General features: G+C 46.4%; 1 protein-coding gene and 1 long non-coding RNA gene across 3 annotated transcripts; both read right to left on the minus strand.

Annotated features, from left to right (window-relative positions):
• Positions 1–3,743: 3,743 nt before the first annotated feature.
• On the minus strand, positions 3,744–6,350 carry KCNA5 (potassium voltage-gated channel subfamily A member 5). Its single transcript, XM_012455916.2, has one exon. The coding sequence runs from the start codon at positions 6,348–6,350 to the stop codon at positions 4,542–4,544; it is 1,809 nt and encodes a 602-aa protein (XP_012311339.2). The 3' UTR covers positions 3,744–4,541.
• A 17,158-nt stretch (positions 6,351–23,508) lies between these two features.
• Positions 23,509–43,994, minus strand: LOC105719731 (uncharacterized). 2 transcript variants are annotated; one of them, XR_001108034.3, is made up of 5 exons: positions 30,202–43,994; positions 27,470–27,569; positions 26,526–26,580; positions 25,313–25,552; positions 23,509–24,014 (listed from the first exon to the last, which is right to left on the minus strand). It is a non-coding gene; the product is annotated as an uncharacterized LOC105719731 (long non-coding RNA). The 2 variants fall into 2 exon arrangements; XR_010343037.1 differs by having other exon boundaries at positions 26,526–27,569.
• Positions 43,995–72,089: the final 28,095 nt, after the last annotated feature.

Below are 72,089 nucleotides of genomic sequence, written 5' to 3' on the forward strand. Positions count from 1 at the left end.
GCAGAATTTCCATTTTGGCATCTTCTTCCACTTTCCTGAAAATAGAGCAGCGTATCCCACAGACACATAGAAAAAAAATCTAATTTTTATAAGGCAGTAGAAGCAAGACAAATCTTTTTTCCGAGGTCTTCCATGGGATAGGAAATGCCAGCATGTGATCCCGTCCCCAAACCAAAGATTGGCATTTGCAATAAATGCAAGTTGAACTGAGCAAAGTCAAATCAGGGCAGACAGATCAGGGCTTCACAGGCATGACTGGATACCCAGGAGGCAGCCTCTGCGTGACTCATAAACTGATGAACTGATGTGACAGGGATGTACAGCTCTGGAGTTGAGGCCAGTGTTCACATTTTTAAAAGATTACATTGTATATGGTTATATAAGTACCTACACAATAGCCTCAATTTTGCCTCTTGGCCTACAAAGCCTAGAATATTTACTTTCTGGCTCTTTCAGAAATTTTGACAACCCCTCCCCTTAAAAATTGCTGCATCCTCCAGCTACTGGTAAAATTGGAGCTCTCACCACAGTCACCAGCCTTGAACTCTGGACTCCATTGCAGAAGACAGCGATGGGGACAAGGTAGAGATTCTCCGCTGGGCCACTGCTCTCACTGCCCTCATCCAGCATGCCCTTCCTTCTTCCCAGCTTCACTGAAAGACCTAAAGCAGATTTTCTCCTCTACCCTCATCCTCACTCACCCTCTCACTCCCACTTCTGTCCTGTATTGCTCCATTTTGGAACCCCCTACAAGGTACTTTGACACACATCATCTTGCATGACTTGCTTTTGCTTTATACTGACTGCTTCCCCTATGAGACTTCAGCTATATGAAGGCAGGAACCACATCCTAATATTTTCCCCAGTATGCCCCTCCACACGTAGGAGAGTGCTGGGCTCAGAGTAGCCATCGAGTGGATCTGTGCCACTGAGGTCAAACGAGAGAAGAGCACTTGTTCTTCATCCAGGATCAATCTCCACTGTGCACAGATCTGCCATTTCTGGAGGGCACTTGGAGAAAGGTGTTCCTGCACCAAGAGAAACACTCTATGCCATCCACCCAAGCCTGGGAGTGCTTTCATCATTCACAAGAAAATAACACAAATTCGAACTCTATGGAAAAACTCCTCCAGGACTCCTTGTCTGTTTCATTCTCTTATCTAGAGGATGTCCCCAGCAGGGCGAGACAAGGAACTGAGACTTTTTTTTTTTTTTTTTTTTTTTTTTTTTTTTTTTTTTGAGACGGAGTTTCGCTCTTGTTACCCAGGCTGGAGTGCAATGGCGCGATCTCGGCTCACTGCAACCTCCGCCTCCTGGGTTCAGGAATTCTCCTGCCTCAGCCTCCCGAGTAGCTGGGATTACAGGCACGCGCCACCATGCCCAGCTAATTTTTTGTATTTTAGTAGAGACGGGGTTTCACCATGTTGACCAGGATGGTCTCGATCTCTTGACCTCGTGATCCACCCGCCTCGGCCTCCCAAAGTGCTGGGATTACAGGCTTGAGCCACCGTGCCCGGCAGAACTGAGACTTTTAAAGCGTGTGAATTTTTTTTTCCTGAACCAGTAATTACCTAAGGTTCAGCCAGCATTTAGGCAGGAGAAGAAAAAAAGTAGGCAGTAAAAAAGAGGGAGTCAGATGTTTTGCTGTCCTTATACCCAACTACAACCTGCTTTCTGGGCCTCGGTTGCCGAAGCTGGTAGATTATAAACTCAGGGATGGTTTCCTCCCATGAGAACCAAGAAGCAACATCTGGATAAAAGGCTTGGGAGAGGCTCCTTGATTTAATCTCCTCAGGAAGGTAAAGGCTATGGAAATAAATAACAGCAGAGAAGCAGGGAGGGGTGGGAGGGGACAGGAAAGGGCTCCTTACCTCAGGTAGCCTGGGGAAGAGTCCTGACTCTCAGAGCCCTTCCCTGCTAATCATGTCAAAAGGCAAAGCAGGATGGCTGGAGTGCAATAGTGGAGCCTGCTTCCAGAAGCATAGCAACAGGTGTACTGAGAATATGGAGAGATGGAAATACTCTCAACTGCCTAGTGGGAGCCCCCGACAAGGCTCCAGGGAAGATTCCATACCATCTCACCGGCCCCCAGGATCAAAGGCTACAACAGGGGACTGGGGTGCCCGACTCCAGGGTTCCATTTTGGACCACTCGAGTCCCTTTTGTAAACCTGCTCCGCAATATCCCCTCTTCCTGGAAAAAAAAAAAAAAAAAAAAAAGGGGAGCCTCACTCTCACTTCCTCCACTCTATCCTTAAGGATTTCTATAAGATTATACCCATTTACGGGACATTTTAAAGATGCAGTCCATTCTAATTGGACCAACATCTTGTCAGGTACCTGGATGCATGAAAGACTTGGGGGGCTGCTCTCTCAGTATTGCTTGAGCCTTAAGTAATAAACCTGCAGGTCAAAGGTGGTGACATCTCTTGTTTTTAAGGGAAGCTGGAGCCCTAGGGGTGATTTCCCTGTCCCAATCACTAGGTGTGTGCTAAACTACAAACATTAGCTTTAAAGGCAGAGAGGGCTTGGAGGTGAGACTGTGTACAGTTGAGCTCTGGCAAGATGCCCTGCTTTTAGGCAGATTGTAAATTATAAATAAATAAAGTGTCTCTGTTCTTCTTCCTTTGCCTTAGCATGTGATGAAAATCAACAGAGCCCTGACTGCACAATCCTTCTGTTTCCTCCTCAGATTTGGTGTTAAAAGTTCCTGGATAGAAATGACTCTGGGCACTCACAGACCCTGGCTTTCCTTACTGTGCTGACTTTTTAACTTAAACCCACAGTTCCCAGGCACTGATTTAGTAGATCGCCCCTAACCCACAGGGAGACCTGGACACACCCTGAGAGCTAGCCATGAAGCCCACTGTTGTTCTGGGGAAGGTGTGATTCCAAGCCAACAGCTCACCCTAGTAAGGATGTAAAACAGCCCTAGCTTTGGATTATTCGGCAGAAAAAAACAACAGCAGGAATCCAGAACCCCAGGGATTCCTATCAGCAGATAGCTAATCCCAGAGAGAAATGCTAGCTAGCATTATGCCAACTGCAGTGTTGTGCCACAGCCTTCCAGTGACAAGGGAACAAGGGGATTTGTTCTGAGTTTAGGGATTACTTGGGGTAAGGCCACGATCTGTAGAAAACAGCTCTTAATGTGAACAAGCAAATCCTTCCATTTGGCCTCTCACTGTTGCTGTTGCCATAAAGACATTGTATGCTCCTCTGCCATGCCAGGAGGGCAGTGAACAACCGGCACAGGTCCCTCTGTGACTTGCACACTGGGGCTGCCAGGACTGCTTCTGTGAATGTGCTTCATGTCTGTGAGAATCAGGCTTGTTTCTCAGAGCTGCTGAGAGCCATCCTGCAGAGGGCTTAAAACCTGCAAACAAAGGAGAGAAAGCCATTGCCGGGAGATCCAGCAAGACTGTGAGGATTCTGATCCCCCTTTTCCTTTTAGTGCCCTCCACACTCCAGGCCAACCATAAGGGCTAATACTACTGTTTCAGAGAGCATGCCACAGGGGCATCCGTGCTATAAACAGCCTGGAAAGCAGAGTTCACCCACCACTGTCTATGAGGCACCAAGGTGTGCATTGGAAAGATGTTGCCGAGCGAATCATGAGCTTCCCAAGTTTCCTCTGACCCCAGTCAATGCATTTGCTCTGACTTCAAAACCAGAAACAGCCAGTGACAGACTATTTTTAAAAATTTCAGAAATATATCAGCTGCAGAAAAACTAACACTTGCCTCAACAAAGTAACCTTTTATTTCCTGGGATAAAAATAAAGAGAATAAATTATCAGAAGTATTCCTCCAATATCATTAAAATGCTTTTCGAAGAAAGTTATAAGAATTGTTTAAGGCGCACAGAAAAAGTCAGATTTGCCTTTCTTCCAGAACATTCTCTGCCCTAGACACAAAGCACCAATACCACATCCCAGAAAAATCAGAGGCTTGGAGACACAAGAACCAGAACAGCCCATACCAAGATCTCTGGCTCTAATAAAAGTATCACAGAAAAACATCAGGTCAACTCTCTCTTCCATAAATAAAACATGTATCTTGAAAATACATCCAAAATATCTCTATCTGAACTACAGTACAAAAAGCCACTTACCAGCCATAAAAATAATATTTTCCCCTATACTCAAATATAATCATATGTAGAGCAAACTTGGAACACATGGATGGAGGGGTTACATAATCTCTTGGGATCTGGGCTATTTAGAGTCATTTTTGTTTGGGTTATCCCTCTGCTGGGTATAGGCTACAAATACATCCATCTCACAGCGCTCACCATTTCAACAGCTCCTGCGTCATGGAATGTGGTACTTTTTAAAAATAGGCGACCCTTGGGTGTCATGGAAAGAAGAGGGAAAATGGGGGGATGGAGGAAGGGAGGAAGGGAGGAAGGTGAGAAGTGAAAGGAGAGGGTAGACTGAGGTTACAGTGTGGCTTCCAATACTCTGCGGTATAATGTAGATACCCATGTTCAGCAAGCCTCCCATTCCCTACCCCACTGCCACCGGTCTGCCTGAATCTCTATTTACAAATCTGTTTCCCGGCTGGCGTCCAGGCAGAGGGCATACAGGGACCTCCTCAAGTCCACGTTGCTCTTGGCCTTGACGTTGCACTTCTCCAGGGGACAGCTGCCCCTTCGGGTGCTGTCTGCATTCTCCAGGGTCCCCCCAGCCTTGCAGAAGGATCCCCTGCTCCCGCTGACCTTCGGCTGGACTCCTCTGTCCAGCCCCGGCCCCTGGCTCTGAATGCCCTGCTCTTCCTTAAGGACTGCCGGCTCCTCATGGTCCGTCTCCCGGTGGTAGAAGTAGTTGAAGTTGGAGACGATGACGGGCACAGGTAGGGCGATGGTGAGGACCCCAGCGATGGCACACAGCGAGCCCACGATCTTGCCCCCCACAGTGACGGGCCTCATGTCCCCGTAGCCCACAGTGGTCATGGTGACCACTGCCCACCAGAAGGCATCAGGGATGCTGGAGAAGTGGGTCCCCTGGTTGTCAGCCTCCGCGAAGTAGACGGCACTAGAGAATAGGATGACCCCGATGAAGAGGAAGAAGATGAGCAGCCCCAGCTCCCTCATGGAGGCCTGCAAGGTCTTGCCTAGGATCTGCAGCCCCTTGGAGTGGCGGGAGAGCTTGAAGATGCGGAACACCCGGACCAGGCGGATGACTCTGAGGATGGCCAGGGACATGGCCTGCTGCCCATTCTGGCTGCCTCCTCCACCCCCTGGCTGCTGCTCTGCCAGCTCGGTGCCCAGGGTGATGAAGTAGGGGAAGATGGCCACCACATCGATGATGTTCATGATGTTCCGGGAGAACCCTGCCTTGCTGGGGCAGGCGAAGAAGCGCACGAGCAGCTCGAAGGTGAACCAGATGACGCACGTGGTCTCCACGATGAAGAAGGGGTCGGCCAGGGTCCTGGGCAGGAGCGGTGCCACCGTGGGGCCAGAGGGCGGCCCCACAACCCCACTGCCGTTGGCCCCAGAGAGGGGCGCGGGAGGCTGGTGGGGCGCCGGCGGGTGGCGGAGCAGCTCGCGTTCATCCCTGAACTCGGGCAGGGTCTCCAAGCAGAAGGTGATGATGGAGATGAGGATGACCAAGACAGAGACGATGGCGATGGCCCGCGCGGACCCAGAGCTCTCCGGGTACTCGAAGATAAGCCACACCTGGCGCTGGAACTCGTTGCGGGGCAGGGGCTTCTCCTCTTCTTTAATGAAGCCCTCATCCTCGCGGAAGCGCTCCATGGCCTCGTCCCCCAGCTGGTAGAAGCGGATCTCGTCCGCGAACACGTCCAGGGAAACGTTGACCGGCCTCCGCAGGCGGCCCCCGGACTGGTAGTAGTAGAGGATGCCGTCGAAGCTGGGCCGGTTGCGGTCGAAGAAGTATTCGTTCCTCAGGGGGTCGAAGTAGCGCAGGCGCTTGGCGGGATCTCCGAGGAGGGTGTTGGGGAACTGCGCCAGGGTGCCCAGCTGCGTCTCGAAGCGCAGCCCGGAGATGTTGATGTGGACCCGCTGGTGGTGCAGGGACGCCGCGCCCGGAGCCTGGTCCTCCTCCGCCCCCAGGCCGGGGTCGCCTTCTTCCTCCTCGTCCTCCGGAGGCGGCCGTCGAGGCTGTGGCACCTCCTCGAGCAGCCGAGGCAATGGCCGCGCTCCCGGGTCCGCATCTCTCTGAGCGCCGCGCCCTCTTGGCGCCGGCTCCTTGGGCCCATCGCTGAGCCCAGTCGTCGGGGGACACTGGAACTCTCCCCCTGTGGCCTGGCCGCAGCCTGCCCGGGCCTCATCGCCTCCTCTGACAGTCATGGCCCCGCCGTTCTCCAGGGGCACCAGGGCGATCTCCATGGCGCGGGGGCAGGGGGCATGCTGCGCCCCAGCTGACCCGCTCTCGCGCCCCCTACTCACGCTCCGCTGGCGCCTCGCTTCGGGCTCCGCTCCCGCGGTCGGCCGGCCCCTCGCTGGGGCGAGCTGGGGTTGCTGGCGCGATCCCCTTGCTTGGCCCTGACGTCAAGAAGCCGCTGCCCTGCTCTCTGCCTCTCTCTCTTCTGGCAGCCGGTTACCAAGCAGCCGAAAAGCCTCCTTCCAGCAGATGCAACCTTCAGCCGCCCCTCTTTGGCTGCGCCGCGCTTGGCCTCCACCCTGGGCGCCTCCCCCGCCTCCTCCCGCTCCTCCTGCTTCCCCTCCCCCTCCTCCCGCTTCCCCTGCCGGGTCTCGTGGCACCGAGTGTCTCCCCGGAGGGCGCAGCTGGGGCCCCTAGCAAGGGAAAGGAGGGGCTGAGAATGGTCCAGCCCCGCGAAGGGAGGGAAGGAGTGGGGAGGATGGAGGAACAGGTTGTACCGAGAGCGCCGAAATTCCCAGGGCAACCAGATGAGAATAGCTCTGGATTTCAGTTCCACCTGGAAACCCGCTGGAAGCCGAGTGGACTCCAGGGGGAATGAAGTGCCTTGGGTTAAAGGCACGAGGCTTTGAGCTGAGTCGGAGTATGAGAGACAGAGACGGGAGAAAACAGTCCTTTTTACTTTGGAGAAATAACGGTATTTCTTTGGGAAGAAATGCAGACGGGGGGGGGGGCGTGGAGTAGTTACGGACCTTGAAATACATATTATCAATGGAGAAGCGTCTCTCTTCCCGTCTTCCTACAGATCCACAAAAAGGTATGACGGGGTTGGAACCTTGTAGCATCCCCATACCCTGCCCTGTTTCCAGTACGGACCCAGCGGCAGCCCAGGCAAGCAGCCTAGTCAGGAGATGAGCTGTCTGGTCTCAACCCAGCAGGACCCCTCCCGCCCCCTGCAAAGAATCCCATTTGCAAAAGCCACGACAGGGAAGGGGAGGAGAGATTTTTACAATTCTGGTGAGGGCCGATCCTGTCTGGTGAACCTTGGAGCTAGCAACTGTATCAAGGTCCATGAAGGGGGTTGAGGGTGGAGGTGGTGTATGAGAGGGAGCCAGGGAGATATTGCAATCTCCAAGGCTGGAGAATTCCCAAGAGTGGAATAATAACAACCAATACTTACTTAGCTCTTATTATGCACCAGCCCATTCTCAGCACTTTACAAATAATGTCTCTGTGTATTCCTACAGCAACCTATTTTGTAAATACTATTATCATCACCATTTTGTAAACGAAGAAACTGAGGCACAAAGAAATTGACAGACTCACCCAGGCTCATGCAGGTAGAAAGTGATGATGCTGGAATTCAAATTCAGAGTTTGGCCCTCATCCCCTATACTTCACTCCTCTTCAGAAATGCATAATGCCCTTTCCTAATACAAGCACGCCCTCACTCTGGCATCTGGCCTGAGAACTTTGGTTCCCTGCTGCAGGAAGCGGAGGATGGCTGATATAACATACTCATCTTTCTAGGTTGGGTCACTAAGGAATCTTCCGCTACCCTTGTCTTTACCTCTACAGGGTTTTAGCAGGCATTGGTAACCAAGAGAAATCTGTTTCAAGCTGTGTGTCTGTCAGTTTCTTGGATTTAAATTATCATAAAGTGGCTGTGTTGTTGAATGTCTGTTTGCGTTGTCTATTTTCGTTTCTGTGTATTGTTTCAGATTTGTATGCATGAAGTTAGGACCTCTTGTCAATGAATGTCTCTATCCATGGTGGGGAAACTTGGTCCTGGATGCACAAGTGTGTTTTGTAATAGCAGGGCATAGACATACAAACTTGGGTCAAGGTTTGAGAAGTATGTGCGCTTGTGGCTTTTTAAGAGTGTGTACGTGAAGGTGGTTGTGAATTTGGAATACGTATTTTCATTGTGTGTGACTATGCATGTGTTTGGCTGTCTTTGCAGGTGTGCATGAGTGAGGAAGGGCATGAATATGAAAATCAGTATGTGAAGGCATCACTAGTTAACCACAGAGCTTTGTATTTCCTTTCCCCAGATCTGTGCCATCCCTGCTTCATCTCCAGGGGGCTTTTATTCTTCTCTGGCTCGGAGGTTGCCAGTCAGGATTAGACTTTTTCCTAGGGAGCCTGGGACTTACTGAACTTGCAAAGAATGAAGTCAGAGACCCATGAGCATCTTGTCTACTGATTCATGCATCTTGTAAATATAAGGATGCTATATTGGTTCACATGGGTTCTCCTCGGGCTCCCCAGAGGAAAGAGTTCTCTGGAGCTTGTCTTTCAGGGGCTTTCTGGGAGATTGTTCCCTGAAGAATAACAGTACAACATAAACAGTCCTGGAAAAGCACATAAGCCAGGCCTCCTTTAATGCGGTGTTTCCTTAAATCTGTTTCCCATGCATTTGCCAGTTCTCACAGGTTTCGTGCAAGATTACCTTCAGATGTCACATGTGGTAGCCATGGAGGTATACTGCTCAAATCCTTCTTAAAGAAAGAACTTGCTTTTCGACTGCCAGAGTGCAGTTAGCTGACAGCCTCCAGCTGTTGGCTTTCTTTCTTTCTGGCTCTGCTTCAGCTTTAGTGCAGGGACCACACTCCTTCTGGGCAGCCCTCTGCCAATGACTGAGCACAGCAGGGTCACACAGACCTGGCCACTTCTACCCAGTGCAGATTTCCACTAATGGGCAATCTTTGCTCTGCATTTCCGCAGTAGAGTGGCCAGGACTTTGAAAGATGTACATTGCACTCTGAGACTCTCTGTCCAACTCTGCTGTCCTCTACTCTTTCCTTTCACAAGTGCCAGATCAGTATCATAATCTGAATGCTTTTCCTAATGAATTATTCTTTCCATCACTTTTATCTTTCTTTATTATCTCCCAGTAAACCTCTTACACTCCTAACTCTATCTCTGTGTCCTCTTTCCAGAGCACACATTATATAACTGAAAGCTGCCTCCTTTTCTATCTATCTAATCCCATGAGGTTAACTCTTTCATAGCAGTGCTTAATGTGCACCATTGCCCGAGGATCTTGTTAACATGCAGACTCTGAACCAGAGTGGGGCTTAGAGTGCATTTCACACAGCGCCCAGGTGATACTGATGCACCTGTCTAGAGATCACACTTCAAACAGCAACTTCATCTCAGACAAACCCTAAACAATGGAAGGGACTATTTGCAACCCCTAGATTGCTCCCCCTGAATGAGATATACAGAGGAGAACAAATGGAAGGTTTTTACTCAGTGCATAGGACTGTCCTAGCAGACCACAGGAGGGCTTGTAAAGTATGCAGAAGCAAAGCGAAAATTATAAGAAGTAATTATAAAAAAGTGATTATAAGTAAGGCACTGAAGGGAAGGAAAGCTGGGCCAGAAGAGAAGAGAAAAGGACAACATGAGAAGGAGGAGGAAACAGAATCCTAAATGCCAACTTTATTAATCCATTTCTAAAATATTCATTGAGTGCCCATTATGTGCGAGTCATTGTTCGAGGTACTGGGAATATATTGATGACTGGGACAGACACATTTCCTAACCTCTTGGTGGTGCATCCTGGGGAAGGCAGAGTGCACTGAGCATCTAAATTTGCACTAATTGTTTAATTACATTTTGAAGGGTACCATCTCAAATATTGGGTGCTGTGTGGATAGTGATGAGCCCGACCCCATCTAGGATGCAGGCGATGATGGAGATGACAAACATTTCCAGGTGGAAGGAAGAGTATCTCCTGAAGCCCTAGGAAAGGAAGGGACAGGACTGGTTGGAGGAACTGAAAGAAAGTTAATGCAGTTGACACAGAGGGCTGAGGAAGAGTTCTCCGAGACTACCCAGAGAGGTGGGTGGAAGCCAGATCACGAAGACCTAGCTAGGTCATATTTCATGATGTCCTCAGCAAGATGTGACACTATCTTCTTCTTTCTACTCTGAGATACTTTGCTTGTGTGTTGATTAAAGCAAATATGACAATATGCTTCAAATTTAGCCTCCATTGATTGCTTTAGAACCTTCTCCCCTCCATTTCCCTAAGAAATAGATTGTCCTTATGTATGTATGCATGTATGTATCTAGCTATCTAGCTATCACATCTACAAATGGTATCTACCACACTATATCTGTTTATCTATCTATTTACCTACCTACCTTTCTAGCTAGTTACTCTTTAGTTACCTATTGATCTATTTATTAGTGATAGCTAGGTAGATAAGAGAGAAAGAGAGAGCTAACAGAGATAGAGATATTTTGAAATCAATAACTGTTTTTTATTGATCTTTGATTTTCCTTACAATGCCAAACATGGTGCCATGTCCATTACGCATTTTGATAAATATGTACTGAACGCAATTTAATGAGGGGAAAGAAATTCAGCTGTTAGAACAGGGAGGGAAGTGAATCCTGGGGATAGGAACTGAAAGGTGGTTTCTGAGATTAGCTAAATGTGCAAAGTGGTTGTGGAGATGGGACTTAACCAGAAAAACTGAAGACTTAATTGGATTGACAAATACAGGAAGTGGTTAATTAAATTAGTTTTGACCATTTATTCAGGCTATATGCCACTGCATTATCTATCACTGCACAGACTACTTCAACTTTGTGGGCAAAAGCAACAGTTTCATATTTCAGACTGCGTAGTTTAATTTCTCGTGTTTGAGACCTGAGGTGACTATAGCCCTGTTTATATGAGTAACAGAAAACAAGGAGACCTGCTGGATTTTCATCTAGATCAGGGAAGAACTTTCCCTACTGGACATCATTTAAAGGGACAGAGGGAGGCAAAAACTATGCCACTAGTCTTTCTGTCAGGCGTTGATTTTACTCCTCTGTGGTGCAGGGGGTTCACAGGTGCGGGAAGCCCATCTGAAATATGAGGGGAGGATCCCAGTAGCAGCATGGTCTGACACACCCTGCCAGCCACGTAAAGATACTGGCCAGTCTGTCCAAGTCTTGGGGCTCAGGCTTCCTCTGCTCCCTCCTTTCAAGAGGAAGAGATGTTGCTGCTGAGAGGACCACATCTCTAAAGCCTCCCTAGCCAGCTCTGGCAGGGCTCCACCAGGAAACCCAGGTACAACCCAGAGAGCCTTAGTAAGCAGAAGTGTACTTGGAGCTGCTTTTCCAGCTTCTCTTTTATTCCTCTGGTAAACCAGTTGTTCCAACATACCCCCATTACACCTGACCTCCCTGACTTTTTCTTCCATTAAAAAAGAAAATTGAAGAAAACCAGCATTGTATCTTCACCATGAGAGACATTGTCACCCTCAGATTAGAGAAGACTTGTTTTCTCCAGCCCCTCCACGATTCTTTGGCCAGCATACTCCTAAGGAACATGGAGGCATTGGACATGGGAAACAAGGGATCAGGACTTTTTAGGCTGGACCAGCGAGAGCCAAAGAGAAGGCAGTTTGGTCAAAATAAACCATACTAAGGCATCTTTCTTTATTAAATAAATAAAGAGAACTTGATTAACAGGTCCTTGGTAGGCTGGGTCTGACTGCAGAATATTACAGAGTCTATAATTCCATGGTACATCACTATTGCATGATACATGGCAAAGATGGACTATCAAGCAATAATTGATAATAGGAATTAACCAGCAAAAGAGTGAAGCTGTCTCTCACCTAATTCTCTATCCTGGATACATTTGCCTCATAGATCTGCAGTTTAAAAAAAAAAAAAAAAACACTTTAATGAGGGGGGCAGCTGTTCTTCCCTTCCTTCCCCTTCCCTTCTCACTGGCCCCTTAATCCAACACATTGGGAAGGAAGCCCTGGAAGTGACCTTCCTTTCCTGTTTGATGGAAGCGACAAAGATAGAGTAAAACAAAACACACAAACAAAACACACATGCCTGCGCTGGGGGCAGGTGGTTGGTCACTTGCATGTTAAGAGATAGAAGCAGGAAGGGGAGGAGGGGCAGGAATGAGGCTGAGGGTTGGGGGAGAGCAGGAGATTATGCTTAAACCAACCCAGATCCTGACAGAGACCTCCGAGGGCTACTAGGATTTCCTGTTTAGAAAGATTAATATGAGAGGCCATTCACACAAATCAATCAAGCTCCCATCTGGAGCTTGATTTCTTCTTTTTCTCCCTCCCTCCCTTCCTCCCCAGATGTAATCCAGGAATAAATTCATTAATGGATTCATTAAATCCAGTGCATTTTCAAAGGTCAGACGTAGAAAGCAAAGCATCCTAAACACACAGGGGCTGGGGGTTCAGGGACAGCTTGTCCTGTGACTGCTGCTCTTCTCCCTCTCCTTCCCTTCCCTTCCCTCCCCCATGGGCAGGCTGGTGGGGACAGCTGCATTGTCATCTTGGTCTCTCTTTTCCTCTCGTCCATCTTTTCCTCCCTCAGACATCTCAAAGGTTTCTACTCCTATAACGTGAAAACCTAACTGTGACATCACAAACCAGTGGTTTCATTTGTGGTTTAGGGCTAGAAGAGTTTGAATTGTTTTCTGTGTCCTCAAGAACACCTGCAACTCTTATTTTCTGACTCTCTGCTTAGGTGCCCAGACCAAGGAAGGCATTCACTGAATACTTTATATTCAATGTCTTTTCTAGCTAGAGTATTGTCCACATTGTACGAAGACATATTTATGAATTTAGGTTATGTATCAAACTATAGTTTTTAAATACCTTCATTTTAAAAATGCTAAGCAAACTTAAGACAATTTTATTATGTTAGCAACATCCCTTCTAAGGCTGGAAAAATCACGTGACCACTACACAATTCCTGTAGTCCAGGCAGACAAGAGATTTGAGTAATATTAGACTTTGTACCCATTTTTCTCAATGTCTTATCAAATAAGTTTTAGAGCACTGCTCTACAGGGCTGATTCTTTTACGGGATGCCATAGTGCATAAGGAATTCTGGGGCCAGGAGATAAATTCTCCTAGATAAGAGCTTGGGATCTAGACTAGCATAGACCTAGCCAGAGTTCCAGCAATACATCTTACTCACAGGATACTCAGCCTCTCTAGGACTCAGTTTCTCCATCTGTAAAATAGACACTAGTAGTACCCACCTCCTGTAGTTGCTCTAAGTATTAAAGCTCTGATGGAATAAAAGTATTCAATGATTATACTTGGTATTGTTAATATTAGTTAGCCTGTGCAATTTGACAGCTGATAATTATCTGCATTAATTGTCTATAGTGACCACTGAGGTAATTAGTGGCCTCTATCTTTGTTCACTTGATGATGTGGCCATGATCTTCTAGCTTAGTGGAAGGTGAGGCAAACTGTATCCCTGGGTCTTAGCCTCAGCACGGCAGATGCCCTAAACAGTGGGTGTCAGAGTAAGAGACTCTCATCATCTGCTCCAGGCCTTCCTGATAACATCGGTTTTCTAATTGCTGCTGTTAACAAACTGCCACAAACTTAGTAGCTTAAAACAACACAAAATTTTTATACCCTAAGTGGTGAGTGTCAGAGTAAGAGACCCTCATCACTTGGTCCCGGCCTTCCTGATAATAACAGTTTTCTAATTGCTGTTGTAACAAACTGCCACAAACTTAGTAGCTTAAAATAATACAGCATTTTTATCTTGCAATTCTCAAGGTCATATGTCCAAAATAGGTTTCTCTGGGCTAAAGTTAAGGTATCAGCAGGACTGGTTCCTTTGGGAGGCTTCATGGGAGAATTTATGTCTTTGCCATTTCCAGTTTCTATAGGCCACCCATATTCCTTGGCTCATGGCTCCCTCCTCCATCACCAAGGCCAGTGACTGCATCACTCTGACCTCTGCTTCCTTTGTCACCTCTCCTTCTCTGACTCCCTCTTTTAGCTTTTAAGAACCTTTGTGGTTACATTGGTTCCACCTATAAAATTCAAGATAATTTCCATTTTAAGATCCTTATTTTAATTACATCTGCCAGATACCTTCTGCCATGTAGTAACATGTCCACAAATTCCAGGACCCAGGATGTGGACATCTTTGGAGGACCATTATTCTGCTACCATACTGTTTTTGCCCCTTTTAAGTATGCAGGGAGACTCATAGATGAGACTTCCAGAGATGCAAAAGACCTAAGAGGTCAGCTAGTCAAATCATCACATTTTATGGTCAGCAAACATTTGGAGATTTGCTCTCAAGAAAGAACGGAGGCTAAACAACCTAAGACCCTGGCTTAAAACCCAGATCTTTGGAGTCCAGTGGTCTCACCAGCAGGCAAACTCTCTGATGCAGAGAAAAAGCCCCCAAGCAGCCAGTAGTATCAAGTCATACTAATTTAAACCCGGATTTCCAGGAAGATGAAACATGATACTGAAGACTGAGTTGTGCCACAAGGTGTCTCAGTCTCCCAGTCTGTGGGAGAAGAGTTTATCGTGTTTCCTAATTCCCTGAAAGCTGTCTTTCTACTCCTGAAGTCTGTGTGCATGCATGGAATATTTGCAAATTGGAAGCCTGGTCTCTCATTAATCACTGCCACTTCTCACGGAGCATGAGACAGTGTGATTTCTCACACATAGCAATCATTTCTTTCCCTGATAAAGACAGTAATCTGGGGAAGGGCAATTATCTCAGCAGAATTACCAATCTTGCAACATGTCTGAAAGTACACGGTATTCATTTGCTGCTATTTTAATGTCTGCCATCTTACGAGCCCCTCCCCAGCCCAATGCTGAAATTCCCATCCTCCCACCGTCTTTCTTTCTTTTTACTAACCTTGGGAAATAACTTCCTTATTTGTAGCGGGCTGATGCCAGTCGTGGGAATATGATATTGAGGATCGCAATAAGGACTCTCACACTCTCAGTCGAGGCTCGGCCACCACCCATTGCATTTTTCAACTGAGCTTCAAAGCTTTCATCTTTGCCAACAAAGAAATGACTAGCAAACACCCCCACGACTGACCTTTTGAAGGGCCTGGTGACTCTCAGCTCCCTGGTATTGCTCTACTAGACTGGACAACATTGAAAACCAGTTACCAAGTGGTGAAGACTGCTTTCCTAGAGCCCAGGAATAAGGCAAAATTGCTGTGTGTGTGTGTGTGTGTGTGTGTGTGTGTGTGTGTCTTTGGGCTGAGGTGAGGAGGGGCTGGCTGCTAACATCTTCTCTAGGCAATGTAATGAGCACAACATTGGGAGGCAGAAAACAAGGATTGAGTCCCACTCTACACCTCTGACCACTACCTATGTGGTTTAAGTGAGTAATTTAGGCTGTCTAATGTCTTAACCTGTAAAATGGGAACTACAACACTGAATTCATAGATTATAATAGGGTTTGTGTAAAATAAACTGCATTTAAACTGAGGTCTATTATGTAACCATAATAGTTAACATTTCTTGAGCTCTTGTTATATGCCTAACCGTGAACTATACCTTTTACATACTCCACAATATTTCATCCTCAAAACAGCTGCTGGGAGTAGATGCCATGGTTAATTCCAGTTTATAGATACGGAAACTGACTAACGCAGGTAAGCAAATTGTCAAAGATTCTCTTGAGTAGTAAACAGCAGAGCCTGGTAGCTGCTGGGCACTGCTACGCCATTACTGGGGCATCTTTTCTGAAGAACCGTAAGACAGAGGATTTTTTCACTGGGATTCTCCTGAGAGCTCTCCACACCCTTCTCTCTCCCTGGCCTCACTTACATCAAGTACTATTCAAGGCCATTTGGAGAAAAGCCAATAACAAAGTCTGAATGACTGATCTCCCTGAAGAATGCCCACGACATTGCTTGTTCACACACAAGAATCTCTAAAAGGTAGAATGTCTTACATCTTGTCAAACCCCGGTGACTTCAAGAGGCAGAGGTTTCAGATCTGATGGTCTATGTGACTTTGATGGGGGAGTAGCCTGATGGCTCCTCAGCCAACCAAGGCAGCGCCACCAGGTGCCTCCTGGCTCCTGCCTCAGTCAGATCTGTGCATCCTGGTTAAGGTCAGAAGTGAGGTGAGAAGGAAGATGTTGAGGTGAGAAGTGAACGGTTGAGAGGAAAGTTAAGGCCACCGAGACTCAGGTGTGGAACTTCAGAGGTTCGATTTTCAATCTCAAAGGAAGGAGCCTTTGTGGAGGCCATTAGCACTTCAGTAACACTGGAAATAAAAAAGGGCTTGCTTTTTGAGACAGTACTGATAGTCACTAGGAGCGGCAGCTGGGCCATGCCAGGTTTTGCCTCATCATGGACATTTATAAAGACTCAGGCTGACCCAGGACTTTCCTTTGGGGGAACTCCGAGGTCCTGAGCCCATCATTATCTCAGCATTCACAGGAAAGAGGAGTCAAGCTAGGATGAGAAGTCTGAATCTCTGGAGGAAAGGGCGGCAATACACGGTAATGGGTGTGAAATCTGACTCTGCAAAACTTAATGGCCGTGTGACCTTGGCCAAAACACTTAGCTTCTCTATCCCTTCATTGCCTTCTCTGTAAAATGGCAGTAATCCCACTACTACTATATTAACAGTAGCAATATAACAGAGTTGCTGTAAAGATTAAATTAGTTAATATTTGTAAACTGCTCGACCGGTGTCTGGCACACAACAGGCACTATGTGTTTATTAATAAATGAAATTTTAAAGATAGATTTCATGCCAGGAAGAGGGCCCAACACATTCCTCTTTAGAAAGACTATAAATAGAGCCAACCAAAGGATGCAGGCATTTCCTGTGGGTTAGGGAACTGTAGGGGCTATGCAGCCAGGCAGAGGGAAGGATCACAAGCTTCGGAATAGAAAAATCTGGGTTTGGATCCCATGATACTACTTATGCTCTGTGTAACCTTGAGCAAGTCATGTAACCTCTCTGAGCCTCACATCTCTCATTTGTAAGAGGAGAAGATGGCATCTAGCCCGCAAGTCACCTGGATTGATGATACACGAAAAGTATCTGAGACCCCACAAGCCCCGGTCATGGATGGCTCTGTTGCCATCATTCTTATCAATGTCCATCTGCAGAGAAGGAAAAATCAGGAAGACCATGTAGCCTTTGTCGGCTACTCTTTCCACCCCAGTTTTCATGTGGGTACACATACTGCCTCAGGACAACACCTTTCCATTATATTTTTCTTAAGAGATGAGGTCTCACTATGTTGCCCGGGCTGAACTGCGGTGGCCTTGTCTCCATTTTTTACTCCAGGTTTTCAGTGATTCTGCGAAGCTTATGTACATTGCAAGGAGACTGTGTTGGTCAGGGTGCAAGCAGAAAAGCAGGACCTGGAGGAAGTATGTGTAGTAAACAATCAGTTTCAGGGACTTGACTCTAAGCAATCCTGGGAGCTGGTTAAGAGTCTCTATAAGGCTGCTGTCTTTCTGTGCGATGTTGGACTCCAGGGAAAGCATCGAGAAGCGAAAACGGATGTAAAGTGGGAGGGCAAAGGCAAGCTGGGCCCCTCAGGGCACAGGGGAGTCCTGTCACTGTCCTCACTGCCTCCAATCTCAATGAAGTGCTTGTCCTAAAGGGGAAGGTGGCTCCTTCCGTCACGGAGCAAAAACACATAACCTGGTCCAGGAATCAGAGAAGCTGGTGAAGGAGTCAGAGAAAAGTGGAACACGTGCAGGCTCACCTGCTGCCGCCCCAAGGGCATGAGTCACAGACGAGTGACAATGTGCCTGAGCTGCAGAAACACCTGCCCCACCTTCTGAGAGTGAAAAATAACACGGCTGCCGCTTCACTTTTGTCCTTCAATTTCAATCAAAAATGTTTCTTATTCCGCACTCTAACTGGGAACATACAGGGAAAAGAATTCCGGGAAACGTATTTCAGCCTGGCCCACTTGACACATGACAAAGCCGCCACAGCAATTGTTTAAAAACCTAGATGAACCCCTTACGGTGAGTTCACATATTCACAAGCCACAAACTCTCAACTCTAACATAAAACCGTAACCCTTGTTTCATCTATTTTGTGCCACATTCAATCCCTGCAAAGGCTCTTCAAAGAAAGACGCTGTAGAGTAGATACTGAGGTGCTTGGCACGCACATTTAGGTGTTTGATTGAAGTATAACAGTAATTTTTTTTAGGGAACACGTAGGAGAATGTGTTTTTACCCTAGGCTTAGTATCTTTACTATCTGAAGCAGAGCCTAAAAGGCATCGGAATTCACAATAGAGGGGAGGAGAAAGTCATAAACATCTTCTGCGACCCTGTGGCCAGTTGTAGAAACCAGCTAACGGTGGAGCAGAAGGGCCAGGAGGTACCTGTAATGAGGAATGAGCTACAGAAACGTGACCAGGCAATTGTAGAGACTGCTGGACAGTCTTTAGCAGTCTGCTGTCTTCAGAGGTGATTCTGGAGCTCTGAAAGACGCACCCGTGTTTTTGAGAATCTGAGAATGCATACGTACAATTTTTTCCTCTTCTTTTAAAAGTAGTCTATTTTTACATTTATTTCCTCTGCATCTTCTCCCTTTCCCCCTCTTCTCATCCTGATTCCATCTCCATATTTTGCAACCAGAACCGAATGGTAAGTTTGATCGCCACAGAAGCACTCTATTTGTAAAAGAAGGAGGGAAGGCGAAGACACAGGATGTTGGTAGAGAGCAAAACATAGAAGCCTGACATCAATTTTTTTTTAGTAGGATGAGTTATGTTACAAGCTAGGATTCAGTTCCAGGGTATGTGAACTGCCCTATAAGAAGAAATTCTTTTCATCTTGACCCAGTCTGTCAGGACACAGATCCCCAGATAAGGTGTCAAGAAGATGAGGTAGCCGCCCTCGTTCTGTCACTATACTGATTCTTGGCAAGTCTCTTCATTGATGGAGAGCATTTTCTTCATTTCTCAAATCAGAGTTGTGAGATATTAAGGTCATCTGAAGCTTGACAGAGCTGCAGTTTGAAGATAGCTACCACTCGCTACTATCAATGAACTGTTGATATAGATGTGAAGACTATTACCGGCCTCCCCTGACATTGAGTCTCTGCTTGGCCAAACTTTAGTCAGGCTTCAAACCTTCTCCTAGGTCCATCTGTGTATTCCTAGGTCTAGTTTTAGCAAAGAATCTCCCATTCTTGAGACCTGATCACCCTTCATTTCTGATCAGGTTCCTTGTCCACTACCATGTTGTAACCAAAAAGCAGGTCAGTTGCTCCCTGCATGCAGAATCCAATGAACAAGAGTGAGGCCTGGTACAAAAATAGTGAATTTATTCTGAAGTGAGCTTGGGAAAGGGGCACAAAACTCCTTGCCTTTAAATGTACTGATTCACCTCTGGAGCAGAAAGCAGACACTTTTACAAGGTAAAGGGGGTAGTGAGCAAGGGCAGGGGTTTCTCCTGCAAGCCTGGTGACTTATCTACCAGACAGTAGAGTCAGTACCTTCTTGGGCAGAAATAAGTTGGCAAAGTGGTCAAGCTGGCATGCTTTCAATATGCCCTTAGGTGGATGAAAGTCTTGAGGCAGTTCCTTGAGGGTGGCAGTTCCACCTGCTGGAGGTGACAGCTCCCTGGCTGGTATGCTTTGGCCTGCAAATCCACTGTCAGCTCTGGAGGAGAGATCTATGTTGGAGCACACAGTTGGAAGAACTTGCCCTGCAGGGAATGTCTGGTGAGGGGGAGGTGAAAGGTTATATTTGCATTTCTAAAGGGCTAGGTAGGAAACGGAACTGACAGAAAGGAGAGAGAAGAGAAAATACAAAATAATAGTTAAAAAATGGGGGCACTCGGTTCAAATGTCCCTGGTGATGTCTGTGCACCCTGGCCTGCCTTCAGCAAGAGTCCTATGAGGTCAGTTTAGCCAGAATGCCCCTTACCCCGATGTTCCCCTTAGTAATTTTCCATCCACTGCCCCCCACCGTGTTCCTTGGCTATGTATTTCCACTTGCCTATGCTGTATTCAGAGTTGAGCCCAATCTCTTTCCCCAGCAGCCAGACCCCTTTGCAGCGGTCCCCATACCTTTCACAGTAGTCTTTAATAAAGTCATCCTTAACTTGCTTTAACGCATAGCATTGATTTTTTTTTTCCTTTAACATCCCTTAGATTCCTACTCCAAGAAACCTCCTTATTAAACATGGAATAAATCCATGGTCTGTGCAAAGTCTAGTTCTTAGTTGTGCATAATGTGTAACTGTTCATTGGTTTTTAAGAAGGGGTTTTAGACTTAACTTGGCTGCAATGCTTCTGATGTTCTGGGAGTTCAAGTCAAGCCAAAGAATGAGGTTGCCACAGGAAGACTTGATTCAGGCAGACTGGCAACCAGCCCCCATTTTCACTTTTTTTTTTTTTTTTTTTTTTGCATTTTTGCACAAAATCCCCTTTCACTCCCACCCTCTGAGCAGACTGGCTGTTTTACTTTCCCTAGAGCAGTGGATGTGGTTAAAGGCTTTACTTTGCAGGCATTTACATGATTCTGACAATGAAAATCAAGTCAGATCTTTGTGTCTGGACCCCCAGGACCCAGCTCAGTGCCTAGAAGGCAGCAACCCCCAATATTTCTGTGTTGAATGCATGAGAGGTCAACAGTGAGGTCAAGTATGCATTCATGTCAATAATGAAGACCTGAGTAGCAGATCAAATAAATACTTCAATAATCCTCAGAAAAAAAGAATAACAATCCTGGATTCATCACATTCTATTAAATTTTTATGATTAAAAAAATAGGCATTGTAAAAAAAAGGAAAATACAAAAAAATCCATAATTTCACCATCTAGTAAACATTTCTGTGTTTATATTTTATATATAATTCTTTTCAAAATAAAGATTTTCCTACATTTTTACTTAACATTGCATTGCTAATTCATTAAATATTTTTCAAGAAGGGTTTGTAGTGACTATTATTCTATCAAAGTATATTTATTAGAGGCAAATGCACCTCTATCCTGATTCTATACATGAAAAACACACTAAAAAAATGATGTGAACTGCCCAGCATCCCTTCCCCAGAAGAATTATTGATCCCAGTGGCTTTTATTTGCCAATGTGGCACTTTCAGAGACTTACAGAAGAGACAAGCAAACAACACAAATTATTGGCTACCCCATGAGTGTGTCTCTAACTTAATAATGGCCCTTAAGCATGGCTGGTTTCAGTCACTCTCCCCTAATTTTATTCAGGAGTCTTCGTATGCCCTACCCCCACTAAAATACAAGATTTCTGAAATCAGGGTCTTTTATTTCTCAGTGTTCTATTGCCTCCTCTTCCCACCACACATTCCTGCCCAGCATCTAGCAGACCACCTGAAGCTTTCACACTGGGAGGTCTTAGATCCTGTTTGGGAGGGTTTGAATTTCAAAAGCCCCATTAAAGCTCCCCATTTCCTTTGTAACCAACATTTTGCCTAAAGAGTACTCAGGGACCAATGACAAAAAGCGACAACTTGCTTCTTTAGAAAGACATTCCTCCAAGTGTAAGGAGAATTGCAAGAAAAAGAGAAATAAAGGGTAGGAAAGGAGCAAATGAAATCATCTTTTCTCCTAATTCCTGGCTCCAAGAAGGCTGGTCAGGCTGCAGCAGCTCTTGGGGACATGTGTCAGCTGAGTGGACAACAGAATGTGTGTATGGCGGTGGGTGGTCAGGAACAGTCCCCAAAGAATTTTCAGCTGAAAGAGGACAGTGAAGGCCATTGGGAGCTGGTTTTTATCTCTCAATTAGATTTACTCTGATTTATGAGGTGATAGCCAGGAGCCAAAACCATCAGTTGTTGGACCCTCATGGGAGACAGAGGGTGGGAGGGTTGCCCCTACTTCTGTCTCTGGGACCTTCCCATCCAGTACTCTGGGCCACCCTGTCTGTGGGCAGTAGCCTAGTCCTGCTATGTTATATATTTAAATATCTGCCAGCACCCTTCCTTGTCATTATCTTAAACAGTTTATAGAGATGAATGTCTACAATATTAGTTAGGAATTTTGGTATGTTTGGCGAAATATAAACAACTTTGGTTTATAATATTCATACAATCAACCTACACTGATGAATAACACTTACAAAGCACTCCTATATTGGAGATGGAGCAGTTACATAGTAGTACAGGATAGAGAAATGAAGGGCCTTCAGTCCATTAAGACTTTCCCCCAGACTCCCTCTGGGACACTGCCTAGCACAGGCTCTCCCCAGGCAAAGTCTTATTCCATTCAGACATGACCTGGGACATATCATTTCCCTTTGTGCTGCTTTATCAGACAGAGGCAGCCACAAAGAACTGGGAAAATATTAGTGCTAAACTGTGAAATGACTAATTTTTCTCTTACCCTGGCTGCTGAGCAAATGAACAAACCTTACTCTTATGTGTTTAAAAATATATAAAAGTTTGCCTTAAAATAAGTACCTCCCCACCCCCCACCCAAAGGCACTCAACAGTGCATGGAAAAGTGTGTGGAATGTGCTCACATCCTGAGTAATTTAGGGAGAATTTTCTCTAAGTATTCTGTCCACAGGATGTAGCCTTGCCTGGCCTTGGGTTGATTAACTAAAAGGCCAGATGGAGAAACAGTCCCCAAATAGCACTGCATAACTTTCAACAATTCTTTAATTTTCTTGACTGTTGAGGCATAGCCAAATAAGAACTTACCTAGGGATCAGAAACAGCTGCAGAGCAATTGTAGAGGAGAAAAAACATACTCAAAGCATAGAGACAGCTCTTAGGCAAACTGCTTTCAAGAAACCCATTCTATTCCGGGTTTAAACAGCTGAGCCAATATTTGCTTCTGCCATAATATCTCAGTCACATATTCCCCTTTGCTGGTCCTTAGTTTCTCTCTCTGTGAAGATGACTATGCCCCATTTCTCCTTTTTTTTCATTTATTTTTGGAAGCTCTTACTGGAACATGTATTCAGAGATTTCTCAGTGAGCTTCCACGTCTCCCATCAGGGAAGGAGAATTATTGATCCCAGTGGCTTTTATTTGCCAATGTGGCACTTTCAAAAACTTACAGAAGAGACAAGCAAACAACACAAATGGAGAGAATCCCAAATGGAAACATGCATGTATATTTGAAAACAAGTATTCAGACATGTGCAGATGGCCCCCTCCCTCTCCCCATGCACATACACAGAATCACATGACTCTATGAATACACATGCAAGCAGTTGTGAACAGACGAAAATATATGCATGGCTATTTACACAGCCACACCTGAAATCAGATAGACCCACACCCACTCTTGAATATTCTCCATCAGTTTCCCACTATAAGGTTAGAGATCAAACTAACCTTGACCTCTTTTGTACTCCCAGCCCTGTTCTTCACCAAGGCTATGACTGCAGTCATGGGATCCAAGCATCCAAACACACATTTATTGAGATGCTGTACCAGGTATGGGGAACATCGAGAATAAGAGAGTCCCTCCCGTGAGGGGCTTAGGTCTAATAGAGGAAGGAGATACACACAAAGCTACAAAGCCACATGAGAAGTGCTCTAACTGAAGTGACCACAGGAAGTTGGATATATTTCTTTGATCCTGAGATCTGGACAGAAGGCAATCCTCCTTCTTCCTTCAGAGGATACAATGGAGACCCAGAGAAATCTGCTCAGCACCAGTAAGCTGGAAGCCATGCTACCTTCCACCCAATTCTCTGTGGGGACGCTGTGCTGGTTTCAGTCCCTGGATCCTGCTCCTAGTTCAGCTTCTCTTGCTTGCCCCTCAGGAGTGTCTTGTGGTAGAAGTTGAGGAACAGAATGAGGAGGCTGAGGGCTTACAGGAGCACAGACACGTTGAACTCATCAGGGAAGGGGCAGTCGATGAGGAGACTGTAGGAAGAGGAGGCAGCAGTGGCCACAAACTGACCCTGGGCAAAAGAAAGCGTGAGAGGAAAGAAAGGGAGAGTAGTCAGAAGCAGAGGCCAGAAAGGAGCAGGTGCTCTCTTGGGTCCCTCTGTGTTAAGGCTGAGGGCGGGCCTGCCACAGCACAGGAAGAGGAGAAGCAATGAAGCCTGCCAAAGCACAGTTTTTCCCACACCATGGTCCCAAGAACCTTTTTGACACTTCTCCTGGTCCTGGTTGCCCCCCATTTTTCTATCCAGCTATGTCATGGTGGCCTTGATGATAAACTCAGTCTATTCAGAGCCTCATATGGGACACTTTAGGCTTTCATCACCATCTGGGGGGCAGTGGTGCTCCCAAAACTGCAAGGTATCCAGGCACTTGGAGGGTGCAATTGGTGAGCACAGACTCACAGGATATTAATGCTTAGAGGTCATCTGGCCAAGGCCTTCATTTTATAGATGATGACATTGAGGACTGAGTATGGAAGCCACTTGTTCAAAGTCCCACACTGTCCCAGTGAATTAGGGTTGGTTCCAGGATCTGATGAGATGGCTACTGAGGCCCTTGCAAGTTGGGAAGCTAAGGAAGATCTAAGGATGAGAGGGCTTGTTTATGAGCAGATGCCAAGTCACTGGTATAGAGTGACAAGCCAAGAATAGAACCAAGGGCTCAGCCGAGGATCCTGGACCCAATAGGGTCTCCTTACCAGCTGTAGGTGGTAAGAGATTGTTTGCACCAGAGGTAGGGCCACATAGAAGGCCCCAGCCTGGCCAGTCCATAATACAGGTACATGAAGACACGGACCAAAGAATTAAGCATTCCTATGAAGAAGGCTGCAGAGTGGGGTGGGGAGATAAAGGAAAATAAGTGTGGCTGGGCTTAACTGTGGTTTGGGAGTTCTCTTTGATGTTTCAATCCTCCAAGCTGCAGGGAGCACCTCTGCAATCTCTATAAAGAAAATCCTTGGAAAGACCCTATTCTGCGGAAGTCTACCATAGCCCTCTGAGGTCGTGATGATGGAGGGTTGGAGTTATCGAAGTGCTAAATGAAAGTATTTCTACTCCCTTTGTGCTCTCTGGGATGATGGCTATGAGCATCTCCCAGCAGCCACCTCTCCATCCCAGAGACAGGTAGCCCGGGAGCTCTGAGGAGCCACAGGGACAAATGGGAGCAGAGGCCTGGTTTCACGGCCTCAGAAAAGGGATAAGTTAGAGACCAAACATGATATTGCAGGGATGCAGGTCTCCTGAGCTGGGACTCAGCCCCGCAGACCTGCCTTACAAGGGCCCGGGCAGGGCTGTCCACGGCACACATCACTTACCTGGCCACCTGCTACATATTCGATTCCAGCCCATCCATCACAGGGCATGATGCCATGATGGTAGAGATGCAGAAAGATGGGCTGCTTTGGCTTCATTCATAAAGTAAAGAACACCTGGAGAGGAGGTAGAGATGATGACGTCAACTCTGGAGGTCTCCTTTCTCCAGACTCTTCTCCTGGGGCCTCAATTATCCCTCAGAGTGGGACAGGGTGATTCTACCTTTTTTACTGAAAGAGAGACTGAAACGAAAGGCAAATAACAGCAATCAAACACCAGTTTTGACCTACTGTGTACTTTAATTGGGGGTTTTGAAATTCAAACCCTCCCAATCGGGATCTAAGGTCTCATAGTGTGAAAGTTTCAGGAGGTCTAGATGCTGGGTAGGGATGCGTGGTGGGGAGAGGAGGGAAGAGAACATGATTCTACTTTATGTGTATAAAATCATCACTTAAACACCGCATAACTGTATGCAGTTCATACTCCTGTTACTTCCACTTTACAGAAAAAAACAAAAACAGAAAACACCGAGGCACAGAAAGGTTGAGTAACTTGCCCAAAGGCACGCAGCTAATAGGTGGCCAAAGTGGAATCAGAACAGTCTGGCTTCAAAGACTGGGTTCTTCCCAATGGCTGGTCCTTGTCCCCCAGGGTACTGGGGTAAGAATTCAGGTGTTGAACACTCAGCCCAAGATTCATACACCCACACAACACATTCCCACGTGTTCTCTGCTCAGAGCATTTTGGCAAGAGACTGAGAAGAAAGAGCCCCTCTCTTCATCACCAACCACACCAACATTATGTTCTTGTCTCACCCTGCTTAATTCCACAAGCCCCCTGGCCTCACCAGCAAGGTCTCTTCTCAGTAACATGGAAGCTTTTGCTCTCTGATGACCCTTGCTATAACATATCAGTTTTAAAATTTGTTTAACTTTCTATTTTAATCTTACCTGGAACCTGGATACTAAGGGGGCAAATGCCTACTCCTGCTTCTGTGGATAGGGAGCAGGGACCACGGGAGCCAGCAGAGGGGGACGCTACCTCAGTGGCTGAGCATCCTTCCCCCCGCCAGGTACTGGACCAAGGCTTTACTCTGAAATTAGTCTCTGGCACAGCCGCCGGGGCAAATCCAGAGAGCATTCTTGCTGCGTGAGTCAGACACCACCCCAGATTTGGCTGACAGATATACAGGAGCCCGTGGGTCCCAGATCTCACCTGTCATGCAATCAACAGCCTTCAGAAAGAGGCACCAGCAGCCCACGCTCGCCATCTGCTGGGCAGAAAGGGGAAGTTCATCAGACTGCAGTCCTGCTGGTGCCACAGCTCGTCCCCCCTGGTCTGGGTTCAGCCTCGAATCCTCACTGTTCTATGCACCACTGATTACACAGTGCCTACCTGTCTGCAGGTAGATGCCTGTTAGCACAGGAAAGAAGGGGAGAAGCTACTGGAGTGACCACAGAAGGACTCTCCCAATGTGCCCCAGTCCAGAACCTTGCAATCTAATGAGCACGTGAGCATTTTGTTCATTGAAAAGCAGATTCTTAATCAGTGTACATGGGGTGGAACATGAGATTCTGCATTTCCAACAAGCTCCCAGATGATGCTGATGCTGCCAGCCCCAGGATCATACTTTGAGTCACAGGACTTGAGCCCATCACCAACATCCAGTGACTCAACATCCATATCACCTGGTGACAAGCCTCAGTTACCTGGTGACAAGCCTCAGCTAGAGTCTTTTGTTACAAGTAAGGTTTTTTTTTTCTGCTTCCAGTGGAAACAGAGAACAGCTAACAGTGATGAAGTCACTACCACTTAGCTACCACTCAATGTGTGCTGCCCTGTGCTAAACACTTTCATATATTATCTATAATATACTATCTGATTCCATCTTCTTTCAATCATTTCCCTTTAGAAAATATGTATTATCATCTCGATTTTGTAGGTAAGAGAATCGAGTCCCAGAAAAGTTAGGTGTACCACCCATAATCACACAGCAAGGAAATGGCAGAGCTGAGATCCAAACTAAGGTCCAAGGTCATCCGACTCCAAAGCCTGCACATAACCAGCCAGTCCCCTGCCTCTCATCAAAAGGCTCGGGTGACACCTCCTTGACCTCAGATTGTTATGAAGTTCTCCCTCCTAACCCTCTACAGGCTTACCTCCTGCTCCCTGCCATACCCTCATTCCACACTCGCTCCAGCTGTAGTCCGCTGGCTGGCAGAAGTAGCTGCAGTTAGCCAGGAGCAGGGTGGCCATGACCTGGGAGAAAAAGGAAAGAGGAAAAGACCAAGTCATAAAGCCTGCTCCCACCATGGTGAGCCCCGGCAGGCTCGGACTCCTGAACACCACCACCCAATGCAACCTTCACTGACACTTGGTGAACATCTGCTAATAAAAGAAACTCCATGGAGTGGCCAGATCAGAGGCACCAACTTGCATACATCTTTCTAGTCTCTAATTTTTTAATGTGGGCAAATATAGACTACAAACCCACCCTGGGTGCCTACTATGCATGCAAGCCTAAGATAGGTGCCGAAGACACCAAGGCGGTCCACACATCAGCCCTGCCCCAAGGAGCTCCAAACCTGGCTGATGATGTAGAAAAAAATCCTAACCTTACAGGTTGGTGCTAGAGGAAGAGTAGAAAAAAGCAGGTGTTCCAGGAGTTGGAACAAAGAATAAGGAGGCTTTGGGCAGACAGAGGGGAGGGAGTGTCAGTTTCATGCCAGGACAAGAGTATGCGGTACCTGGACCTGGGGGGCTAACTAGGGGATTAGCAGGACTGGCGTGGAAGCGCTGACTGTAGGAGAAGGGGCCACAGAATTGGAGAGACAGGAGAATTGTGAATAAAGGGTCTTGAAATCTATTGTAAGGAGCTTGAATTTTATCGCTTGTTGATCTATTTGACAATAATGTGTTGAATGGGATTAAGCACCATGCTGGGCACTGTTCTGAGCACTGGATCACATTGATAAAACCAAACAGATGCAAACCTCGGGGGACTTGGCATTCTGGTCATATATGCAAAAGGACCTAAGGAGGCTTCTGAGCAAGAAGCTGATGGTGGGCATGGCAGAGCTTTCAAGGGACTGGGGTGGCAGGAGAGTGCCTGGTTGCCATAATTAAGTGACAAATTCTCTAGGGCATGCCTTACACATCATGAGTCATTGATATCCCTCATATGCTACCAGATGTTATGCTGGGTCTGTCTTTAAACAGATAAATAAGACAGGGGTCCTGCCTTTGAAGTACTTGCAATTTGGGAGGGGAGAAAGACATATATGAAAGCGGTGACACAGCCAGAGAAAGACCACAGTCAGTGGGGGTCTGTATATCCTTAACAGGCTCCTAAGGCAGAGGAGCTGTCTGCAGGGTTTGCCAATTCCTATGGTGTAAATATTCCCACCATGGTGGAGGCGCTTCAAGTTGCTTCACACAAAGTCACTGAACATGAAGTTGCAGGGAGATGCACACCCGGTGCTCACCTGTGGGTGGAGCGGCTCCACCCACCTCAGAGAACCAGGACTGCACCAAGAGGTGGGGACAGCTAAACAAGGAAACAATCTGGCCCTAGAGGAGTAAGGGAAGGCATCCTGTGAAGCGACAACCGACCTGAATCTAAAGGATGTGCAGGAATTTGTCAGGAGACTGGGGGACAAGAGCAATTCTGGGAGAAAATCAGTGATGTGCCCAGGCCTGAGGACTTGCTGAGCATGGCTGTATGGGCTGCTGAGCAGGCCTGTGCTGGACTAGGGTGGTGTGCAGGGCTGCTGAAAGTGTGTAGAGGGAGACGAGGCAGAGAGGAAGGCAGGGCCAGAGAGGACTCCGGAGGGCTTTGTGTGCCCAGGAGGGGAGTTTAGCCTCAGCCTCTGTGGGATGGGAAGCATCAGAGGCTCCTAGCAAGGAGTGGTACCATCCTCCCCGTGCTTGGGGTAGTTTATTGTGTCAGTAGGGTGGAGGATGCACTGTAGCTGAGCCATGAGAAAGGAAGAGAGGAAGAGGAGTTGGAGGAGGTGTGGCCGTCTGGACCCACTTCTTCCGTCTCTTCCCTGCTAGCTCACCAACAGGCAAGAGAGATGGAGGAGGAGCTGCAAGCTGTGTGGCCAGGGTGCCTGGTTTGCACCCTGCCTCTGTGCCTTGCCACCTGCTAAGTTACTTAACCCTTCTGTGCCTCAAACAGTGCTGTCAAAAGGATTAGATGAACCTATCCTCATAAAGTGCCTACACCAATGCTTGCCCTGTAATCAGCATGGGAAAACATCTGTGATGATCATTACCACCTTCTCTGAAAAGCTTGTCCTGACACCCTTACCCCGGCCCAGAGATCGGCTTGCTGCCCCATCCTGCCTGCCCCTGGTGCATGATGCATCCTTTCTGTTGCCCACTCAACCCACAATGCATTGCAACCTCCTGTGCCCACACCTGTCTCCCCTCTAGACCGCGAGCCTCTGAAGGGCAAGGAGCCCTGATCTAGCAGGGATTCTGCAGGCCACAGCACAACCTGGCACGAAGCATATACTTGGTGTACACCAGCTGAATGATTTTTTGCAAGGTCTGGAAGAAAAACCAGATTTGGGGATCAGAAAACCAGGCAGAGATTAACAGAGCTCAGGTAGAAACAGGAGATGGCCCATACCAGGTGGGGGGGATAAGGAATTCCACTCTGGCTTGCCACTGACCTGCACTTTTTCATGTAAGGAAATGGAAAGTGGAAGTTTGTAACAGGGATTGAGCAGCCAAAGACCGCACAGAATCCCAGCTCCTGCATGTGACCCCATCGAGGAGGCTTTTCAATCTGCTATGTATGAATATTATCATTCTATTCATTCCTCGGTCACCCCTCCCAAAAAGATCCTAGAACTCTCCAGGGACCCCCGACCACCAGCCTTACCTCCCAGATGTACCCTGAGAGATCCACCAGACCCAGGTTGTAGACAGCCAGGACTGTGCTAGCCCCAGAAGCTCCGGGTGGGACATGAAGCAAGGCCTGATGCCACCAGGAGAAGACAGAAAACTAGGAGATGGGTGGCATGGAGTGGCAGTGCACCGGGAGCTGGGAATCCATCCTCGAGTCTAGACAAGCAGAAGAGAAGTGACCAGCGGGCCAGCCACACTGCCCATTCGCCCCTAATCCCTCCCCACAGGAGCTCCCAAGGCCTTGTTAATCCAGCTCTTGTTCCCAAAAAGTCTAACACAGGCTGGCTGAGTAAACAGATGAAAGCTCCCACTGGATGGCATTATCTCCTGCTTCTGTTTTTTAAGGGCCAGGGGTATTTATTCCAGGGCTTTTCCAGGGCACTGGCCATTGTAAGCACCTATAAGTAGAAGGCAGATTGGGTCTTGTCCAAATCACCACCTCATCTTCTTCCCGTTTCCCTCCTCGGCAAACAGTTGACTGAGAGTCTACAAGCTGAAGTTCCTGAGTCTCTCCCATATGACCCCCGGCTATGGTGTTGCCCCAGCACTCCTGCACTGGGACACTGCACCACCACCTACCATGCACTTTGGGGAGCCTCCATTGGCCATAACTTCACGCCAATCCTCACACCTTTTGCTGGTCTACTTGGGATTTCCAGTCCCTGGCAGTGGCCTCCAGATTGCAGGGTACAAGAGACATGGATGTGGCTACTTGGCAGAAAGAGGGGGACCGAGAGGCAGAGAGGCACAAAGCCCTCCCCTTTCCGCTGCACAGTGCCAGCCCTCCTAAGCATCCCTGGCTCCTCCCACTTCCCACGAGCTCAGCCACACCCAGTCCTCCACAGCTTGACTTACACCTCTGGCTTCTCCCAGGCTTCTCTGGGCAGTGAAGGAAGTGGCTCTGGCTGCTCCGGTGTTGCCAGCTGGTGGTGGGTTTGAGCGAAGGGTCCTCTGGGCTCCAGGGTGCAGGGCATGACTCATGGGTAACGCCACCCTACCAGAAACTCTCTACTGCTGTGCTCTGATCCTTTGTTGACCCCAGCCCCAGCCCCTACACACCTACACGTACACACAGGCACTCACACGTATGTACACACACATGCACACCCACACGCACACACACACAATTGTTGAGAACTGGGAGCTGAGGCTGCCATCCAGGACCTGGCTGGGCTCCCTGACACTTTCGTGGCCCAAGGGAGAAAGATAAGAGGCAGCAGGGGTGGGAGGAGAGCACGCAGAGGGCAAAGGACAATGGTAGCACCTCCGGAGAGGGGTGGGGAGAAACAGAAACGGGCAGCACCAAGCACTAGGCAGACCACCCACATCCTCAGAGCATCCCCAGGGCCTGCAGCCCACACTCATCCTTCAGAGCAGAGACCACCCTATCAGACACTCGGACAGGCATGTGGAGGACACGTGCCTCTCCTGCCTCCACCAGGGTAGGCCACTCCTCTTGTCTCAGAGTTCAAACTTCCTCTTCCATCCCTCTTTCCCACTGTTAAGGAGTAAGTGCTTATCTTTCTTAATCTGCTAAGTCCACACCCCTCCTCTAGCTCCCCCTCACTAATAGGCCGAGGAGTATGGGGAATTGGAAATCCCAGATCCAGGCAGCCCTCTTCCCCCATCCTGTCTCTATCCACCTGTGCCTGATGAGAAGCGATTACAATGGCCGTTCACCCAAATAACCTCTCTTAGGCACATCCTTTCCCTCTTTATGAGATATAGGAAAAGAACCAACTTTGGAAGCCAGATCCCTGAAGGAAGAGGCCTGGCAGCCCACATCCCAAGTCTTGCTCCACAGTGATTCAATGGCAGCTCCTAGAACCAGGCTCTTTAGAATAGAGTGCCCCAGTTTCTTCTTCTGACAAGATGGCACACTGTGGTCTTATGAAGGCTCGTAAAGAACCATGTCTGTGTAAGCCCCGGATTGTCTATGCTCACAGATAAGAGGGTTAAGAGCTTCGAAGAACTAGAAGAGGTAAAGGTACATTTAGAAGCACGATGGGCCACACACACTCGTTACATGCATGCACATTTGCACATGATGTCAAAGGCCCTCATTTTTTTTTTTTTTTTTTTTTTTTGAGATGGAGTTTCGCTCTTGTTACCCAGGCTGGAGTGCAATGGCGCGATCTCAGCTCACCGCAACCTCCACCTCCTGGGTTCAAGCAATTCTCCTGCCTCAGCCTCCAGAGTAGCTGGGACTACAGGCAGGCGCCACCATGCCCAGCTAATTTATTTATATTTTTAGTAGAGATGGAGTTTTACCTTGTTTACCAGGATGGTCTCGATCTCTTGACCTCGTGATCCACCCACCTCGGCCTCCCAAAGTGCTGGGATTATAGGCGTGAGCCACCGCGCCCGGCCAAGGCCCTCATTTTGCCCTGTCCTGGACTCTACTGGGAAAGATTCCCAGCTGGTTTCAGTTAGAAGACAAGCCCTCCTACACTGTCATATGTCATTTTCCATAAATCAAATTAAAATTATTCCACTGGGGCTTCAAGGCTGCCCTTACTCTGGCTAGGCCATCTCCCCGATCCCCTCTGACCTTCTGGCAGAAGCAGAGATCAATGTGCTGCTCCTGCCACCTCCATGAATCCCTTCTCCCTGCCCTCTCTGGCATGCACATGCCCATGTCCACGTCTTTGGTCTGTCCATGATTCCTTCTCCACTGACTGTTCAAACCCAACCATCAACCTTGCTGACCCGAAGCCCCTCCTAGGCCAAAAAGCCTCCCACTCCTCTTCCCAACTCCCCACAGGACTAGCACTGTCTGTACCTAGAGTGTAGCCTGTAAGTTTGGTATTCCAGAGTAAATGGCAAACTCCCTACAGGACATGACCGCACACTGCACTTAACGGATGGATGGAAACATCAGGAAAACCCTGGGGTGATGTGTCAGGAAGATAAAAACCTTCTAGCTCAAAGCTTTGGCCATCACTCTGCTGGTAACTCTCCCTGAGTCTTCATAAAACTATCCCCTCATGTGTAGACAGCACCTTAAAATTCATATGGGAAACTCTCGGGAAGTCTCCTATATAGCACCTGAGATGCTGTGGTGCCACCTTATCCCCCAGAAGTAGATCAGATCAACCGAATGGGGCTATGGATTTTAGGCCAGTTGCACCATAGCCAAGTGCTCTTTCTCAGAGCTCAGCCATATCACATAGCCACTGTGAAGGAGGAGGCCACGGACCCCCTGTGACCACCCCCTATTAAACACCCTTTGGGCTTATAGATCATATGGATTAGGGAGAAATTTATCTACCCACATCCTGCAGCTGTAAAATAAGATCATGACTGCATGCTACCATAGAGTCCTTCTGCCCAAGCAAAACAGTGAAAGGACTCCTAACCTCATTCCTCCCGCTGCTCAACCCACCATGCCCACAGAACCTCAGCTGCAGTCAGTGGGGAAAGTCCTCAGCCATTTTCCCCCACTGCCAGGTGAGCTGAGCCACCCTGAGGCCCTGAGAGCCAGCCTGTCTCACCTGAGAGCAGAGGGCTGGAAACTGTGTGGGCAAAAACTGACATTGCAAAGAATAGTGTCTTTATATACCCACAGCATAACAATGGCTGACATTTATTCCCTTACTGTGCGCTGAACACTATTCTAAATGCCATACATATACAAACACATTTTCTCTTCACAATGATCCCATGAGGTAGGTACTGTCAGCACCCATTTCTGCAGATGAGAAAACAGGCACAGAGAGGTTAAATTACTTGTCCAGTATCACACAGCAAATAAGTAGCAGGGCCAGGATTCAAACCCAGGCAGTTCGATTTGGAGCCCAGACACTTAGAAGGGCACTGTACTATCTCCTCAGTCTCTTGATGGATCACGGTTTGTTTTATTGGGATGAAAAGAGCCAAAGAGTGGTCTTGATGAACAAGAAAAGGTAGCCCCAATTTATCTGATTCAAAATTACAATTTCCCTACTGGCTCCCGCAAGAATCCTTTGCAAATTGCAATAAAAACCAACATTCTTTCCTCTCTCCTTTCATTCCTCTATTCCTTCCCTGCCTCCCTCCCTCTTTCCTTTCTGATGTCCATCCTTTTGACTAGATTGGACAAGGGGTTTTCAGACGCCTGGGATTCAGAGCAAAGGTGCCTCATCAGGCCTCACCAGTCTCTGCGCGGAGAAAGAGGCCCTAAGAAAATGAGCAGCCCCTCTCCCTCTGAAGCAATGACCCACCTGCCCTTTTCTCTGAGCTTGTGCAAGATTTTATTGGACCAGGAGAGCATCATTGATTTTTATAAGACATTGAACATGACTGGGATAGATGGTAAAGATGAAGCTGGATGATTCGGACCGCAATACTTTAGTATGTACTGGCAGGAGTGCTGGCCTCCCCGGCCACCTTCAGCGAGGGATGTAGCAGTCATAACGGGGTCTTTTCTTTCTCCACTGGAGGGGGCGTTATCCTCCATAGGTTCTCTCCATCAGGACCCAGGGCGATATATTTCTCACTGTCAAAACTAGGAAGGGCCATACCTCTCTACAAAAATTAGGAAGGACCAAATTAGTAGGCTTTCAGGTCATGATAGAGAGATTTTCAGGGGCTAATCTCATCTTTAATTTTATTATAAATTTTACGTTTTGTGTTCCTCTGACATAATTTAGTTTATCTTTCTGTTTCATTGCTATTGTAAGTAGCATAGAAATATTTACTGAGTGACATGCAGAGGTTGTCAACATAAATAAATATGTATGTATTAAAGCATTTTTCAAGCATCTAACTATTGCTGTGGATTAAATGATTTATGCAGAGTCACAATCAGTGAAAGGAGTGAAGCCAGGTCAATGCACAGGTCACCCACCCTATTACACAGCTTCTAATACCTGCCTCTGTGCACAGTCAGTGCACACTTGCTTCTGCTAATTTCACAAGAGTCCCTTGACCCCATGTCAGTCTAGTCCCTTTAAGCTGAAACACATTTCTCAGCCACAACTCTGGGAATCTCCCAAACTGAAGAACTTATTCCTGAATGTCGTCTTCCAGAAGACAAGATAAAAAGAAAATGTACATGTGCAAGTGTGTGTTTGTGTACACATTCCTGTGTATGTTAACGCAATGTCCTTCAAATGACTTCTCTATTGATGTCTCTGTTTACTTTGATCAATTCCACTTGCCCCACTCATGCCCATTTCTGTCTACTTTTCTTGCCTGTGTTCTCCCTTTCCTTGAAAAGCAGCAGCAATGAGCACTAGAGGAAGATCAGGTCTAACAGGAAACAAACGAGCAGTACTGTACAGCCACTACTGGAGAGAAAAGAGGGAGGAGAGCAAAAACCCAGTATTACAGGCAAAGGAAAATCGTTCTCTTTGGTAGCGGAGTTAAGGAAGGAGGAGGAGCTGTGCAATGGTGTGATGGGGAGAGGTGTTTTATTAACAGGATATCCCAATATGCATTGAGGTGCCTTGTCTGCCGGTTAGCCTAGCTGCTCCCTGGACCCAAGGAAACCTGACATGATACATGTCCCCACAGTCCTTCAGGCTGTCCTTCCCCCGTGCTGGGGAGAAGCAGCCCCAGGCTTTGCAGGTCAAAATTGGTAAACAGAGAGCTCAGTCTTGGCCTCATTTCTTATTTTGCCCCTAGATGCTCCCAGCTCTTGATGCATCGTGGGGACCATACAGGGGACAGGCTGCATCCCTCTGGCCACTGGCAGCCTTCTCCTCTCCAATCAGGCTGATAAGAGAGCTAATTGTAAGAATCGCTCACAGGTGCCTTGGCCGGCACTCCTGCCAGCCTCATGGATGCAATAATGGGTCTTTGTGCAGTGTGAGCCATTACTAACAAGGGTAACTAAATCATTCATTTCATTAGCAACGGGGTTTGGCAGATAATTGTGCAAGAGGCAATTATCAGCGATGCATGTTCCAGGAAGGAGTGTGGTTCACTGATTTTCAACAGAGCTGCCAGTAGAAATATGAGACAAGGTTTAAACCACCACTGGGCCCTCACCCCCAGGATAGCCACTTTTTAAAGCCTGTGGCTTTATGGCTTTATGGTCAGAACTGAAGCCAGGCAGAGAGAGAGAGAGAATGAATTTGCTTCTTGCACAAAGATGCCCTAGGTGACCTTGACTTATCTCCTATGTAATAGAATGAGGCTCCAAATTTCATCATTCTCCATCTCTGCCTCACCACAGTTCTGGTCTTCATTAGCCCACCACAGTAGTCTTCCTAAAACACGAATTTTTGCCATGTTAGAAGATGGAAAAAACTCATCTATGGGTTTCAAGTTCAGCTCAGACTAGTACCAAGATCCTTCTGAAAGAATCAGCAGATGCAAAGGTAAACAAAAGGTGCTGTATGCATACAATGGACTACTACTCAGTTGTAGAAAAGAGTGAAGTACTGATAGAGACTCCAACATGGATGAACTGTAAGAAGTTAAATGAAAGAAGCCACACACACAAGACAGCATATTGCATGACTCCATGTGTGAGAAATGTCCAGAATAGGAAAATCTATAGACACAAAAAGATGAGTGGTTGTCAGTGCCCCAGGGCAGAAGGGAGGGAATTAGGAGTGATTGCCAATGGGCGTGAGGTTTTTTTTTTGAGGTGATAAAAATGTTCTGGAATTAGATAATGATGATAGTCACATAATTCTGTTAATATACTAAAACCAATGAATTGTACAATTTAAACAGGTGGATTTTACAGTATGTGAATTCAAAAAACAATCTTTTCTGAACTCAAGGCAGAGGGTCAGGTGGCATCTGCCAAGTGCTGGACTTGTGGGGACAGGGACAGTTTTCGCTGGTACTGGGCTGTTGGCACAGCCCTGGAACAGGACTAAACAGCCTCCACTGAGGTTCACGTCATGTTCCCTTCAAGGAGTTCTTTGAGCCCATTCACAAAACCAGTGCACGATGCAAGTTAGGATAACAAAAAAGCACCCGTTCTTTCTAGCAATTCTCCTAATGGTTAGATGATCAAATCAGCTCCAAATTGTGAACAACCCTTCCCTCCATGCCTGTTCTGCTTTGCAAAGGAAGGTTCTGAAGCATTCCAGAGCATTGCAGTGTGGAGTGGCAGCTTTTCTCCAAGAGCAGGACCTCAGACATGTGCCCCATGAGATATTTGTTCATTTATGACCAACACTCACTCCCTCATTTCCAAATCCTGTCCTCCCACCTGACTAATCACTTGTCCAGGACTAAGATTTTTTTCAAGCATGAATGCCTATGCTCAACTTTGTAAATTTTATAGTATTGCATAAATGTTATTTGGTATTTCTGAAACTCTGCTATTACTATTCTCAAAATATATTGAATGCAAGAATAAAGACATACACCATTAGGGCCTGTTGCTTTGAGTTGCAAGGAAGAGACATTTACAAAGGAGTAAAACATGCTTTAGCAACTCCTGTGAGTAATCATAGATATATTTGCTATATCATTGGTCATATTTCTCCAGTCATTTCCTGAGTGCCTCCCTGATTTGCTTCTCCATCTAGAAAGTAGGGGAAAACACCCACTGATAGAATTCGTTTTCTTTTCTTTCCTTTTTTTTTTTTTTTTTTTTTGAGACAGAGCCTCCCTGTGTCACCCTGGCTGGAGGTGCAGTCGCGTGATCTCAGTTCACTGCAGCCTTGACCTCCCAGGCTCAGGTGATCCTCCCACCTCAGCCTCCGGAGTAACTGGGATTTTTTTTTTTTTTTTTTTTTTTTGTGTGTGGAAACAGAGTTTTTCCCTGTTGCTCAGGCTGGTCTTGAACTACATTCAAACAATGTGCTGGACTCTGTATCCCAAAGTGCTGGGATTGCAGGTGTGAGCAGACACTGCGCCTGGCCAGCAGAATTCTTAAGGGATCTTACTTCCTTATTCCATTACTGCCTTTTCAAAGTCAAGAAATAGTTCTGATTATTATTGTCTTCTCTTCCCTATTTATTTTATTTATTCTTAAGTTTACTATTTACGGAACTGAATTGGGAAGGGAAGGAAAATCATCAATAAAGCCAATTTCCTATTTCTGAATATTTGACAAGACCAGTCTGGGAAAGGAAGAAGTTCAGCATCATGGGGCAAAGTTTGGGCTTGTCTGTGGAGTTGGGGGTCCCTGCAGCATCAACTGGTGGGAAGGAAACTGGGACAGGGATAGGAAAGAAGGATGGGCTGGAGCAGTGGGGCTCCTGGGCTCTGGCACCAGTTTGGCCTCTCACAGCACAACAAGGAAGATCATTTTTCTGCGCCTCAGTGTCTTTACCTGTGAAATGAAGTATCTAGAACAGGGTCCTGGTCTAGGTTCTCTAGGCTGCATGACCTCCAGGCCGTTACTGTATCATTTCATCACAATAACATTGTTTACTCAATATCTACCACCCAAAAGTTGGGCTTTTCAGAGCCACTGTGAATGGTAAGCAAAGCAGTTAATTACCAGTAAGTACACTCTCTCTGGAGTTAGCACAGGGCTTAACGCTGAGATTTGTTGGGGAACTATGAGGGAGGTCAAATGATCTCATCTTCATTGAGTTCCTCTCTGAGTAGCTCCCAGCTCCCAGTTGCTCTGACGCATTCGCCCTGACACAGGTCTGTTGGCCATTTGCATAGAGGGCAGGGTGGATGGGGATAGGATGCCAAGGCAGGTGGATGTGGACTGGGGCTGCCAGGGCTTGGTCAGACTGCCAGGGGTGAAGCCAGAAAACCCAAGTCCACAGAGGTCAGGTGTTCAAGGTGGAATAATGTCACAGGATCCTTGCAAGCGAGGTCTGCATCTTCATTCTCTTGTGTTTAATGCCAGGGCTGGGCTAGGAAGAGAGGGTCTGCCCTTTAGCACTGCTGCTGAGGGCACAGACCAGAGCATCCAGTCAGAAAAGCTCCCTGGCACTACAGATGTTCACATCTGTGACCCACATCCTCAGCACACCCATTCTGCTCCTGCTCACAGAACCCAGATAAATTCTCTCAAGGTCTGCCGAGGATGTTCCTAGCAGTGACATTTGTGGGATAGGGAGGGGAGGCTCTGCAGTGGGAGAATGGTGAGGTAACATGGCAGAATGGAGAACAGCATTGGCGGGGGGCACACCATGAAGCAGCAAACTAGGAGAACACGGAGTGATGTAGATGGGCCTAAAATCCACATTTGGAAAGGGAAAGGTTAAAAAAAAAGTTAAATTGATAGCTTTATCAATTTAACTTTAGCATAACTTTAGTAATTGATTATGCCATATATGAAAATTAAACATGCATGCATACAAAGCATAATACACAGTTTGAAGAATGCATACAAATAAAAAGATACATATTAAGTACAGCAGAATGTTCACCTATGGAGTGAGGCATGGAAATGAGAATCAGAGAATACATCATGCATGCACGTATACATAGTTACACACATGATACAATACAAGGTGAGTTTAGTAACTTGAGGATGTGACTAAACCCAAATCTCTTCACTGGAGATAAAAATACAGAGAACACTAGACTTGATGGCTGAAAATTATTTTTTGGAGTATATGTCTAGAGTCAAATAACCTGAACATCTAATGTGCTCACCATCACAAAGTCCCAGGGCCAATGTGTATCACCCCTATGATGCTGCCTTTCTCCACTCATAACATATAGGGAAGGAGAAATACAAGAGGAGTTTTGTGAAGTCCCTTTTGTGTGCAGCCTTCCTGCCGGGAGGGCTCCCATTTAGAGTGGTAAAGTGGTGAACTACTGAGGCAGTGTCTCCCTGCAACTGGGCGGGGGATGTGTTTGACCAGTTCTTAGAGCCTGTACTCATGGCCAAGAAAGACTCCTCTGACCTCTTGTTTTATTATTCCTTGTTAAACCAGATTATGGGAAAACTGAGATTTCCTAATTGAAAGTAATTTTTTGGTAAGATAACAGCAGCAAAATTCATCCTGACTCCCAGAGCTACAAGGACACAATCACACTGCTTTACAAAGGGCTCCTCACATCAGCCTTCTGGCTGGCCACCATAGTCTGTCACCCCAGAGTCCCCCAGTGGACACGCTTCCCAGTATTTATACCCTCATATGGTTCTGGCCCACATTGGCTATGGTAGACATGTGACTTCCTTCCTTCAGTAAATGTGACATTAGCAAGCATAACGCAATCAGAGTTTTGATAAACACTTGCGTGTTGGGGCTTAGCCTCTTGAAGCCGAGAGCCATCCTATTAAAAGTTCAGTTACCCTGCTTGATGCTAGCCCCCAGCTGGTCCAGTTAACCCAGCAGAGATGCAAGACATGGGAGTGAAGAAACTGTTCTGGCCATCCAAGCCCTAACAGAAATCCAGCAGCAGAAAACCTGCCCTGTCCATTCCAGTCAACACACAGAAATCATGAGAAATAAGACACTGTTGCTCTAAGTTGCCAAGTTTTGGGGCGGTTTGTTACACAGCAACAGAGAATGGAAACACTGGCATATGGTAAAACAGAATAAACTATATCAAATCATTTTTATGAGCCTATTTCCTTCTTTTTATAATAAAGCAAAAAGAGTCTGATCTTTTTTCCCCAGTGCCAGGTGAAAGGCATCTCAACATCCACTGCCGTGGTTCAGGTAGATGTTACGATCCTACATTTTGAGTCGGGGGGGACCACAGAGTCCATCACTGATTCACGTGGTCCTGGCACACTGTGAGAAGGGAATAGGCCAAACATGGAGCTTAAATGATATGCCCAAGGTCACTTGACTAGTAAATGGAGGAACAGGATCTCAAATCCAGTCTAACCCACTGTCTGTTTAGGGCTCCTCTTGTTACATTAGGCCATGTAATTGTTGGGGGCTATTTCAGGAAAGTACGGACATGAAAGATCATAGATTAAATGATTGGCTAGTGTTGTTAACTCCACACATGTGTCAGCAAATACAAACTAGAATGAAAATTCCATGAGGGGATAAACTTGCCTAGGTGTAATTTTTGTGGGAGAGGGGAGGCCTTATGAGCATTTTCCCAGCTTTTTCGAGGAATAATTGACAAATACAAATTGTATATATTTAAAGTATACAATGTGGTGTTTTGATACATGTATACATTGTGACATGACTGCCACAATGAAACTAATTAACATAGTCATCACCTCACATTGTTACTTTTGTGTGTGTGTGGTGAGAACATTCAAGATCTCCTTTCTTAGTAAATTTCAAGTATGCAAGTATTACTGCTATAGTAGTTATGCAACGCATAAGATCTCCAAAATTTATTAATCCTGCATAACTAAAACTAAAACATCATACCCATTAAAATATAATTCCTTATACCCTCCTTTCTTCAGCCCTTTAGCATTCTGTTTTCTGTCTCTATGAATTGGACTAGGCTAGGTACTTTATATAAGTAGAATCACACAGTATTTGTCTTTTTGTGACTGGCTTATTTCACTTAGCATAATGACCTCAAGTTTGATCCATGTTGTAGTATGTCCTTCCTTTTTAAGGCCGAGATATATTTCAGTGCCTGTGTGACTATACACACCTACAAAGGTTTGCCCTCACACACATACATATGCATACCATATTTCCTTTATCCATTCGTCTGCTGATGGATACTTAGGTTTCGTATATGAACTACTGTGAATAATGCAATGAACACGCAAATACAGATGTCTCTTTGACATACTGATTTCATTTCCTTTGGATATATACCCAGAAGAGGGACTTCTGGATTAGATGGTAGTCCTATTTTTAATTTGTGGAGAAACTTTCATATGGTCTTCCATAATGATTGTACTAATTTGCATTCTCACAACAGTGTATAAGGGTTTCCTTTTCCCCACATCTCAGCCAATACTTACCTTTTGTATTTTTTATCACAGCCATTCTAACAGGTATAAGGTAATATCCCACTGTGATTTTGATTTGCATTTCTCTCATGATAAGTGATAGTGAGCATTTTTTTTAATATCTCTTGGTCATTTGTATGTCTTCTTTTGAGAGGTATCTATTCAAGTACTTTGCCTATTTTTTTAATCAGGTAATTTGTTTTCTTGCTATTGAGTTGAGTTGTTACTTTTGGGGCTTTGGGGGTGGATTTTTTTGTTTTTTGATTTTTTTTTTTGAGACAGTCTCATTCTGTCACCCAGGCTGGAGTGCAGTGGTCTGATCTTGGCTCACTGCAGCCTCTGCCTCCCAGGCTCAAGTGATTCTCCAACTTCAGCCTCCCAAGTAGCTAGGACTACAGGCATGCATCACCATACCCAACTAATTTTTGTGTTTTTTGTAGAGATGGGTTTTCACCATGTTGCCCAGTGTGATCTCAGACACATGGACTCAAGGGATCCACCCTCCTCAGCCTCCCAAAATATTGAGTGTATAGGCATGAGCCACTGCACCTGGGCTTAAGTTAAGTTTCTTATATAGCTTGAATGTTAACTTCTTATCAGATCAGGTTTGAAAATATTTTCTCACACTTTATAGGTGTCTCTTTCAATCTGTCAATTATTTCTTTGATATACAGAAGCTTTTTTTTTTTTTTTGAGATGGAGTTTTGCTCTTGTCAGCCAGGCTGAGGTGCAATGGCGTGATCTTGGCTTACTGTAACCATTGCCTCCTTGGTTCAAGCAATTCTCCTGCCTCAGCCTCTCAAGTATCTGGGATTACAGGCACCTGACACTACGCTCAGCTAATTTTTGTATTTTTAACAGAGATGGGATTTCACCATGTTGGCCAAGATGGTCTCAAACTCCTAACCTCAGGTGATCCACCTGCCTCAGCCTCCCAAAGTGGTAGGATTACAGGCATGAGCCACATCCAGCCCAGAAGCTTTTCAGTTTTATGCAATTTCATTTATTTTTGCTTTTGTTACCTGTGCTTTTCTGGTCATATCCAAAAAATAGTTGCCCAGATGAATGTCAAGCTTTCTATGTTTTCTTCTAGTAGTTTCACATCTTACTTTTATGTTTTTAATGCATTTTGAGTTGATTTTTGTATATGCTATGAGATAATGGTTCAATTTTATTCTTCTGCATGTGAATATCTGGTTTTTCTAACACTCTCTCCTTTTTTTTTCCAATAGAAAAGACCATCTTTTCCCCCTTGTGTATTCTTGGCAACTTTGTCAAAGAGCAATTGACTGAAAATGGGTGGATTTACCTCTGGGTTCTCTATTCTGTTCCATTGGTCTATATGTCTATTTTCATGCCAATATTATACTGTCTTGATTGCTATTACTTTTCAGAATATTTTGAAATCAGGTATTGTGATGTCTCCACGTGTCCTGCATAATGCTCTGTGTGCGCACAATTGTGCTGCTGTTGGATGGAATGTTCTGTACATGCCTGTCAGGTCTATTTGGGCTATAGTGTTGTCCAAGTCCACTGTTTCCTACTGGCTTTCAGTCTGGAAGATCTATCCACTGTTGAAAGTGAAATATGGAAGTCTCCCACTATTATTGTATTTCAGTCTATTTCTCCCTTTAATTTTAAAAATATTTTCTTTATATACTTAGGTGCTCCGATGTTGGGTGCATATATATTTATTATTGTTATATGCTTTTAATGAGTTTATTCCTTTATCATTATGTATAGCATAAAACTTTTTTGTTTCTTGTGACAGTTTTTGACTTAAAGTCTAGTTTATCTGATTTTAGTAGGCCCATCCCTGCTCCCCTTTTTGGTTACCATTTGCATGGAATACCTTTTTCCATCTCTTCACTTTCAACCTATGTGTATCCTTAAAGCTGAAGTGACTCTCTTGTAAGTAGTATATAGTTGGATCTCTTTTTTTTTCCAAATACACTTAACCACTCTATTGTTAAATTAAATTTGGTCTGAGAATGTATCTGTACTTTTTTTTTTTTTTTTTTTTTGAGATGGAGTTTCGCTCTTGTTACCCAGGCTGGAGTGCAATGGCGCAATCTCGGCTCACCGCAACCTCCGCCTCCTGGGTTCAGGCAATTCTCCTGCCTCAGGCTCCTGAGTAGCTGGGATTACAGGTATGCGCCACTGTGCCCAGCTAATTTTTTTGTATTTTTAGCAGAGACGGGGTTTCACCATGTTGACCAGGATGGTCTCGATCTCTTGACCTCGTGATCCACCCGCCTCGGCCTCCCAAAGTGCTGAGATTACAGGCGTGAGCCACCATGCCCAGCCTGTATCTGTACTTTAAGTCCCTCTTTAACTAATTTCAGCCTAACTTAGTATAGAAACTAACCTAAAGCCTAACTTAGGAGTATAATTTTATAACAGATAACTGAGTCCCAGCCAATCTCAGCAGCTGAGCTTCAGTCACTTGTAGGAAGCCAACTGATAAGAGCATGTTTAAATAAGACAAATGAAACCATAACCCCTCAAGTTGTCTCTGCACCTCCCTTCCATTTTCTGTTCATAAATGCTACCTTACCATGTTGCAGCCTAGAATTCTCTGAACCTGTTTTGTCTGGGAGCTGACCTATTCATGATTATTTTTTGTTCTTTGCTCAATTACACTCTATTACATTTAGTTTGTTTAATGTTTTTCTGTTAACATTATCAGACTTCAGGATCCTGCATTCATAAGGGTCAGCCTGGCACTAGGGTCCACAGTGAAATTGGTGGTCACTTCACTCTCCTTCCTCCATGTAGAAGATTTCTCTCTGTGATGTCCTGCATAGGCTTGGGGATGTGAGGATACAGAGAATATAAAGCTGCCCTTCCTGCTGCCTTCAATGTGCCTTTTCTAATCAGGTTCTATAATCTATCACCCAGATTCCTTAGCTCTTGTGAAGGTATTTTCATGCACAGATGGCTGTTCAAATTCATGTTTCAGTGAAGGGACGAGTGTTGAAAAGTCCTTTTCTGCCATCTTGCCAATGACGTCACTCCCTCATTGCCTGTTTTGATCACTGTCTTGATCTACTTCCTAGAGCCGCGCCCACACATAGCAGACACTCCATAAATATTTGTTGAATGAATGAATGAATGAATGAAGAAATAAACAGGTGAGTGAAACCCTCTGTCCAGGCCTGGAATGTGCCTGGTAATAACCTCTGTGTGTTGGCCTTGCTTGGGTTTGTGCTGCCTGGCGCTGCTAGGTTTCCAGGTGACCAAATACACACCATCACTCAAAGGCAATTGAATCTGGCTGGCAAGCCTGGCCCCAAGTGGCCGATGCCTTTCCCTCTCTCACCACTAGAGGACAGAGGCGACCCATGGATTCAGCCAGCACCAGTCAGTTCTGCCACTTGGGCTCCAAAGGCACCTTGGTCTTCCTGCTGAATAGAAACTAACTGGCTGTGTCATGATACCTCTAACTCAGAGGTCACCACAGAGGTACCAAGTAGAGAAAAGGCATAAAAATGCAAATTCTGTATCCTCACCCTGGGTGTGAAGATTGAAACAGGAGTTGGCCTCCCTTCCTTGGCTGCCCCTACAGTGGTGATGCCCAAACTAAGGGCTCCCAGCCCTCTCCGTGTTCTGATCCAATGTTGCCTTTTGGAGAGGCAGGCTTGCACCTCGCTCCTCAAAATGAAGAAGGCAAATGTCCTTAACCTGAAAACTGCCTGAGGAAACAGACTTGAAGAGTTGAAACCGAAGAGGAGGGCCTCAGTGCATGCCCAGGAGTGTATGTGAGGTACAGGTTAGTCCAGCCACCCCCCATCCTGGATCCTGGGTGCTTGTCTATATGTCTCTGCTCAGTTGATCCTCCAGGTACTTCTGCAAAGTGAGTATGTTAATACGTTAACTTGCAATGAGTGGTGAACTTGCCCACAGTTACATGTTAACTTGTAATGGGTGGTAAATTTGCCCACAGTTACATAGCTGATGTGTGGCCAAACCAGGGCTCTGGCACAGGATGGACTGGCTTCCTAGTTCCTGAAGATCCCCCCATGGTACCACCAATTACAAGGACACCAGAATTTTGAAAAATGAGCAAACACTGGCAGTGTGGAAAAGGCAGTGAAACTCCAGGATGGATCGACACAGGTAAAGAACTTTGTGGACTATCAAAGCTTCTCATTGCATTCTTGCAACAAATCTACAAAGAGCGGTGGCTTATTCGCCATTCCAGAGCCAAGGAAACCAGAATGGGCCAGATGAAGTGTCTGTGCCATGCTGAGCACAGGCAACTGCTTCCCATGACCTGAAGGTAAGTGGAGGGGCCACACTGTTCATCCACCTCCTGATTCCCCTAAAGACCAACACATGTTCAGGTTCTTCTATTTCTCTGTTACTTCTGTTGCTTTAGCTCCTGCCCTGTAGAGGGGATGGCCGTGATCTCTGCTACCCTTCATCCAGCCCTTCAAAGTGCCCATTAGCCTGTTTCTCTTAGGCCTGATGTGAAAAGATCTGAGGTTTAAAGAAAACAAGACTGTAACCCTTAAATAATGTACATACTCTGCTTCTCTTTTTCAAAGATTTTAGCAAGAATGGCATGAGTTTCCATGGGACAAATCTCAAGCCTTTTTTTGTTTTCTCCTCAACCCCTACCTCATTTCAATTCAAGGCAACGGAAATGGACTCAGCTAGGCACCAGCACTGTTCTAGGCCCTACCAGGGAGCTGCGAGGAGGGCGTCCCTGAACCTGGACAGCTTGGCACCCGATGATGGGAAGAGCAGACATGCACAGAATGCAGATGCTGGGTACTAACGCTGCTTGCATTGGGGTGTGCTTCCTTCACTTGGGAGCTTTGAGATGACCTCAATATTAGGATGAGGCTCTACAAGGCAAAGGCTCCCAGACCCACCGCGGGCTCCTTCGAAGGCAGAGTCACAGGGCACCTGCAGCTACAGAGTTCTCCCTTCTCTGCTGCTGCCTCTGGTGCAAGGAGCCAGGTTTGTTTCCAGAGACACAGTGACGATGGGGCTCCATGTCTCTGAACTGCCCATCCTCTCTAGGGGCCAACGCTGGGCAGAGCAAGTTTGCAGCAGGCCCGTATCCTCCTGACCAGCTGAAGGATAGTCTTCACTCTCCCTGAGAAGACAGCATCCCATTTCTTTATCTGAGCTGTCTGCTCTGAACTGGGCTCAAGCCACCGTAGTTGCTTTTCCTGCTGCCATTGCAGGAAACATTTTGTAGGTGGGTGCTTCTTTCTCTAAGGCACTCGAAGTCCTCGAAACCTTCTGCTGTTCACAACTGTGAGTAGGTCACAGCACTATTCTCCCTAATTAACTAGGGCAGAGAAAGAAGGCCAAGAGGTTGCAGCTCTGTGTTTTGCCATGCACTATCAGCCAGATTGACAGGAGCACATGGGTACGCACCTCCCACCGCTGGGTCTCATTCATGCGCTGGCAATACACAGAGGCCTCCTGCTGTGACCAAGTGCATTTTCAGCATGGGGAAAATGGCTAGCATATAGTAGGTGCTCAAAAAATGTTGCCAGATGAAGGAACTGATGGCATGCTTGCTCAGTTTTGACAAAATAGCTCTTCAGAGCCTCCAGATATGCAGGTCACTCTTGCTCCAGAGCGTGGCAGTGCTGTGATCCTTTCTCTTGCCTCTACAAGGGGAGCCAGAGGACTTTCTGACCCGGATAGAGGCGGCCACAGCCCCTGCTGAGGGGAAGAGGGAAGAGCATGCAAATGCAAAGAGGACTGCAGAGCCTGCTGCAGCTGTAACCATCCGCTCAGAGTGGGAAGTCCAGGCCACTCCAGGGCAGCAGCTTGTCCTCCTCTGCCCTCAGACGCTGTGGTCATTGAATGGGTCGGGATCTTCTCCCCGGGTTGGAGGGAGGAATCAAGGTGACCCCTCAAAGCCTCTTTCAATATGTGAATTGGAGAGTTAAGTTCCAAGCGGCTTCTGCTGGGGCTGCCAGTAGGAGAAAACGGAGGGATCTAGACACAGATAAAAAGCGTTCTGCTTCCTCTGTGCCTTGGACATCCAGACCACCACCAGGACTCTGTCCTAGGACAGCAAAGTGGACCCTGAAATTCCCTGAGCATCCTTACCAGAGAGGTGAAGGGGGCACACAGCAGAACCATGGAGCCCCTAGACAGAAGGCACACCAATGGTGCCCCTGGCTGCGATGTGCACGACAAGCTGTGTGGAGCCCTTCACCAATACTGCCACCTGGGAGCTGCATTCTAGAAGGGCAGGTTCTAGAGGGAAGCATGCTTTGCCTAGCCACAGATCTACCAGGATGCGTGGAGGTTGGGAGAAGGTTACTAGCTCTTCATTCTCCTCATTCCCAAGTCAGAGTGGAAGATGGTCTGCTGAGTAAACCGGGCCAATCCACAGGGTAAAGACTGGCCCAGCTTCACGGAGAGAAGGAAGTCATGGTCCTCTATAGGGCTGTATCACAAGTTAGCCATGTGACCTGAGCAAACCACTTTTCAGAAGCCTCATCAATGGCATCAGGAAATGTGTATGTACCAGCCTGCTCCGGTAATTCCATAATATTCAGTATGGCATGCAACCCATCCACAAAGACCCCTCCTATGACAGGCAGCCACTTTGGAAATTTGAAACTCATCGGCACTAGAAAAAATGCATTTTGAATGAGACCAAGAGAAGAATGACCCATTAGTTATTAAAAATAAAGTGATTCTCATCCTCAGGGATTTTTTAGATTCATCATTCATGGCAAGCATCACCCAAGGGCTGGTTCTCTCTCTTCCCTGTCTCAATTGTGTAACCTCATAATTTTAGAACGTTTAGGCTAGAGGAGACCTCGTTCAAGCTCTCCTGTTCAGCGCATGCTCAGAGAGGGTAGGCACCAGGTCTAAGGTCACACAGTCACTTAGTGGTCCAGCGGAGACCAGAGCCTAATCCTGTAGTGCACAATTCTGATTTCTCACAGTTCTACTTCGTCTTTTTCTACCTCCCTGTGCCACCACTCATACTTTCTAACCTCCACTGAAATGGCCTTTCCTCTGCCTTTCAAAAAGCCTGGGAATGGAAAAAAGAGGCAGACACATGAAAAGATGGAGAAGGGAGTCAAATTCACATTTCACATGAGAAAATGTGCCATTTCATTTCAGATCACAGTCCTTGAAAGGTGGAAACTGCGTTTTCACTGTCTACCCTGCAGTGACTGCACCGTAGAAGTGAGCGTGAATGCTTGTCAGGCCATCGGTTGGCATTTTCCCCACATCACATGTATGCACAGGTACATACGTATGAGGCACACGGCCAGGGAGGCCACCTGTGTTCCTTCCCCAGAAAGAGACCTTCAGATACCGTCTGTGTAAGCAAAGGGTATGTGGTGATTACAGAAAGGGATGAGCTGGACTTCCGAGAGCATTTAGTAAGACTCCATCACAAACAGATTTTAGGAGAATGAAGCCCAGAGAAGTGAAGACACTGTCTAAAGTCACAGAGAAAGTTAGTTCCTATCCGAGGACTAGAACTCAGCTTTTCAGACTTCAAGTCCTGTGGTTGGGTGGCAAAGGAAAAGTAGGAATAGTTAATGGGGACAGAAAATAGAAAGAACAAATAAGATCTAGTATTTGATACCACAACAGAGTGATAATAGTCAATATTGATTCAATTGTACATTTAAAAATAACTAAAAGAGTATAATTAGATTGTTTGTAACACAAAGGATAAATGCTTGAGGTGATGGATACCCCGTTTTACCCTGGTGTGAACACTACGTGTTGTATGCCTACATCAATTGTACTCCATAAACATATACACCAACTACGCACACACAAAAATAAAAAATAAAATACAAACAAACCTATATGTGATACTGCACACACACACACACACACACACACACACACACACACACATATACACATGCATGCATAAAGGACCCCTATTCCAAGGGGAACAAAGACTCACAGCAGTCAGGCCCAGCGAGATGCACTCTCTGTAGTGGGAACTGAATGACCCTAAGGGAGGGCACCTGGCCAAAGGTAAGGCCACACCTGAAATCCATTAATTCAATCACGTATGGTGAGGCATGCCCAAGGCTTGCAAGATATCAATGTATTTAAAAGCGTCATCTTTACATTTGCAGAAGACTACTCAGTCTGGGGTCTATCACACAAGAAAGGGGGCAGAAGGAAGACAGAGAGAAGTCCCGAAGATCAATTTTGCTTCCTTCATAACTCCGCAGAGGACGGGAGACACAGCCTTCCCAATCCTACTCCTTCCTTCTAGAGCAACTGGAGAGACAGGGAAATTCCTGCCTTTAGAGATCTGCGGGAGGGAGCTAAGGGCAAGGAGATGCTGCTGCTGTGGCTGCTCCTTGGCATCTGTTTTCTGTTCACGAATAAACTTCTCTCGGTCCCCTGAGGAAGGGTGGATTGGGGGGAAGGACGCGGAGCCTCTCGGAATCTTTTGCATCCAGGGATGTGAGTGGGTTTTTATATTTAGCAGATGACTCACCTCCAAGCACATTAGTCACTACCTCCCAGCTCCATTCTGGCAGGCTGGGTGCTGGGGATCGCAGTGGGGTGAGATGAGACAGGAGATCGGGAGAAAGAGCAAGAGAGCCCAAGGGAGGCAAGAGACTGGGAGACTAATGTGAGAGGAAGTGAGATTAGCGCCCCGGAGTGGAAGGCTCGAGGAAAGAGGGCGGCCAAGTCATGCTCAGCAGAGACGTTCCAGTGAAGTTCTGGCTCAGCCTTGCCCCAAGCACCTCTCCGTGGGAGAGGGAGAGAAGAGAAGGGCAAGATCCAGAGTGCCCGGCTCAGCTGCCCACAAGCCCTCCACGAGTTACCTCTTGGCAATGAAGGCAGCTCACCAGCCTGGACCCCATCCATTGGCCAGCTCTGGCCATGACAGAATGCAAAGAGGACTGCAGGACGGCCAGGGTAGGGGTTTTCAGAGATTGCCACCAGAACATGCTGGGGCCAGGAGCCTGGGCAGCGCAGAAAAAGAGAGTGTCCATGAAAGATGCTCTGTGCCATGAGAGAGGAAGGACCGCAGAGGAAGGAGGAGCATATGGGGTCTAAGGCAGAGGCTCTCAGCTGTGGTCCCTGGGCCCCTGGGTCAGAAGACCCTGGAGCAATTGTGAGCAATGAGGACTCCAGTCCCATTCCAGGCCTGTGCCCTCCTCTGTGGGAATCCAAAGAACCTGCTCTTCACTAGGCCCCAGGGGGTCTCAGGAACACTGGGATGCAAAGCTGTTAGTTCCGGGGCAGGAAGGCTGCATCCCAGGGCTGCGATTCCTATGCGGTATGAGATAAAGGCCATGGGTACTCTTGATTTTGCCTGAGTTTATCATTCAAAAAATGAGATGCCCACTTCAAGGATTGTTCTAATATTTAAAACAAACAAACAGAAAAACAACAGGAAAGGGCTATAGAGTTGGCTTGCATTTTATACTTCTTAACTGGGTCAGCACTGCATCAGTTCTTAGTAGAGGAACGCTACCCCTGGCTGGATCCCACAGCTCCAGAAAGGACAAAGTTCACCCCGAAGCAAGCTCCCTTTCTTTCTCACTGACCTGCAAGGTGGGTACCATTACCCAGTGGTCGAGGAGAGGAGATGGAGGCCGACAAGTAAGTGACTTGTCCATGAGTCAATTGTCCATTGGCCAACACCAATAGCAGGACTTGAAGTCAGGCCCAGAGCCCATGGTTTGGTTTGGTTTTTTTCACTTCTCCAAACCGTCACTTCACTTTGTCACCAGGATCCTCTGGGTCACTTAACAGAACTACCAGCTTCTTGCCAATATAGTCAGGGTATTGGTTTCTCCCTCACACCCTTCCCCTCTTCCTCCTCCCTTCTCTCCACTGTGGCCCTAATTTTTAAAAGGCTGCATTTGGCTCTCCTTATGGAATTCTCCTCGCCTTGATTCTTGGTCCACTTCCTTCCATTCCAGCGCCCATGTCGTCCAAGGCTATATGAAGCTCCGCTTGGAGGATCCGGGCCCGTGCCTTCTCCACTGCCCCACTACACTGCTATGCCCAATCAGCCCACAGGTGCCCTAGTCTGTTTTCCCTGAAGCTCAGTAAGGGTTCTTGCTGACATTCTTGGCTTCCCTGGACTCTGGGCTCTCTGAGGACAGGGCTTGTGTCTTCCCATTTTTCTGCCTCCCTCATAACTTAGTGTAAAGCTTTATACTTGGAGAAATAGTCCTTGTTGGCAGATAGATTAACCATGAAAAGGAGCTTCCTGAAAGTGTCCAAGCCTAAGCCTGCACCTCTCACCTTGAGAAGCAGAAAGCTCCTTGACTTGCCTGCAAGTCTGCAAGTCTTTGCTGCCTCCTGCTCTCCGTAAAGGTGACTTGGTTGAGCAACTGGCCAGGCCAGAGACCTAGAATGACCTTCCCACCAACCACAAAGTCCTTGATTAAAACAGGCTTCCTTTTAATCCATCCCTGATCCCTGAACCCCCATCCCAGCGTGCACATCCTGCTGTTTCTGAGTATTCCACTAGCCCCTTTCCATCCTCTCCCACATCTGCTTCATGCTTATTTGCTTATCTTTCTTGAGGCTGCATTTGGCTGTCTGTATGGAATTCTCCTCCCCTTGATTCTTGGTTCATTTCCTTCCATTCTAGTGCCCATGTCGTCCAAGGCAATATGAAGCTTATGTTGGAGGACCCAGGTCCACGCCTTCTCCACTGCCCCATCACCCACTGTAACTGCCATGTCTGATCAGCCCACAGGTGCCTGAGTCTGTTTCCCCTGAAGCTTGGTTAGAGGTCTTGCTGACATTCTTGGCTTTCCTGGACTCTGGACTCTCTGAGGACAGGGCTTGTGTCTTCTCATTTGTGTCATCTTTCTTGAGATAAGCAAATAAATATGAAGCAGATGTGGAAGGGGATGGAAAGTGGCTAGCGGAGTCCTCAGAGAACCCATTTTCATATTCCTGATCTCTAGCTTCAGTTATTCTATCTAGAAAGTGGAGAAAATATGACCAACATCACATAAACAGTTGGGAGGATGGAATGAGATAGCCCCTACTGAAGGTGACTAACAAGGTGTTGGCTCATAAAACACATCCATAAAATGGTGGAACAAGCTAAATTAACGTTGTGCGAGTGTAAGCTATGCATGTATCAGAAAATGAAAGGGGTGCATTAAAAATAACAGCTCCCCACCATGTGCCAGACACAATGCTAGATGCTTTGGCCATGTCACCTTGTAACATTCACATCAATCCTGTCACAGAAGAACAAGTTGAAGCTCAGAGAGGTCAAGTTACATACCCAAAGTCACACAGCTAGCAAGTGGCCAATCCCTGCTTCAAAAGGACGCTTATCTTTCCCCAAAGTTGGGGCTCATTCCTTTAAGCAACAGTGCTTCAAACCATCTGGGAGATATAGAGAAGATAGGATTTTCTCAAATAGCGTTTTGAAGAAGGCTGTGGGAGGCTACAGGAGGGAAGGCAGACAGCAGAACTACAATGCAGCTTTGGACACTCTTTGAGAATGGGTGGCTTCACTGGAGAGAGGAGGCTGAGCTGTGCACCATTGTCACAAGCAAAGCAGAAGCCATGTCAAGGCTGAGTGTATCTGGTAGGTGATCAGAAGAGGACTCTAAAAGTAACAAGCACCAGTTGTGCCCAGGAAGGCCTGTGGGTGTCAGGGATTCCACTGGCCAGGAGCCTGGGCAGGGAGGGGTCCTAGGGGAAGCAAGAGTGGTGGCAGTGGTTCAGTTTGTACCATGTGCGCCTGTCAGTTCAGGTAGCAATTTAATGTCATGTGAAGTCCTTGGGACAAAGGCATCATGGCCCTTCTTTGCAACAAATACAAGTCTCTTGGATCCAAGATTCAAGAGAGAAAGAATAATCCCTCCTCCCCCACATCTCTCCCGACTTCCTTAAAAACTCCTTCCCCGGGTTTAAAAATTGTTACTGCTGGAAGACCTAGCACATCCAATTGGGATTTCTCCTACTAAAATTAATGTCATGAAACACACAAGGGGAGAACAGATTCCCAGCTAACTTCTGTCCTGGTCCATGGCCTCCTGGAGCTTGGCTGGCTGATCACCGGACACCGGTAGTTATTGTCTGGTAAGAACAGTGACTTTCTCATGAGGTCCCCTCCATTCCCCAATAGATTCTGGAGTCCTCAGAGGAGCTGGGGACACAGTGCTTCTCTGTGATCTCCAATGTGGCCAGCAGAGCACTTGGCATGTAATAGGCATTTAATTATATTTATTGAGAGTCTATTATGAGGATTGCCATTTAGTGTTTCTAGAAGCACTGGAAGACAGCGCAACACTTTCCTATCATTTATTGTTTGTTATTTACTAATTTGTGATCAATTAATAATTGAAAATCCAATGGTGAAAGCAGAACATCCCAGGGAGACTGGGAGCTGGGGATTTCTTAGTCTTCTGTCTTCCATGTTTTGTCCCTAATATGACTTATTAGCGGAAGATGCCAGAGCCTGCTTTCAGGATACTCTCAATAAGAGAAAAGGAAGGAAAGGAATTTAAGCAGCCTCAGTTTTTTCTATATTAAGTGGACTCTTTGAGGTTTTGGTTGTACATTGTGGCTTGGCAAATACAAAGCCAATCGAGTACCATTCGGCTCTTGGAAATGTGGTAGGGCTACAATTCTTGGGAGCCACTGTCCTTCCTATTGCAAAGACTCTTCCACCCTCATCTGATCTTCCCCTCCCAGGATTTGTCTGAAAGTAAAAAAAAGGAGATGTACTTGCCTGAGGTTGAGAAGGTAGCTTCCCAATGACACGTTCTGCCAACACCTTCCTTCCTTCCTTCTTTATTTATTTATTTCTTTTCTGAGATGGAATCTTACTCTGTTGCCCAAGCTGGAGTGTGGTGGCATGATCTCGGCTCGCTACAAACTTCACCTCCCAGGTTCAAGTAATTTTTCTGCCTCAGCCTCCCAAGTAGCTGGAATTACAGGTGCCAGCCACCACACCTGGGAATTTTTTTGTATTTTTAGTAGAGACAGGGTTTTGGCATATTGGTCAGGCTGGTTAAGTTTGCATCTAGCTATCTTTGAGGCCAAGTACTGCAATCCATACGTTTGTGATTTGCAATTCTTCAAAATGTTCTTTGCCTTAAAAGCCATAAGAAGCCTAAGATGCCCAAGAAATATTTTTTATTTGCTTCTTTTAGTTTCCCTTTACTCAATAACAGGTAATTCTGCCAGGAATAACCAACCCCCACCATACTGAGTGCAGAATGGACCCCATGTGGCTCCAGGACCAGACAGCCAGCTGCAAGATCTGGGGCCAGGAGTCTGATTCTGCCTCCCCTGCTGCTCTCCTGTGTGGCTGGGGCAAAAGTCCCCTGTGTTTCTAGTCCCTGATTCCTTCCATGGTCCAGCAGAGCCTGGGGACAGCCAAAGGGATCCCTCAGCCATACTGGCTCCACAGACCTACATATACCACTTGCACCAGTTCTCCATGGAGAAACTTTGCATAGCTACATCAGACTCCACTGTATTAATAAAGAAGGCCTCAGCTGTGGCATCAGAATTCAGTTTTCAAGAAAGACTGCCCTGAGGAGAGTCCACATTTGACTCAATTTCCATTTCCTGCATCTTTTATGATTACATGTTACGCTAGCACTCTGCAATAATAGAAACCAAAACAACACATCTGCTGTATACAGGATACCATTTAGCTCCAGATCTTTACCTGCAATGCTTATAACTTCCATAACAGCTCTACAAGGTAAATAGAGTCATCTCCGTTTCTGCAGGCCAGTAAATAAAACTGGGGTGAATAAAAGTTAAGCCAGGTGTCAGACATCACATGGCCTGTAAGTGCCATTCAAAGCTGAAATCCAATGCCAGATTTGTCTCATTCCAAAATCTATGTCGTTTATCCCTTAATGAGCCTCTATTCTCAACTACAATGACCCTTTATCATTCAAAGGCAGGTTTGCTTACTTTTGATGTTTGCCAAGGTTGGAAAAAAAACTAATTCATATAGGAAGATTTTCAGTATCATGGTGCAACCGAAAAGAAAGGAGATGTTCTGGTTAACTTTCAGACATCCAGTAAAGTGCATTAGTCAGAACAGCACAGCTCCTGAAGAATTCAAATGCAGCTCCACGAGATGTGACAGCTATGTGGGTTGTCACAAGGGGAATTTCAGAGGGTTAGAGGCTGCTTGCACCTGCTCAAAGCTGTTTTCTATCTTTCTATGTTTTCTTTCTCTCTGAAGTTTTGGGCCCTCAAATTATATGAATGTGATTGAGTGTGTGCATATGATTTGTACACATGTGAGTAAGTGTACATGCATGAATATGTGTGCATGTGTGTATGTAAGCAAGTATGTATGTGAATGAGTGTGTGCAACATGGATGTGTATGCATGTGAATGAGTGTGTATGCATGTGAATGCCTGTATGTGAGTGAATGTGTGTGCATGGATTTGTGTGCATGTGGATGCATGTGTGCATGTGAATGTGTGCACCCACACAGGAGATGAAGAATAGTGATGATAAGAGCAGAATCTCGGAAATAATCTAGTCATATGATTGCTTTAACCAAGGACAAAGAAATGGATCACATTGCAAAGGACTAACAGGGTGGCTTAGGTAAACCATTAAGCAATTGACGTGTTTCTTGGCAACTGAATAGCACGGTGCTAAAAACAAACATAAATTGACTTATACCTATATCATTGGTTGTGCAAACAGGCATGGCTGCAATTATAAATATGTAACTAAAAATGGAATAAGGGATGTGTTGTTTTCCTTTCAGGAAAGGAACACCACAGGCCTTCTTTTGCAGCATAGCTCTCAGCTGGTGAACCCATTTAATTAGTTAAGCACCCTCAAGATGGCCTTTAGATTGCTTTCCTGCAGCTTGGCCTATCCATGTATCAACAACAGTTTCTCTGCTAAACAGCCAGGCCTATTAATCTCAGCTTTGCCCCGTGGGCCTTTACTACTCCAAGTGAGGACCCAGTCATGTATGGGGGTTGGAGGATGGAAGCCCCCTTGTTACAGTCATTGAAACTCATCTCAAAAAGTTACGCGGCAGCTACTATGTCCTTTTGCTCTGTTTCCCAAAATTAGGGGAGGATAAGACAGACAGATGGGCGGATGAATGAACAAATGGAAAAAATGAACAAATAACAGAAAGATGTCCACAGAGTGCCTACTCCATGCCAGGATCAGGGATGGGCACTTCTATATAAGTTATCTATCTGCTTATGATGTAGAAGTCCAGCACCCAGGTCTTTGCAAGTAAGTAACACATTATTATCTGTAAACAATTCCTGGTTTAAACAAAAAGTGTAGGCAGAAACATTACATTTGGGGAAGAAAGCATAAGGAATGGTTATGTATCTACTCTTTGGGGCATTCTAAGTTCAAACTAAATGCTGAAAGCACTGGCCTTTCAGGAGCTTTGTGGAACCATCATCACTAAACTGCAGTTTAATGCTATGCACTCAGCTTTCATCAAGATTTGTTGTGAAATCCGCCTCTGCGTTTGTTGTAAGATTGTAGTTGAAATTCACTTTGTTCTTCAAGGCCGCACAAAAAAAAATTTTGTTATGTAATTTTGTTCTTTTTTCCCTTTTTCCCTTGGCTGACAAGAAGCTCAGAGACAAATGTGATGATCAATTATAGTGACAAGATTGGCCTACAGCATTAGCATAACTTTTAATCTTGATATACAAATATAGTTCTATATTAAGCATATTATACTATATTTACACTTACACCTATAACTTTATGTATCATCGTATCCTTAGTTGTGAACTATCTCAAATCCTTTTTGGAGAAAGAGGCAGTAGAAAAGTAAAAATAAATGAAAAAAGTATAGCATTTGTATAATGTTAGCATTTTTGCTTCTAATGGAGGCTGAGAAGAACACAACACTTAAAACAAGAGTAATCCCCAATGCATTTACACATGGTCTGGGAATAGAATTCATTTGGCTACACACTGTCTTTTACAGCCAGCCACATAACGTACATCCATCACAGCACCCATAGTGAGCCACAGAGGCACACTCACACTTACACTACTCTCTAACTTGTATGGCTACCCGCATCTCCAACACTCTCTGGCTCAGCCCTGAAGTTTGGCAAAATCCAGACTTAGCGTGCAGATAGATGAGCAGATGATTGACTTGCATATAATCAAGATTTAACTGGCTTTGCTTAGCTTGAATCCTGAACATGTGCCTGTGATGGTTGCTGTCTTCTGTGTGTTTACTACTAGACTTCTGGAACTTGATTTCTCTTCCTGGTCATCCAGTGTTAGGTAGAAATAACAAGCATTTCATAAAAGTTTTGGGTGCTGGTTAATATTTTCTGAATACCCACTACATTCTGATCCTTGTATGATTAAATGCATGGTGACATGCATCTTCCAAGTGGGAACACTAAGGACAGAGAGGTTAGCTCACTTCCAAAGGTTGCATAGCCAAAGCCCTCTGATTCCACAAACTGTGCGCTTTCTTCTGCCTGACGCTAACTCTGGGGTGATGTCAAAGATGACCAGTAGAGAATGAAAATGAAGAAGACTCTGGCTTTTTCTCTCCTTCACCTGCTGTATCACAGCCACTTACTAAAACCACCTTGATACTGCGGGGGCGAAAAAGACCTGATGACAAAGCTGCAGGTAGGTGACACAGCAAGTTATAGGGGGTCCTCTTTCTAAGGGGAGAAATTAAGCCCTAATACTTCACCCTAAGGCACATGTTCTGGTAAACTTTCAGCCTGGTTACCTGTGTTTCTGGCTCTCCCAGGTCCCTCCTGGACTCCAGGGCACTTGTCTACATTTCTGAATCTCAGCACGATTAACATTTTGAACTGGTTAATTCTTGCTTGTGGGGGCTGTCCTGTGCATTGTAGAAGACTTAGTGGCATCCCTGGCCTCTATCCACAGATGCCAGTAGCATCTGCCCCAGCTGTGACAAAATGTCTTCAGACATTGCCAAATGTGCTCTAGGGACTAAATCGCACCAGGTTGAGAACCACCCACTAGGGGAACTGTTGCATAGTGGGGCTGCTGATAGGCAGAGGCAGAAAGGCTAATCCCAACGGGGCTGGACTAATTTGACCCATCAGGTGGCCAAGAGAGGCCTCTGGACTGAAGGGGGGTTCAAGGAACCATGTCACTCACCACTGCTAGCCTCTCAGCCTCTCTCTCTGGGATAACTCTCCACCATTCCCTGCTCTGAGGCTGGAGAAACGGGATAGAAATCAATGGTAAGCACCCTTCCCATTTCCTAGGGGTTTTGCAGTTTGGTCTTTGTGATTTTGAATTTATGACAAACAGACCAACCTGCACTGAAGTGTTCCTTTCTCTTCAGCTGAGCGGAGGACTGGCTGAGCTGATGAGTGGTATAAACCAACAAGGTGGCAAAGCAGTGAGTTCTGCTGCTCCTTTGGCCCCAAGGAGCCACTTGTTAAAGCTCCTGAGGAGCATCCACGTCCCTGAAGCCCCTGTCATGCGGGCTGGAGGTGAGAATGACCTCATGATGAGCACAGATCCCGAGGAACTCTGGATCACACTTTTCAGACACTTCCCAAAGATAGCGCTTCAGAAGCTCTGTAATCTGCTTTTCTGTGAATTCAGAATACCTGGCTCTCCCCAGACCCTGTTGGCCTTAATAAATGCGGCTAGAGGGTGGGCCCTAGGTGGTAAGACTGGAACCATGTGCCCCACCTTCCCAGTGAGGCCATGCCCCAGCCCCTGGGGAGTGAGGCCGACCTGACTCGAGGAAGTGGGTAGTGTATGGCCCTGGCATGGCAGGGTCCACTGAGGACTGGGTCCTGGGCTCATCTGTTGAACTCGGCCCTCAAGTCACCCTCAACTCACCTGGCACAAACAAAATACACTCTTCTTCCATGACTGGTCTTCACCTCTTCCACTCCCAAATGGATACCTTAAGATTTTTCTTTTTAAAGAAATTCAATTTTGAAAAGTCACACCTGAGTCTTAAACCTACTTGCTTTGGAGGTACCAACTGTCTCAAGTGTGACAGCCAGGAGAACCCCTTGCTCTCCACGTGTGAGGTTCACCACAGCAGCGGCTTCCCGAGAGCTGGCTAGAAACGCACAACCTCGGTCCCCACCCAGACCACTGGAATTATTCTGCCTTTTAACAAGACCCCTAAGTGATGTGGTGCACAGTCCCATCTGAGAAGCACTGAGTTCCCCCAGAAGTGGAGAGCACTCTCCCCAAGGCCCCTGATGGCGGTGAATACCCTCTTCAGAATTTCCTGCTCCTCCCCTGGTTGCCTGACCTGTCTGTCCTAATGGTAAATGTCCACAGAAGAGGTTACCTTCACCACACTTACCCCTGTTCAAACAGTCTCTAGATCCCGGCAGCCAGGAAGACCTTCTCCTGCCAGACCTCCATCTCTCCCATCAAATCGTGGCTGGATTATTCTTGCTGTAACCTAAGCACGTCGCTATTTCAATAACACTTCATTTGCTTAATGACAGTGAGTCACTGGCTGTTTTATGGCTCATTTCTGGTTGTTTTCAGAGAAGAAACCTGAGGTCCTTAATCGTAGGGGCAGCCATGTGTACCGGTCCCTGGACACACGGCTGGAGATGGGCAGAGCAGGCAAGGAATGAAAGTCAGCTAGTGGAGGGGCTTGAGGCCCTTGCCTCTTCATCTGTGGACCCATAGCCTCCACCTCCAGAGAAGAGGCCTGAAAATCTCCAGGAACAAGGGCTCCAGCTGTGCCCAAGATTACAATACACAGGCTCTATTTTGTTGTGTGGGGAAGACAAGAGCTCAGGGAAGGATGGAAGGTGGCCAGCCGCCAGGCAGGCAGGAGAAGGCTCTGTGGCCGGTTCCTGGATGCCTGCCTCTTTCTCCCACCCTGGGCTTGAGTGGGCCACAGCCCGCTCAGGGGTTTCCAGCTTCTGGCAGGCAGCGTTTCCCAAGGACAGGTAGCAAAGCACTCCTGTAGACCCTGTGCTCTGAGCCTTAGTTATTCTCAACAGAGCTTAATGATTCCCATCTGCAAAATGGGTGGGAATAACCCAGCTCTTTACAATAATGTAAATATCTTTCAAATACTCCCACCCGAGACAGCTGGAAAGGTAAGTGAGGAAAACATGAATCCATTCCTTCTACCACTCCGGTGGGCTCATCATGGCCCTGTCTCAGGCAGAACTTCTTCCTTCCTGAAGGGATCTTATCTTCCTGAAGGGAGTGCCTCCCTGTTAAATCTGCCTTCGGGAGCCCTGCCAGTGTTTTAAGGACCAGCTCAAATTCAAACACATTGAGGTCAACTTCCCAGACTCTCCTGGAGAATTAATTAAGCTTTCCCTTCCCCTGGGCACTTGATTTGTAAGCCTGATGGAGCCTTTTTGTGGTTCTGGCTTCTATTTGCATGGTGTGTGATGGAGTCAGTATTGTGGTGCTGGAGTTAGCCAGATGTGGGTTAAATACCAGCTCTCTTACACACTAGCTGGATGCCTTGGGCAGGTGACTCAACCTCTCTGAGACTCAGGTTACCCAACCACCAAAATGGGTCTAGTGGTAAGAACGCTATCTCCTAGGAGTGAGGGGAGAATAAACAAGGTGATGCATGTCAAGGGCTTTGTGCATTCACTGCCTGACACAAAATATGAGTTCACTCGGGAACTGGGACCATGCTGCTGTATTGACATTCTGATGGTGATTAACTGTGATGGTCACTAGACTGAGCTTCCGGAGGGACAGAGCCATTTAAAAACCACCCTTGACCCCTGCAGTGTCTAATCAAGCGTCTCTCACACAAGAACTGACCACATCTTTTTTTTAGGAACTGTCTCTCACAGTTTCTCTTTAAATGAGACATTATATTTCAATGAGCTAGTAACATAAATGAGAGCAATTAGCATAAAGCCTCTCAACAAGAAGCTCAAGAAATTTGAATATCTCTTTTCTAAACAACAACAACAACAAAAGTTTGTTATGTGGAAGCTTCAACAGCTTGAATTAAAGTTGCTAGTCCAAAGGCTTAAAGGTTATGGTTTGGGGACTCCAGGAGCTGAAAAGTGATTTCTCAAGAGACCTTTGTAACTATGACGAATGAATTAACTGATTGAGGCAATATCAGCTCTATGTTTTCAGAATGGATTCAAACCAAGCCTTCCGTGTCCTGGTTTTGCCCTCATAATGCCTGCAGAAATGACAAAGGGAGATAGATGATGAGCCTGACATGCTGTCAGGAGGGTCACGATAGCAGTGGAAATAGCAGTGGTATGAAAGCTCCTGAAGAGTGTATGAATCCAGAAGGGGCCAAGCCTAACCCCAGAGATGGGGCTCTAAGGGCTCTAGAGGAATCAGGAATCAAGGACCCCAGGAGATGAGCATGGGGGAGAAACTGATTACTCATGTCTCTTTCCAAATCAATGCCTTCTCCACAAATAACCTTCCCCAGGTCAGGAGATCCGTGGTGCCCAGAGGAGGAAAGAAACACTGGTTTCTGCTCTACACGACGGGAAAATCTAAGCTGAAATCAAAGCAGCAGTTGACTGCATGAGCCGGCACGCACACATCCCCACGCACAGCCAGGCTCCAGAATCTGTCCCGGCTGCTCCCTCCTCACAGACAAATACTCCAAGCTGCGGTGCTTGCTGTCAATAAAAATAAACAATTTCATGACAGCATAAGAAGAAAGCGTGTCTGGCAGACAGGGAACAACAGCTCAGAGAAAAGACAGGTGTGCTGCTCTCTCCTTTTTCCTCTCCCTCCCCAGGGACCTCACTGCCTGCCATCATCCGCCACTGCAAACAACCTGTTCAGAAGCGTGCAACTGTGAGCACAGTCCTCCGAGAGAAAGCATCTGCTACCTGAAGATACCTTCAAGTATGCCCGAGGAGAGGAAGGGTGTTTTCTGAAATCTAGGCCTACTGGGTCAAAGTTCTAGATCTGTGTGGTTGAACATGACCTTGGACAGGTCACTGAATTCTCTGGGTCATAGTTTCCAACTGTGGAATATAACATGGGGAGAGGCACAGGAGGTGGAGGCGATGGCTCTGGGGTAAAGAACAGATAACCACTCAGTCAAGAGCCATTGCCTTGCTAGCATTAGAGATAGTGGCCATGATGTGGACCTTCCACATGGTAACTGTGCGTGTATTGACTGGATGCTCACTGAACCAATCTCATATTCCTGGCACGCAGTTAAGCTGCACTTCTCAGCCTCCCTGCATCTAGACGTGATCTGGGATTGTTCTCACCAATGGGATATGAGCAGAAATGATGTGCGTCACTCCCTGGCTGAGGCAGTTAAGAGTGGGTGTGTTTTCTCCGTTATTTCTGCCACGAGATGGACCCCCCTACACTCCTGTGTAACTGCAGGAGAGCCACCCAACTCATACGAGGTTGCGATGAGACTGAGACATAAACTTTTCTTGTATTAGGCTACTGAGATCTAGAGATTGCCTATCAGGGCAGCTGGGATTATAAGCACAACCCTCCATTCTAGGAAGGATAAATAAATGTCACTCAATGACAGTGACATTTGGTGAAGATATTACTGAGATACAAGGTTGGACGTCACTTCTAGTCCAAGATCAAAAACTATCAAGCTGTTGGTTTTGAGTAAGTCACATTCTCCTTCTGGCCCTCAGTTCCTAATTTCCACAATAAGGGATGAGAACTACATGGCCACCATCATCCCCCATTGCTCTGGGACATCCACGATGTGAAGCCAAGGGGGTTCAGGCCCACTGATGAATCCATCCACCTGTCACTGAAATGTGCCTAATGATGCATCCCACGTCTGAAGGGTGCTGACCTTTTCTAGACAGCACTGCTCATTATAACCAGACAGTCCTCAATAGCCTCTGCTTATGCAGTACATGAGAATGTCAGCGATAGAGTAAACCCCAAGTACTCAATAGCTGCTCAGCCAATGTCTGCTGAGCAATTGCTCATTGATAGCCAAGGTGACAGATGAAATGAAAGTGAAATTTCTCAAGATTCTTCACTACACCTCCCCCATCTCTCCCAAGTGCGCTCCATGAGGCTGCCATATTGCATGACTCCAGGCTGTACCATTCATATCACAGTCTGGCTTGCTCGCCTCTCCTGGAGTTGTGCAACACACAGCTGGTGCAGCATTGGATGGCGGCCTTGGCTCTCTATGCCCTCAACGAACACACCATGCATTCCTACACCTCCTTGCTTTTGTCTGTGTGGCTCCCGTTGCCTAGAATAACTTCTCTCTCTTCTCCAACTGCGAAGCTCTAGTGTTCTTTCAAGGCCTGCTTGAAACATTTCCTTCTCTGGGAACCTTTCCCTGGTTGTCACTACTTGCAGAAGAATTGTTTATTCCCCCTTGGTAGTATCAGCCATTTTGCCACTTGGTTAGTCATTTACATGTCTGCCTCCCCTACTGGACAGCGTGCTTCTCAAGCACTATGACCTTGTCTTTTTCTCCTTAAGTTCCCGCACCCCGATAGTGCCAGGCTTATGAAATTTTCAGTGACTATTGATACGTTGAATGAACCAAGCTTTCCTTTTCTTACTGCCTTGGGTCATACACAGAGATACAAAAAAAAATCTGTTTTTGAAAAGAAAAAGAACAAATTGTAAAAACCTAAAACTATCAGAAGTTTCAGCTTTTTATATTTTCTCCCTGACCAAAACAAACAAACAAACAAAAAAACAAAACAAAACAAAACAAAAAAACAAAGGTGGCTCCTGCTATTGGTGCTTTGACAAAAAAATAAAAATAAAAATAAATTTTTAAAAAAGGTGGCTCCCGATCTTGGTGCTTTGAGATAAGAGCAGGAGTCTGCTGCTTTTCTTGAAAAAATAAAGGATTGGCGCCAGCAAGATGTTGTCCAGCTCCCCTAAAGGAGGCCTCATGGTGAAATTAAGTCAGGTGATGAAAATTCCTATGGCATCAAACCATGATCCCCCAAGGCAGAGGTTCACATTGAGATGTGGTCTTTATAGTTCCCCATTAGTACTTAACAGTCCTCCCAAAAAGTCCATGTCCTTACAAGTTGACAGGTGCAGCCATCCCTCTGAATTATTTTGGTGGAGTTTACCATCCTCAGGGACCCAGAGAGTGAATGTGACGGCCAGTAATAGACAATGAAATGCATATAAAAGAGTAAAGGACGGTGAGCTTAGGTTTCCATCAAAGTGTTGATGCTGACCTCAATGGCAGAATAAGCAAATTCCTGGGAATGGTGAAAGATGGGAACGAGTGTGATGGAGACCATGCACTGTCCAAGCAAACAAATAATGCCAAAGAGCATCCAAGAGTTGCATTCCCCCTGCTCCCGAGGGAGTCAGGTAACTGCTGAAAAGCAGGAGAGGGGAGAACGCCCATGCCCTCTCACGGATCCTGTGTAGCAGCTATAATCATAGAGAGAGCCGTTTCCAAGTGAGGGCTGCAATGGTGGGCGGTTTATGGATAGATCTCTGGTAGTTTGCATAATCACATCTATAGGTTTTTGTTCCCAATCACTCTTTTGCTTTTGCTCAACCTCACTGCTGCCTCAACCATTACTGAGATACTGAGCTTCCCAATTATTCCAGGAGGCTTAATTGCCACCTGCACCCACTAACCCCAACCCCAAAGTCAGTGAGCAAGTGAGATAAGCTGGATGTAGGGATCCTCTGGGCCAGCCGAGTCGATAAGCCTGTCAACAGTCAAGAACTTCTTTTCTAGAAATGTTGCACGAGTCTCATCTTATGACACCAACTTCACTAATCAGGCCAACCCCATTCCCATGTCATCAAACTATCCCTGTCGATCTCACAGGCCGCACCTGCTCTTTAAGGAAGAACCTTGCTGCAGCTCCCTCGGGTGGGCATGGGCAATTGCACAGCTACACACTGGCTGACTTGTATTGGTTACCTAAGTCACCAGTAGACTATGAGTTCCCTGGGATGGGGCAGTGTCTCATTGTCTCAGTGTCCCCAGAGCCTACACAGGGCCTATGTAGTAAAGAAACTAACCTTTCCCAAAAACAGGTTTGATTCTGTCTTCCCTTCTTGGAGGTGATCTCTAAGCCCTTGGTATATCATGACTGATAGGTGTATCTTTGTTTGCAAGGGGCCTTGGGCCAGACAGAGTAACAATGTGATTTATGGTGCAGGTTTTGAGCCACAGCAGCAATGTGCTGGAAGGTGGACACTTTGAATCACGTGGTATCAGCTTGCCTTCCTGAGGGGTTGGAGACAGAGGTGAGTCAACTGCTTAGGCAATGGAGCTCCAGTAAAATCTCTGAATGTCAAGGCTGGAGTGAGATTCCCTGTCTGGCAATACTCCATGTGTATTGTCACACATTGGTAGCATGAGAGTAATGCTGTCCTGACTCCATGGCGAGAGAACAACTGGGATCTTCACTTTTTTTTTTTTTTTTGAGACAGTGTCTCACTCTGTCACCCAGGCTAGGGTGCAGTGATGCAGTCTCGGCTCACTGTAACCTCTGCCTCCCAGGTTCAAGTGATTCTCCTGCCTCAGCCTCCCAAGAAGCTGGAATTACAGGGGCCTGCCACCATGCCTAGCTAATTCTTGCATTTTTTTTTAGTAGAGATGGGGTTTCACCACATTGGCCAGTCTTGAACTCCCAACCTCAAGTGATCTGCTTGCCTGGGCCTTCCAAAGTGCTGAGATTACAGGTGTGAGCCAGTGCACCTAGCTGGATCTCCACACTTTGAACTGTTCCTAGACTCCACCCTATGTGCTTCTTCCCTTGGCTGATTTCAATCTTTCTTTTCCCTGTAACAAATGATAACCAGGAGCATAGCATCTTTCAGCAAGTTCTGTGAATCATTTTAGCAAATGATTAAATCTAAGGGTAGTCTTGGGGACTCCTGATCTTGCAATTGGTATCAGAAGTGAGAGCAGTCTTGCGTGTGCTGTGTTCCCTTAAATGTTGCAGAGCCGTTCTTGTAATCAGAGATAATAAAGGTCTATCCATTGAGTTTCCCCTTCCATGAGCATTTTAGGTGAAGTTTCGCTCAACCCAGGGAAGCTGGACAATAGATGTTTTGGGTGGCTGAGGATAATTATGTTGGCTTTCAACCCTCAGATTCTTATCAAGGCCTCAAGACCTCATCACAGAGCATAGTTTCCCTAGCAGTTTCTAAACCTGCTTTCTGATTGTGAAGGATTTGAAGATGAACACCTTATCTCAGGTCTGTCCTCAGTAATCCTAAGCTTTGGAGATCACGAAGACAGCATTCTCAGAAGCTGTGAACCTAACACAGAGCTTGTAGGCAGCGGAGTATTCCATCTTGAGCAAAGATTACTCTAATGCTCCCTCTCATCTGAGAAATAAAAATATTAATAATAACAATAGTAATAACAGTAGTAGCTAAATTGAGCACTTTCCACATGCCAAGAACAACTCTATGTCCTTGGCATTCATTATCTTACTTTAATCTTCACAGCTCTATAAAGTGGGCATATTGTAATTCTTGTGCCACTAACGAGAAAACTAAGTGGCTGAGAAATTATTGAATTGCCCAAGGTCACAGATCAAGTAAATGGCAGAACTAAGATTCCAGCCAAGGCTTTTTGACTCTGGGGCTGTAGTCGTAACACTACACACATCCAGGCGCTAGACTCTGGAACACTTGACATCCTTTCTAGACAGGCATGTCTGAACAGTCCCTGTCAAACTATGAGCCTCTTGAGGGCAACTGTTAGCCCCTTGCAATGTTAAGGTCAGAGCTCATGCCCATTCACATAAAGCTAATGTAGAGATAATCTCATAGGCACCAAACCAGGTAGGCTCTTCTAGACACAATATCTCATTAATCCTCCAACAATGCTATGAGTTGGTATTCACTCCATGACATTGATTGAGGAAGCTGAGTCTGCTTTGAAAATTTGAACTCCCAAATGTTCTAGTTCCTCCAAATTAAGTAACACATGTGTATTTAGTATCTTTGATGTACTAGGCTGAACCCCAAAATACTTCCAATATGTGACTATTTTTGACCACCAAAAATGACAGTTTCATATGGTTCGACCTAAAATAATACCCCAGGCTAAGTACAATTGGCAACAGCTGATGAACAGAAGTAACTGGAAATGTTTCGGTCGATGAGCGATCAAACATGGTCAACTTTAGGTCAACTTTTAATGCACTGCGCCCAGCCTGGTGCATTAAAACTCTTATAACCCAAAGACGCAGGTTAGGGTTGTCAGTTCTGACTTTGAATATCTATGTGACATTTAGCAAGTGGCTTAACATCTCTGAGCTTCAAATAAAAAAAAAAAAGAAATGCCACTTTGCTCACAGGACAGCTGTAAGAAATAACTGACGCTGAGGATGTGGAAAGATCCTGTAAGCTGTAAAGTGCTGTACAAACCTTCTGTGTCTTAAGTCCTCTCTATGCTGACAATCTTAGGGCATGTCATTACTCAGAGGAAATCATTGTTGAAGTGATTTCTGCATTTGTCCACCTGACCCAGTTTTTAATGGTAACTTTTCAGGAAACCCTTGCAGTCAGGTACCACATTGCCTGGTCATTTGTCCAGCATGCCTGGTATCCTGTTGTGTATGTGTTGAGCAGGACTCAGGCAATCCCAGAGAGAATGAACCCAGAGCCCAGCACTGCAGCCTCCACTTCCTCCTCTCGCACCCCTGTGCTGGGAGAAGAGAAAAGGGTGGAAACACAGAAACCCGCACCCCTCCTCCCTGGCCTCAGTCCTAAGGGAGAAAGCAGTGAAGAACCAGCCCAGTCTCCAGGAGCCAAAGGAACAGCTTGCACTGCCTGAGAAGGCTGGTGCCAGGAGGGGATCTGAGTCACTCTGACAGCAGCAGGGGCGCAGTGCCAGCCCATCCAAGAGTTCTCCTGCCCCTCCCCTCGGGCACTCCACTAAGGTATGACAACTGACATCATGGCAGGGAAACACAGCTCCCAAGCAGAGGCCTCCAACCTGGCTTTTAGGGACTCATAGAGGCAAAGGCCTCCTTTGCTTAGGTCATCACCTTGTGACGCAGAGATCTCTGACTGCTTTCTCCATCTCAGTCACCTGTATGCTGAGGCCAAATAGCCATGCATCTCCCCACCTCACTTACCTTCAGTGGCTCCCATTGTCCACAGGACAAAAGTGACACCTCTTAGCCTGGCATTCACAGCCCCTGTAAACAAACTCAGACCCGCCTTCCCAGCCCTATCTCCCACTGCTCCCTTTAGAGGATCTCTTGTGTCAGTCAATCTGACTTACACATGAGCTCCCACCCCACCACAAACGTGCTCACACACATGCCTTGTTTATTCCATTTTGCTCACGTGTTCCCCCTTCCTTCGAAATCTTACCCACACTTGAAGACCTAGCTCATATGTCACCTTCACCAAAAGTTTCCTTCCCTGACTATCCATCCACTCAACCGATGTTTGTGAAGCACCTACTATGTGCCTGGGGCTGTTCGGAATGTTGAATATAGTGGGGCACAAAAAGACTGAATCTTTATTCTTATGGTCCTTTTCCAATGGGAAATTACAGAAAATAAACAAGTAAGTAAAGAAATAAGACTGAGAGGTAAGTAATATAAGGAGAATCAACGAGGGTGACATGTAGAGAGTGAGGGACCAACAGGGACACAGTACTCGGAAGCCTCTCAGATGAGGTGCTACTTGAGATGAGATCTGGAGGACAGGACTCAGTCATCCCAAGAGTGAACAGAGGAGCATTCTAGTTGATTCTAAGGAGGAGGAAGGAGCAATCACTAAGCATTCTGACTTGGCCCCTGACTCGCTCAGGGTGATCCACTGCTTCAGGAACCCAGTTTCTCTGCCTGCAGACTGAGTCCCGACTTCGGCCATCTGTTCTGGGAACTTGCCCCTGGTGCCTCCACTCAATTTTAAACCTCTGCAAAGGGAACAGCTCCTTTCAGTGGTCACAGCTCAGAGTCCAGACACTCAGCCTGACCAGTCACTCCTTGGATGACCTCAAATGTGCCACTTAACCATGCCGAGCCTCAGGTGTGCCGTCTGCAAAATGGGCTGAAAGAGTCCTGTCCAGTTCACTTTTCTAGAAATTTATAAATGTAATTAAGCCCTTAAATGTTTGAGATGCCTACTTACCGTCTACCTATCAAATCATAGTATTTCTTGGGCCACATAAAATCAGGCTGGAAGAGATCATTGTTGAATAAAAACTGAACCCCTAACACAGCTCTGGGGCTCCTGGCTTCCCAGAGAACTGTGTGTGGTAACAGCGAAAAGAGCATGAGACGCACAGGCTCCAGGTCTGCTTCTTACCTGTGTACCTTTTTAGCATCAGCCTTCTTATTAGCATAGTGCCAACAATAATGTCCACCTCACAGGTGTATCTAGCCAGCAAGGGGACCAGAACAAGGGATGTACCTTGTAAGCGTTAGTTATTAATACTATTGTTTAACTCATCTAAGCCCTGCTATTGGCTGGGGGCAAACAGAGGTGGGGATTACCCCAACCTGTTTAAATATTTTACAGCTTGCCTGATAACAAAATTCTAACTAATGCAGGGCATGGTGGCATGCACCTGTAATCCTAGCTACTCAGGAGGCTGAAGCAGGTGGATCACTTAAGCCCAGTAGTTTGAGACCAGCCTGGGCAACATAGCAAAGCCTCATCTCCAAAATTAATTAATTAATTAATTAAAAGTTAAAAATTAAAATTAAAAAACTGGCCAGGTGCAATGGTGCGCACCTATGGTCCCCATTACTCAGGAGGCTGAAGCAAAAGGATTGCTTGAGTGTGGATGTTCGAGGTTGCAGTGAGCGTTGATCATGCCACTGCATGCCAGCCTGGGCAACGGAGAGATTCCATCTCCAAGAAAATAAACAACAACAAAAACTCTTCCTAGAGCCTTGCGTTTTCCTGGAGAAGCTCAGACTCCTTTCCATTGTGTTATCACTCATCTTCCCAAGCTCTGAGAAGGCAGAGGGAAGGGCTTTTAAGCTGTAGCCCAGAGCAGTTAGAGGACTTCATCAAGGTCTCAAGGCAAGCTGAGGTAGCAGTTAGAGAACCAAAGTTTCCTAGTTGTGACCACCATGTGTCGCAGCCCTCAAAACAGAGAGATGGCGCTCAGGCTAAGAAGGACCCCGCCCTGCTGGAGCTGCACCGGCTGCTGGCAGCTGCTTTCTCCAGGAACAGGACTTGAGGGTCTGGGAGCTCAAGGCACAGAAGCTGTTTCCGGAGCCTGGCACTGCCAGGCCTCAGCCTCCCTGCCAGCCCTGCAGCACTGCTGTTCCCATCCTGGAGAAGCCAAGCAAGGCAGTTACGAAAGCAAACACTTCTAAATTTCAAGGTCTCTCTGTTTTAAATCCATGACCTTCCATGCACTTTAAATACTGCTCTCCATTTCACAGGAGCCTTTATGTAAGTGGGTGGAGGGGCTGTGCCTGCCAGCCTGCCAGTCTGTGTGTCTCGCCTTCAGGAGCGCCTGTGAAAGGTCACCTCGCCACAGACGCCTTCAATGGCTAACGCGTGCCATGTGCTAGCGATGCCTTCCTTTTCTTTTTTTAATTTCATTCATTTTGCTATTAAAAAATCAATATATCTTGTGAGTTTATTCATCCTCTTAGCTCAGCCTCAACATGCTGGATACACAGGGGCTGCAGAAAGGTGCAGATCTGGGAGTGACCAGTACTCAGGCAGGAGGTAAGAGGGGAGAAAGAGCGAGAGGTGGGAGAACCAGGAATTGGCTCATCACCGCCATCAGGAACGGAGACTCAAAAGAAAGGGCACCACCCAACTCAACTCCACTCAGCTCAGCAACCATGGTTTTAAGCCTGCTTTTCCGAGCAATGTTCTAGGCCAGCAATTCCAATACATCTATCATGGGAGCCATATATATAATTTAAAATATTCTCACAGTCACATTAAAAAGGTGAAAAGATACAAGTAAAATTAATTTTAACAACATATTCTAGTTAACCCAGTATATCCAAAATATAATCATGTTAAATATAATTTACTGAAAATTATTAATGAGATATTTTACATTTTTGTACTAAATATTTGAAACTCACGTATATTTTACACTTACAGCACGTCTCAATTCAGACTAGCCACGTGTCCAATGCTAATGGCCCCTTGTGGCTAGTGGCTACCATACCAGGCAGCCCTAGGTACTGGTTATTCTAAATGAGGGAGGTAAGGTCGTGGCCTTTGAGGAGCAAAGGACAACCTCACAGGCAATCCCATGCAAATACAGCAA

The sequence above is a fragment of the Aotus nancymaae genome, unplaced genomic scaffold, assembly GCF_030222135.1.
Source record: "Aotus nancymaae isolate 86718 unplaced genomic scaffold, 86718_ANA_hifiasm-v0.15.2.pri h1tg000016l, whole genome shotgun sequence".
Classification (NCBI taxonomy): Eukaryota; Metazoa; Chordata; class Mammalia; order Primates; family Aotidae; genus Aotus; species Aotus nancymaae.

Excerpts from the sequence above, each read along its gene's own strand:
- KCNA5 (XM_012455916.2), bottom strand. The coding sequence starts at position 6,350 with ATGGAGATCGCCCTGGTGCCCCTGGAGAACGGCGGGGCCATGACTGTC.